The 72,089-nt window shown below is 36.3% G+C and overlaps 3 protein-coding genes across 3 annotated transcripts; 2 read left to right on the top strand and 1 right to left on the bottom strand.

Annotated features, from left to right (window-relative positions):
- Positions 1 to 13,692: 13,692 nt before the first annotated feature.
- LOC138908018 (uncharacterized) lies at positions 13,693 to 14,247 on the bottom strand. Its single transcript, XM_070198648.1, has 2 exons — positions 13,990 to 14,247; positions 13,693 to 13,899 (listed from the first exon to the last, which is right to left on the bottom strand). Exons 1-2 carry the CDS (start codon positions 14,245 to 14,247, stop codon positions 13,693 to 13,695), a joined length of 465 nt encoding a protein of 154 aa, XP_070054749.1.
- Positions 14,248 to 18,420: 4,173 nt separating this feature from the next.
- On the top strand, positions 18,421 to 22,605 carry LOC104111777 (acid beta-fructofuranosidase AIV-18-like). The gene is made up of 7 exons (XM_009621545.4): positions 18,421 to 18,829; positions 18,974 to 18,982; positions 20,207 to 21,066; positions 21,251 to 21,412; positions 21,501 to 21,736; positions 21,828 to 21,915; positions 22,135 to 22,605. The coding sequence occupies exons 1-7, from the start codon at positions 18,454 to 18,456 to the stop codon at positions 22,333 to 22,335; spliced, it is 1,932 nt and encodes a 643-aa protein (XP_009619840.1). The 5' UTR covers positions 18,421 to 18,453; the 3' UTR covers positions 22,336 to 22,605.
- Positions 22,606 to 42,128: 19,523 nt separating this feature from the next.
- Positions 42,129 to 42,748, top strand: LOC138908019 (uncharacterized). Its single transcript, XM_070198649.1, has 2 exons — positions 42,129 to 42,212; positions 42,290 to 42,748. The coding sequence occupies exons 1-2, from the start codon at positions 42,129 to 42,131 to the stop codon at positions 42,746 to 42,748; spliced, it is 543 nt and encodes a 180-aa protein (XP_070054750.1).
- The last annotated feature ends 29,341 nt before the right edge of the window (positions 42,749 to 72,089 follow it).

A 72,089-nucleotide genomic window follows, 5' to 3' on the forward strand; every position in this document is an offset into this window, starting at 1 on the left:
ATAAGCAATAATTAAGAATAAGGTTGAATTCAAAGGTAAAAGGATCTAGGGCTATTGATTTTCCCAATTTCCGAACTAATTCCTGACACGTTAGCTATAATCTCGCTGTAATACTCTTTGAGGATTATGAGTTTCGGGCTACCGTAATTATCTCTCGATCAATTGCGATAATTTACTAGAAGCATTCTCTCGAACTACTCTAGTTAACAATTTATGCAACTCAGAAGTATCTCACCAAACAATTAATCTCTTAACTTACCCGAAAATATTGTTGTTCAACAACAATTTAATCAGGTGTTCTTTCTCAAGCAACACAAGGAAACTAGACACGATTAATCAAGGGCCCTTTCAATTAATCACAACACAACACATAGTTGAACAATCATAGAATAAGAGCGGCTCAATTATATCTAAACATAGTCAAAACTTCATCCAACAGTTGGTTCCATCAACCCTAGATGATGGTTTTAAATATTCATACTAATGGATAAAAATTCACTATAACAATTCATAATCAACAATGGAAGTAAGAAAAAGATGATGAAAACTCTTAGAAAATTCTCCGTCTTCTCTCTCTTGTTCTTGCCTCCAAAATCTCCTAAAAACAGCTCTCTTCTCTTCTGGGCGAATTAGGCTTCATATAGGTTTAGGTTAATCGCCTTAGAAATTACATAATTGCCCCTGAGTTGTTGGCCACTGTCCGCCCGTTCGCGGCCGCGGATTTCAGCCAGTGTTCTGCCTCCAGTGCGCAGTCCAATTCGAGGTCAACTCCGCGGCCGCGCTCCTGGAGGGGACTCCCTGCTTGCTTTTCTCACTCCGTTTCGACCGGGCTAACCTTCGATTGTCCTTCCACACTCCATATTGACTCCAAAAATACTCTTTAGCTTCCTCCTAGTTCGGAGTGGCTCCTGCAAAGCATAAAATTCTTAATTAGAGCATTTTGTTATCTTTTAGCATTCAAATATCAATAAAGTGCGGCTAAATTAGAGTATAAATAGTGTCTAAATTACATAAATATAGCCTACTATCACGGACCAAGTAGAGAAAATATATTTTGTACTGAATATATATAAAATATTTTCTCTAGTTCATTAAATGAGCTTATACTCCTAATCTTGATATAATTATTATGATCAATGTAATTTATTTATTGTTTTGATTTAGCGAAAGGTACAATTCTGTTCAGAGTTAGCGTATTCCTAATTAACTGGACAATAACGAATATCATTTGTGAAATAATAATTAGTTGATAGAATCTGTGACTCGGTATTGAGTTTGATGATACCCCTTTATATAAGCTTATAAATTTTCATGTGAAAAACTGGCCGCTGGATTTTGTATCCCTCACATGAAATAGTTTAAGCGGAATTATAAAGGATTTAATTAGTTTATTAAATTAAATTGTCAGTGATTTAGTTTAATTAACTGATATTTGTAATCTTAATGTTAGGAGTTAAAATAAGTGTTAGTGAATTTTCAAAATTCATATTTAGGAGTTCAATTGTAATTTTTTAGTGGAATAAACTGCATTTAATTATAGTAGGATTTAATTCTTCAGAATTTTTAAATTAATACTATAATTGATAGCCTCTTATTGTTTATGTGGTCCCTGCTACACCTAGTAAAACCCTGGACAAACTTGGGTAAAAAGTAACTTGGGAGAAAAGTGTCACGACCCAAAATCCATCAGTCATGATGACACCTAACCCAACCCGCTAGGTAAGCCAATTAACCATTATCCAATGTTATGAGTTATTAAGAGAAGAAATAATAATAAAAATGCTTTTATACAAGAATTTTCCAAGGACTGGCAGTATAAATCATGAGCTTCTAAGATTTAGAGTTTTACAAGACTAAATTTAAATAATTACAACACATGATTGAAGTGTGAATGAACAGAATTCGAATCTAATGCTACCAAGGACAAGTGATAGCCATAATTGGAACATAGGTACATCTTCAGATCTAGCTCCCGTCGTATACACCAACATTCGTATCCAACATCTACACGCAAGGTGCAGAAGTGTAGTATGAGTATAACCGACCCCATGTACTCAATAAATAACAAACCTAACCTTTAGGTTGAAAGTAACGACGAGTTGGGACAAGGGCCAGATTCCAACTCCAATAACCAGCCACAATTCATAACAATATAATGAAAATGGTACAATAAAATAACTTAGGGATAAGATGCATAACTCATTCACAGTTATGAAAAATAGGCATTTTTTTAAGTATAATAGTAAATCCCAATTCTTCCACCGAAAACACCAACAATTAAGGTCAAATAGTTTGTCTTTACTGTCTCATCTCACTTCTTTAAGTTTACATTTAACCAATCTGATTCTTAATATTATATTGTAATCGAGTTTATTTTCTGATTTCTTTCACCGTTTGTACTGAAAATGTTATGTCAACTTGAAAAAATAACTTTACTGATATGAAGAATTTAGAAAATAATTGAATGAGATTCTTTTGATAATTAGTTAATTTAAAGACTTAGTTATTCATTCTCAATATTAAAGGAAATAATTTATCTTTTGTTTGATTCAAATTTTTAATACTAGCTCATCCTAAATTTGAAATATTTATTTTTAATTATAATTTTATCGATCCAATAAGAATTATATTTTTAAATAATTGAAGATGCAACCACTATTTCACTTTTGGATCTTTCTCTTTGTAGAGTTGTTAGTATTGACTTTTCCCAATCACTTTTCTCTCTCCCTCTCTCTCATATTTCTTAATGTTTTTAGTAGTTTTTTAAAATTGTTGAGGTACTTTTCAAATATTATACAAAAATCGATGAACTATTTAAGTAGGAAAAGAGTCCAAAAATAATATAAAAATTTATTATAATTCACATATTAAATTTAAAATCAATATGAAATAAATTGTTGTGTTACGTTGTATTGTTTAATTAAAAAAATAATTTATATAGAGTAAAATTTTAGTTGATTTTAAAGTCCTAAATATTAAAGTATAATTACTGCATTATTTAATAGGAAGGATTGGATTATTTGACATGAGTTTGTGAATGACAAAATATAAAATCATACTACGTGTATATATATATATATATATATATATATATATTATAACTCAAAAGACGTAAAGTCCCAATCTAATACAATTGAAATAATTCAAGAAAAAACTAGGGTTATTAAATTTTCATAACTTAGTGAAGATGTGTAATATAATGAAACGTCATATTTAAGAGAAATTTTAGTATAATAGTCATGAACGTAAAAAAGGAAATAAACATAAATTTGCATTCTTAAATAAGATCAAAATGAAAGGTGAAGTAATAATGTGGAACTCGACAAACAAATCGAAATCACATTTTTTAATTATTTTAAAATCCTCATTATTCCAATCTTTTCCTCTATGATGCTTCGTTTATTTGTAGTATGATTATGTTACATTGTTCAATAATGAAAGATTTCATATAAGGTAGAATTTTAAATGATTTTGAAGTCCTAGATATTAGGATTTTTTATATAGTTAAAATAAGTAAAGATGTAATAAGCAATAATTTCAAAATCCTAAATATTAGAAAATAATTTAAATGACTATTTTGTCTAATATAAAATTTAATTTTAAAGGATAAAAAAGGCGAACGACATTTCACTAAGGCCGTTCGTGCTTTTAATATAGTAAGTATAAGAATAAGTATATAGATAGATAATAACTATTGCTTTACTTTTTACTTGTTAACTTTGGTTTAATTAACTTGTAGTATTAATTAAGCTCAAACTTTAGTTAATAGAGCTGAGGAATTTATGGATTTCAGTGTATTTGTTTTGTGGCCGACGATAATTTTCCGGCACTCTTCCAGCGAATCTTTCAAAATTTTGGCGCTTTACCATTGATAACCAACTCTTTCCTCTTTTTCTTTCTTGAAATAACTGGATTTTCACGTACTGAATCTTTACACAAATACCTAGATGTACAAATTTTGATTTCATAATAAGGTGGTATTTTGAACAACGACTTGATTTTTTATTTTAAATTTACATTTGAGACGAACTTCTGATTCAATCTACTTCTTCTCAAATCCGTTGTATTCTCCGATCTCATCATCCGCCGGAAACTCGCCTTTTGTTTCTTTGTGTATATACAATTTTTACCCTTTTTTATTTCATTTTTCCTTGTTGGGCTTTTAGCTTTTACGCATTTGTGTTTTCGGTGTGAGCTTACGGCCAGATAGTAGGGATTTGTGAAGATTGGTTTGCTTTCTTTTGGGATCTAAAAAATAAAATCCCAAGGAATTTTTTATTGCACTGCGATTCATTTACGCATTCAAGAACTCCTCGTCGGTCTCTTGCTCCGGCTCCGGCGAATTTGTTCATAAACTGTGATTTCTTTGAACCACAGTCTCTTGGTCCCGTGGGTGTTTGTGTGTTTTGCAGGTATCACTTTTGTGGCTGTTTGGCGGCGGTAGGGAGGTGCACGCGCACAAGCAGTAGAGCAGCAGCTATACGCCGGGTTCCGCAGCATCGGGAGTATACCAAGTCGAAAGTTCCAGGTTCTAATCGAGGGAATTGGTACCTCCTGCCTTCTGTTTCTCTGTCTCCTGTGTTAATTACTTTGTTGTTGTAGTATTTCGTACTAGTGTAGTGGGCTTGTAGTCACTATTTTCTCACTTTGTTGTTTTGTGTGGTGTTCTTTTTTTCTTTTTTATTTTTAGACCTTCGTAGGTATAGAGACCGTGGTTTGTAATGGTAGAATAAGGTCATGTCCTTGGGGAGGTCGGGTGGGGGAGGGGGTAGGGCAAGGGTCGGGGGGTGAAACGTGGCCCAGAGGGGGTAAAGGGAACAAGGTCGCCCATAGATTAAGAATTGGACCGTGAAATATAGGGATGTTGACAGGTAAGTCTATAGAGCTGGCGAATATTCTCCAGAAGAGGAGGGTCAATATAGCGTATGTGCAGGAGACTAGGTGGGTAGGATCGAAGGCGAAGAATGTAGACGGGTATAAATTGTGGTTCTCCGGAGTCGTGAAGAGCAAGAACGGAGTGGGCATTTTGGTGGATAGGGAGCTCAGAGAGTCGGTGGTAGAGGTTAGGCGGGTAAATGATAGATTGATGGCGATTAAGGTAGTAGTTGGAGGGGGCACTCTGAATGTCATTAGCGTTTACATGCCACAAACGGACTTGGACGAGGAGGTTAAAAGGCGCTTCTGGGAGGCGCTGGATGAGGTGGTACAGGTTATTCCGCCTACGGAGAAGCTATTCATAGGAGGGGATTTCAATGGTCATATTGGGTCGTCTGCTGGTGGCTATGGTGAGGTGCAAGGTGGCTTCGACTTTAGTGATAGGAACGGGGGTGGTACCTCACTGTTGGATTTCGCTAGAGCTTTTGAGTTGGTGATCGTGAACTCTATGTTTTCGAAGAGGGAGGAACATTTGGTTACTTTTTGGAGTATGGTGGCTAAGACTCAGATTGACTATCTCCTCCTTAGGAGGTGCGATAGGGGTTGTGCGAGGATTGTAAGGTGATTCCGAGTGAGAACCTCACAACTCAACATAGGCTCCTAGTGATGGACGTCGGTATCTTGATGAAGAGGAAGAAGAGGTTTGTACAAGGTCAGTCGAGGATCAGGCGGGGAGCTTTGTCTAAGGATAATGTGCGGGAGTTGGAGGGGAGGCTGGCGACTATGGGTGCAGGGAAGAGTGGTGCGGACGCTAGTGCTATATGGACGGCGACGACGGACTGTATAAGGGAGGCAGCGAGAGAGGTGTTGAGAGTTTCGAAAGGTTACTCTGGCGGGCACCGAGGTGACTGGTGGTAGAATGAGGTGGTCCAAGTTAAAGTGGAAGCCAAGAAAGCGGCTTACATTAAGTTAGTAGAAAGCATCGACGAGGATCAGAGGAGAGCGAACAGAGAAAGATATAAGGAGGCTAGGAAGGAGGCGAAATTAGCAGTCACAGAGGCTAAGACTACTGCATTTGGTCGGCTGTATGAGGAACTTGGGGGCAAAGATGGATACAAGAAGTTATTTCGGTTGGCCAAAGCGAGAGAGAAGAAGGCTCGCGAGTTGGATCAAGTGAGGTGCATCAAAAACGAGGACGATCGAGTATTGATGGAAGATGCCTAGATTAGGCAAAGATGCCAGTCGTACTTTCAAAAACTTTTGAATGAAGAGGGGGATGGAAACATCGTGTTAGGGAAATTGGGGCACTCTGAGAGCCACTGCGACTTTGGGTATTGTAGGCATATTAAGGTTGAGGAGGTCGCGCGTGCGATGGGTAAGATGAGTCGAGGCAAAGCGACCGGACCAGACGAGATTCTAGTAGAGTTTTGGAGATATGCGGGTAGAGCGGGCTTGGAGTGATTGACTGGGTTGTTTAATATTATCTTCAGAACGAAGAAGATGCCTGATGAGTGGCGGTGGAGTACAATGGTTCCAGTGTACAAAAACAAAGGTGATATCCAGAATTGTAACAACTATAGGGGTATCAAGTTACTAAGTCATACCATGAAAGTTTGGGAGATGGTGGTGGAAGGGAGGATAAGAAGGGCAGTGTCTATATCGAAAAATCAGTTCAGGTTTATGCCGGGTCGTTCTACTACGGAAGCTATCCACCTCATCAGGAGGTTGTGGAACAATATAGGGATAGGAAGAGGGATTTGCATATTGTGTTTATTGACCTATAGAATGCATATGACAAGGTCCCCAAGGACGTCCTTTGGAGGTGTCTAGAGGTGAAAGGTGTGCCGGTGGATTACATTAGGGCGATAAAGGATATGCATGATGGAGCTATGACTCGGGTTAGGATTGTGGGAGTGACTCAGAGCTTTTTTCAGTGGTTATGGGGTTACACCAAGGATCTGCGCTCAGCCCGTTCTTATTTGCCCTGGCGATGGACGCACTGACATACCATATCCAAGGAGAGATGCCATGGCATATATTGTTCGCTGATAATATAGTTCTGATTGATGAGATGCGAAACGGTATTAATGGGAGATTGGAACTTTGGAGGCAGGCCCTGGAGTATAAAGGTTTCAAGTTGAGTAGGACTAAGACGAAATATGTGGAATGTAAGTTTAACGACGTGACGGGGGAAGCGGATGTGGAAGTCAGGCTTGACTCACAGGTCATCCTCAATAGAGAAAGTCTTAAGTACTTAGGGTCAATTATCCAGGAAGATGGGGAGATCGACGGGGATGTTACGCACCGTATTGAGGTGGGGTGGATGAAATAGAGGTTAGCGTCTGGAGTCCTCTGTGACAAGAATGTGCCACCAAAACTCAAAGGTAAGTTCTATAGAGCGGTGATTAGACCGGCCATGTTGTATGGGGATGAGTGTTGGCCAGTCAAGAATTCACATATCCAGAAGATGAAAGTAGCAGAAATGAGGATGTTGAGATGGATGTGTGGGCACACTAGGCTGGATAAGATTAGGAATGAAGATATTCGGGAGAGGGTGGGCGTGGCTCCGGTGGACAACAAGATGCGGGAAGCGCGACTTAGATGGTTCGGACACGTGCAAAGGAGAACCCTAGATGGCCCGGTTAGGAGGTGTGAGCGGTTGACTTTGACAGGTACGAGAAGAGGTAGAGGGCGGCCTAAGAAGTATTGGGGAGAGGTGATTAGACAGGACATGGCGCGATTCTAGATTTTCGAAGACATGACTCTTGATAGGAAGGTATGGAGATCAAGTATTAGGGTTGTAGGTTAAAGGGTAGTCGAGCGGTTTTCCTCTTTGTCCCGATTTTCCTCTTTGTACCGACGAGTATGATAGTGTTTTGTCTAGCACTGCTAGAGATTTATGTTATGTTTCACACTTTTGCATAATATTTGTGTTACTGCTTTTTCATTTATTTGCTGTCTCTCACGTTGCTGATTATTTTTTGGATTTTGTTGTCACAGATCTATTGTCTCTGAGTCGAGGGTCTCCCGGAAACAACCTCTCTACCCCTCTGGGGTAGGGGTAAGGTCTGCGTACACTTTACTCTGCTCAGACCCCACTGATGGAATTTTATTGGGTTGTTGTTGTTGTATAATTATATAGATACAGATTATATTTGTTGATAATACAATTCAAAGACATAAGATACGTGTATGTTTATGTTACGTAATTTTAGAAGTGAATCCATATAGATTATCATTATCTGTATCAAATATATACTATTAATCAAAAGTTTGGAAAGAATTGCCACCCTTCCGACGGGACAAATTCGTCAAAGCATCTCTAACCAAGGTTGAAAATTCGAAATCTTACATATGAAAGGTGAAATCTGTTCTCTAACCGATATAAGAATTAAAAACGCTGATTAATCAACATCAAAAGGAAGGAAAAATTTGCATTGTTAATTATGATTAATTACTGAATTTAAAGATTTATGCTTTTCTTATAAACTGGAAAAAAAGAAAAGGAAAGCACGAGAACAAAAATTGCCCTTCCCTTGTTTGGTTTAACTTTATAAAGAAAAAAAAAGGGGGGGGGGGGGGGGGGTAGGGGAGGGAGGGAGAGAGGTTATAGGCTTTTTCCTCTTGTTTTCTTTTCGCCACTTTGACTTCAAGTCCCTAGTTTCCAAGTGCAACAGTAATGATGCTTTAGGTTCTAATTTGGTCATGTTTAAGCTACGACTTTTTGAAATTTTTGAATTTTCTATTCCTAGGAGCAGTGCAATATATAGTTAATCCCTTAATATAATCTCTTGTAAAATGCTAATATTGGATTTATTATGCCCACTCTGACGGGAGAAATGAGGACTGCTTGTGTTTGGATTTACGTGTAAAATGGTTTGTTCCGATTTGGATAATACAATATGACTTGTCAACACGTAGATCCATAACATATACAACATGTAAATGTTATTTTATTGCATTAATTATGAAAACATAAAAGGGAAACTAATTAAGTTGAAGAGTAGGATTATTGTTATAAATGGGCCAGTTAAAACAATACTAATTGATGAAAAGTAAAAGGTTGGCAGAGATTAATCAATTTCATTTTTTTTTTCCAAATAAACAGACACGACGCATGTGGAATTTGAAATTTCAACTCACCCTCAACATTCTAAATTAAGTCAGTTGCTTACAGGGCACAATAATGGGGTATATAATTATTTCCTTCATTAATTGTTTTAATTTTAGTTACATTGACTACAGGAAAAATCCGGTTAGTTATTACTCTATAAAAGCACAAAAAATTGTCATTTCCTTTAACATAAATTTTAACAAATTTTAAGGGTTCAGTGCTTATTTTTCTCAACTCTCAATCACATGAAGATGAGCATTGTTTTTATGGCCATGACTTCTCCAGCCAACATTGTCTCCCATGAAAATGGGATAGATAGCAATTGGATATGAGTGATTGAAAAGTGTAACAACATTTTATTAAAATCAACCAAAGTACAATCAAATTTTAAAACACAAAGGAACCTATACGCATATGTATTGCATTTTGCATTTAAGTTATATAGACAGTTAACGTAACAAAATTAACACGGTCTTCGTAGTTTAATTTATTATAGCACATTGGTTCTCGTTCTTATTAGCAGTGGCGGAGCCACATTGAAGCAAGGGGTGTCAAGCGACACTCCTTCGCGGGAAAATTACACTATTTTGTTAGATAATTTTTTTTATTTTATGTATATTTGCTATGCGTTGACTCTCCTTGACTTTTTGATATATCTAATTATTTATATTTTGACACCCCTTGATGAAAATTTTAGATCTGCCACTGCTTATTAGTGCTAAAGTTTGGTGATTAAGCACCCCTAGCTACGAGGGATAAGGAAAGAAGGAAGGAAGAAGAGAGAAGTTATCTGGGAGAGGAGAAAATGAATGGAACAATGAATTGTATCCTCATTCTCATTACACAGCACATATATATATATATATATATATATATATATATATACACATACACTCACACGTGTGACTTAACAACTAATGTAACTAACTAACTAACTAATCAAGCACCTCATTAATCACTAACTAATCAACTAATCGACTATACATAAATAGACTGAACTACCCTCATACTGAAGTCACTCATTTCTCCTCAACACTCCCTCTCAAGCTAGATGGTATGAAGACATTAAGTACCCCTAGCTTGGACATGAAATACTTATGTTGTACTCTAGGTAAGCCTTTGGTTAGAATGTCTACTAGCTACTCCTTAGTGGTACTCTGTCTTCACCAGCCCATTATGTATCTTCTCTCTTATCAAATGACAATCTATCTCAATGTGTTTGGTACATTCATGAAACACTGGATTGGTTGCTATTTGAATTGCTGTTTTACTGTCAGTGTGGATGTTCACAGGAAAATCAACTGCTATACCAATATCCTTGAACAACCCAAGTATCCAAATCAACTCTGCCACAGTTGATGCAATGCTTCTGTACTCTGATTTTGAAGAGCTCCTGGAAATAGTACTTTGCTTCTTTGACTTCCAAGATACTAAGGAGTCACCATACTTGATGAAGAAGCATGTTACTGATTTCCTAGTAAGAGGGCAAGCAGCCCAATCAGCATCACAGTATGCTGTGATAGTGTTCCGCTTCTTGTTAGATAGTAGTATACCTTATCCAGACTGCCCCTTCACATATTTGACTACTCTTTGTGTAGCTTCCATATGAGACCTCTATGGATTCTGCATAAATTGACTTAGTGTCTGAACACTAAAAGCTATATATGGTCTTGTGACAATCAAGTATAGTAGCTTTCCTTGTAGCCTTTGGTATTTGTTGGGGTCTGTTAAGATTTCATATTTTGTAGCATTAGGAATGTCAGTGTGGTTATCATATTCCTTGGTAGTCAGCTTGATATTGGCTTCAATAGGTGTGACTGCAGGCTTTGCAGCCCCCAGTCCAAGTTCAGAAATGAGCTCTAGTGTGTACTTCCTTTGATGCATTAGGATGCTTTGCTGTGATCTAGCAAACTCAATGCCAAAGGAAATATTTCAATTCTCATAAGTCCTTCATCTTAAAGTCCAGTTGAAGCCTATCTTTGACTTCATGTATTAGTGTCAAGTCAGGTCCAGTAAGAAGCATGTCATCCACATAGACCAATATGATTATAGTGTGCTTGCATGTCCCTCTTACAAACAAGGAGTGATCATGTTGACTCTGCATAAAGCCAAGTTTCATCAGTGCTTCAGATAGTTTAGCATTCCACTATCTTGGGGCTTGTTTAAGTCCATACATGGATTTCAGGAGTTTGCATGCTGGTCTGCTCCCTTGACTCTGAAAGCCTTATGGTAAAGTCATATAGATCTCATCATGTAGGTCCCATTAGAGAAAAGCATTGTACACGTCCATTTGATGAATGTGCCAATGCTCAGATGAAGCAACAACCATAATTGTTCTGACTGTAACCATTTTGACCACTGGACTGAATGTCTCATGATAATCAATGCCCTCTTGTCGGCTATACCCCTTGATCATAAGCCTGGCCTTGAACCTTTCTACTTTTCCTTAGGCTTTGTACTTTACTTTGTAGATCCACTTGCAGCCAATAGGAACTTTGTCATCAGGTAAAGAGACCACATCCCAAGTATCATTAGATTCTAAAGCAGTAATCTCATCTTGCATAACATCCACCCACCTAGAATCTTTAAGAGCCTTTTCAAAGAAAGTGGGTTCCACTATGGTGGAGAAAGCAACGAGATAAGCCTGATACTTAGGAGAGAGCCCAGCATATGATATATAATTAGCTATAGAGTAAGCCACAAACTTGTGTCCTGGAATAGTGACAAAGTCTTTCATCCAAATATGAGCTTGCTTTGTCCTTAAAGATCTTCTCAAAACAATGGAGTTCTGATCCAGGGAAGGCAAAGAAGATTGCACGACTTTTAATGCAAGTTAGTGTTGTATTGAGGAGTCCTGCCTTGGGTCACCAGCTGCATAGCTAGGGCTGACAGGAGTAGAGGCAGGAGGATGGGATAAAGTGTGTTCTTCATCATAAGTAGATGATCCAAGAGGCAAGAACACAGGTGGTGCTGAGGGTTGAGACCCTTTGAAGACATTTCCCTGAAAGAGACATCTATGTTGATGAAAAAACAATGAGTGTCAAGATCCAGTAGTACATAGCCCTTTTGAGTATCAAAAAAGCCCATAAGGACAATAGGCTTAGCTTTGGGAAGAAGTTTATTTGTTTCTTGAACTTGTTTGGCATAACACAAGCATCCAAGAACTCTCAGATGATACAAAGTGGGTGATCTACTATACAACAGCTCAAAAGGAGACATGCCATTGAGAACAACAGATGACATCCTATTGATAATATATACTACTACAAGAACCCAATGACCCCAGTACTTAATAGGGATATTAGCCTGAAATCTTAAGGCTCTAGTTACCTCTAGTATGTGCCTGTGTTTTCTCTCATCAACTCCATTTTGCTGAGCAGCATAAGCACAGGTCTTCCGATGGATGATGTTATATTTCTGGAACAAGGTATTGCAGACAGAGTTAATAAACTCAGATCCACTGTCAGATATGACTGTCTTCAGAGTTTTGTGAAACTGAGTTTGAACAAACACAATAAACTGTGCAAGTATAGAACACACATCAGACTTTAGTTTCAAAAGAAATAACCAAGTCATTCTGGTGAAGTCATCAACAATTGTCAAAAAATACTTGTTACCATCAAAAGTTGCATATTTGTAAGGGCCTTAAACATCCGCATGAATTAGATCAAATGCATCAGTACTTTTAATACAACTAGTAGGGAATGGCAATCTGGTCTGCTTAGCACATGGAGATGCACTGCATTTATTTATAGTGTCAGTAATACTTGCTTGTTTCGAGGGAAACCGTTTTTTGAGAACTGTACTAGAAACATGTCCTAATCGTTTATGCCACCAAGTAATATCAATATGAGAGTTATTGTTTCTTGACTTTATTCCAGCTGCAGCTAAAGATACGACAGTAAGCTTCTTGGCACCATGATTCTGCAGGAAATACAGACCATCTCTTTCTCTACCAATCTCCATCACCTTGCCACTGAAGAGATCCTGAAATACACAGAAATCAGGATAAAATGAAGCAAAGCTTCTTAGGCCTCTTGTCACTTTGGAGACTGATAATAAGTTGAATTTGAATTGAGGTACATAGAACACTTCTTTAATAATGTTTCTGTCTGAAATATGACTATCTCCTATATGAGTTACTTGAGTGATATCTCCATTAGGTAATTACTCTTCTAGGCTTAAAAGGTGTAATTGGGGAAGTTTTGGTCAGTAAATTAACATCTGACACCATATGGTTGGTGGTTCCTGTATCAATGATCCATTCATGTGAGCTAGTGGATGCTAAAAGAGCAGTATCAATACCTGTTGCATTTGCATGAGTAGGAGGAGTTGGGCTATTGTTCAGAATCTGCATTACCTGATCATATTGCTCCTTAGTGAAGAGAAAACCACTTCCTTGTGAAGATGTACTTGCTGATCCCTGAGGTTGTGAGAAGGAAGAACCTGCTTGAATCTGAGAGACAGAGTTTCCTTGACCCTGTGAGCCTTCAACAACTTGGCTCATAGTATACTGATGGTCATGGTACACATGCATGGATTACATTAGCACAGATTGCATAGGCATGTTTTGAGAGACATGACTAATGTACAAAGGCACAACATGGCCATTGCATTGTAAGCACCAGCTCTCCCTTTCTTTTTGAACTTATAGTCTCGTGGATACCCTATTATTTTGTAGTAGTTTTCCTTGCTGTGACCTTTCAATTACAAAACTCACACTGAACATTGTAATTCTTCCTAAATTTTGGATTGTCAGTATGCTTAGCACTATATAATGCAGTGGAGTCATATGCATTTGCATTTACAGTGGGAGAATGTCCTAACACACCACCAGCAGTAGCAGCTACAACTTTTTGACTCTCATGACTCATGAGCATAACATAAGATTGATTCACTGTAGGTAGGGACTTCATCATAAGAATTTGACTATGAGCTTATGAGTAAGAGTCATTTAAGCCCATTAGGAATTGATACACCTTTTGTTTTCGTAGATGCACAATAAACTTTTTTATCTTGACACAGTTAAAACCAGGAGTGGGTACTATAGACTCAGATTTATCCCAGAGATCTTTGAGCTTGGAGTAATAAACAGAAATAGATGCAGTACCTTGGCTCAAAGTGGCAATTTCTTTGTGCAGATTGTAGCAACGCGTATCATTCACCTTATCAAATCGTTCTTGCAGATCCATCAACACTGTCTGAGCACTGGCAGCATATGCAATGCCACTAATTAAGGTCGGAGCAATTGAATTCATCAGCCACGACAACACAATCGCATTGCACTTTTCCCATTAATCGCTTACTAACTAATTAATCGACTATACATAAATAGACTGAACTGCCCTCATACCCAAGTCATTCATTTCTTCTCAACAATTAGGTTACTAACAGATTCTTATAAAGCTACAAACAAAAATTTAACTGGACCTTGTAAATAATCTAAGGTCATAATAATAAAATAACAAGGTAGGGGTATGAATTGCGTATACATTATCCTTCTCAAATCTCAGTTATACGATGTAACGACCCGACTTGTCGTTTTAAGAATTAATGCCTCGTTCAGTAACTTAAGGTCTAGAGCAGTTTCGCAATATGTATTATGAACCGCGGGTGCGGTCGAGTTTGAATTACTGAAGATTCATAATTAAATTAAAAGAAACAATCCTTATTTAAAAGCTTAAATGGAAAGACTTGACCGGAGAGTTAACTTTTGAGAAAATAACTTCGGAATGGAATTTTTATGATGTCAATAGCTCTATATGGTGATTATGGACTTAGGAGCGTGTTTGAAAAATTATTTGAAGGTCTGTAGTGGAATTAGGCTTGAAATGGCGAAAGATGAATTTTTGAAAAATTTGACCGGGGATTGACTTTTTGATATCGGGGTCGTAATCCGATTCTAGAAATTGGAATAACTTCATTGTGTCATTTCTGACTTATGTGCAAAATTTAAGGTCATTCGGACGTAGTTTAGTAGGTTTTGGCTTTGTGAAATTCGGAAATTTCTAAGTTCATTAGGCTTGAATCCGTGTGTAATTCGTGTTTTTGGTGTTGTTGAAGGTGTTTTGAAGGTTCGACTAAGTTCATATGATGTTATGGGATGCATTGGTATGTTTGGTTGAGGTCCCGAGGGCCTCAGGTTAATTTCGGAAGGTTAACGGATCATTTTGGACTTGGCATGTTGGCTGAAGACTGCTAGTGTGCTTCTTCTGGTTTTCTTCTTCGCGTTCGCAAGTGGGCCCTCGCGTTCGCGGAGGGGAATTTGATACAGGCAAGATTTTCCCTTCACGTTCGCGAGGGAGGTCTTGCATTCACGAAGAGGATCTGGTGTTAAAGCTATGCGTTCGCGAAGAGGAGTGAGGCAGTTGAGGACCCCAGGTCCTTGTTCTACGCGTTCCCGAGGTCGTGGTCGCATTCGCGAAGGTCTGTGTGAGTAAAGCATCGTGTTCGTGAGTCATGTGTCGTGTTCACGAAGACTAAAGTGGAGGGGCAGTCAAGTTGGTCTACGCGAACGCGAGAGGACGGTCGCATTTGCGAAGGAGGAATTTGGCAAAACGAAAATTGTGCTTCGCGAACGCGAGGCAGTGGCCGCGTTCACGAAGAAGAAAAGCCTGGGTAGTGATTTTAAGTTCTGAAAATGGGACTTCATCCCATTTTCTATTTTTGACGGATTGGAGCTCGGGAAGAGGCAATTTTCGGGAGTTTTTCAAGAAAAAAAATGGGGTAAGTGTTCTTAACTCAATATTAGTTAAATTACCCGAATCCATGGTTATTTTTAACATCTAATCGGTGAATTAAGTTGGAAAATTATGAATACCCTCTTGGTTTAATTTAAGATTTGGAGGTCGGTTTGTTATTGGAATTCAATAAAATTGGTATGGTTGAACTCGTATCGGAATGGGTGTTCGGAATTCATGAAATTTATGTCGGGTTTCCGAGAGGCGGGATCCGCGTTGACTTTTGTTGACTTTTTGGAATAAAATTTTAAGTCGACGTATTATTATCCGGAATTATTTTCGATGAATTTTAATGAAGTTGTATAATTAATTTGGATAGATTTGAGCTGCCCGGAGATCAATTCAAGCAAGAAGGAGATTTTGGAAAATCGGCATAACTTCAAAAAGGTAAGTGTCTTGGCTAACCTCGAGTGGGGGAATTACCCCTTAGGCATCGAGTCTTATGTGCCATTTGTGAAATGTGAAAAGCCGTGTACGCCAGGTGACGAGTACGTACCCGGGCTTATATATGCAAAATATATTGAGTTAAAGTATTAGGCATATTGTGTAGTAAATTGAATAATTGTGGGCATATATTTAATCATCTAATTGCCATGCCTTGAATCACATTTATTGAACTTTTTTTTATACGACAATTCGATGTAATTATTACTTGTATATTTATGTGAATTTCGTGAGTTCGATGGTTTGATATTTCTTGAAATTTAATTCCATTATAAATTTTTTCTATGCAAATAATTAATTAAGTAAGCTTAAGAAGAAATATTAATATAATTATCTAAATTTGGATTAATGAAGGCGTTGCCCCATGCTGATTATTTTCTATCTCGGTTGATTGATTTTGAGATTTTATACACATTGTGTGGAGCTTTGGGCTAATTGTTGTGAAATTAATTGATTTTATTATATCTTTGGAATTAGTTGTGGCCATTGGGTAAATCGTGATATGAATTAATTTTGTATGTTGCCGTGGTAATATTCTGTGTAAATTATTGTATTATTTGAGTTATTATTATGAGGACATAAGGATGGCATTTCACTGTTAATATTATGTGGGTATAAGGGTGGCATTTCATTGTTGTTATGTGTGTTGGAATATTGTCTGGGCGGAGCGATAAGGGTGGCTATAGGAGAAATAAGGGTGGCAATATGAGCGATAAGGATGGCTATTGATATTGTCAGTGGGGAGGGATAAGGGAGGCTATTATAGGAGTGATAAGGGTGGCTATAGGAGAGATAAATGTGACTATTGGCAGGGATGATATGTGATGATTTGGAGTGGTTGCATTGGAGATTTTATGTGATGTTGTGACTTTCCTTGTGTTTATTTTTATACCTTGTGCAATTTGTCTTATTGTTGGTAAATTGATAATAATCTGATTTATGTTGAAATTTGGAGTCTGTGGCTATTGCCAGGCGGATTATGAAAAGAAATGTGGGCACGAGGTGCCGTGAGTAAATAATGATGATATTGGCACGTGAATTGTCTGTGCGGTTGAGATATGAAATGTGGGCACAAAGTGCCGGAAAAAATATGATGGTCTTATTATTGGCATGTGAACTGTCCGTGCAGATATGATATGAAAAATGGGCACCAGGTGCCGGGGAGATATGATGATTTAATTATGGGCATGAAATGCCATGAAAATATGAAAAGGGATGAGACCCGTATTTTTATGATTATGAAATGAGGGGTCACATGGTGACTTTTAATTGAAAGAATTATATTCAAAATATTTATTTGGAAGGATATTTATCTGAGGCAATTATATTTAAAAGAGAGTTATTTATAAGAATTATATGTGAAAGATATTTATTTTAAGAACTTGGTTTAATTGGGTGTACTTGTATTTATTATTTGTTGAGTAATATTAATAGTGTTCTTGTTGCCATGTCGGGTATATCACTGGTTGATTTATGTTGCCATTATTATTATTTATTTTCTATTATTTTGTATACTATATTGCACATGTAATTAGACTGGTGAGTGTCTTAGCTGTACCTCGTCTCTACTCCATTGAGGTTAGTCTTGATACTTACTAGGTACCGACCGTGGTGTACTCATACTACACGTCTGCACATTTTTGTACAGAGCCAGGTATTGGAGCTATTGGACTGGGACAGAGTTAAAGTGTGATTGCAAGGATTCAAGGTAGAGCTGCTTGGTCGTCGCAGTCCCTTGAAGTCTTTTCATTTTATTGTACTGTTAATTATTAATCAAACAGTATTGAGTATTCGATCCTTGAGATCATTTCATGTATTTAGTTAGAGTTCGTGACTCAGTACTATGAGTGTTGGGAGGTTGTTTGTAATTATTTTTGTTGTTGGTTTATATATATATATAAAAATATGGCTTCGAAAAGTAATGAAAATCGGTTTACTTAGTCTTAGAGACTAAGTGTCATCACGACGTCTGTGGTGAGATTTTGGGTCATGACATATGATTATATTGATTATGTTATTGTTGTTGGATGTGAAGAATATGTTATATTTTCATAGATTTGCAAGTAATTTTAACGAATATTGTTTGCAACTAAGCATTGAATGAAGCCAAATCAGCCTCTAAACCCCTCCCAAGTGTACCATACTTACAACCCTTTTCCTACGCAATTTAGTGGGGCCCACCTCACCACCTCACCTCTTTTCTCCTCCTCTTCTCCTCTCTCTCTATATATTGAGCAGTAGACTAGTAGCTTCCCCATTCCTTCTTCTCTATCTTCCATTATGGCCACCCACCATTCCCATTATGACCCGGAAAACTCCACGACCCATTACACTGTCCTGCCGGACCAACCCGAATCCGCCGGGTCCGGTCACCGGAAATCCCTCAAAGTCGTCTCCGGCATTCTTCTCTCCTCCTTCTTTTTGCTTTCTTTAGTCTTTGTGATCGTCAACCAATCTTCAGACTTATCACAAAAAAACTCCCACTCGTCGGAGACCTTGACGCCGGCGTTGTCAAGAGGTGTATCTCAGGGAGTTTCCGAGAAGACTTTCAGGGATGTGTCCGGTGGAAGCCTTTCGTACTACCCGTGGACTAATGCTATGCTTACTTGGCAAAGAACTGCTTACCATTTTCAACCTCAAAAGAATTGGATGAACGGTAACCTTTTTTTGGCTTCTTTTTCTCTTATTAATTCTTTTAATAAAATATGAATTTTAGATACTTACACTGGTTTTTTCTTATTGATTCTTATGGCTATTTTGTTGGGTATCTTTTGGATTCTGATTGGATGATATGCTGCAGATCCTAATGGTGAGTTTAACTTATTACCATAATTACTTTTTTGTTATTTATTCTCGAACCATGATTAGAGCATCCGGCTATTAGTTAAAGATTCACATAACCAATAAAATAGTAATTTTTCATAGTTTCCATAACAATCTACACGCTATTGTTTAATCACAAGAAATATGACACAGCTAATTAGTTAATTCTCTCATGTTTTGTAATGTTTTCTTTGTAGCCTTTGATCAGAAAATTAATTTTGGTTTTCTTTGAACTAAACCTTTATAAGTCCCCGTCATACATAGATGAGTTGGCACATCATTTAGGCTAATAATGAAAGAAGTTGGATTACTTGACTAATATAGCAAATGCGGCCAATTTAATTTGGATTAACACGATATGTGTGGTAATAATGCTTTTGTGCAACATCTCTCATACAAGGACACATGATTAGGTGATTTATGTACGAAGTCTCTGGACCAATCACAATATATGGGTCACACCTTATAAATTATTGTAAGAGTTGGGGGCCGCCAACGATTTGTCTGTCTTTCCAACTAGCCACTTGTCTTTTTCTCTTTTCTTATATTTTTAAATGAAATGGAGTGGGTTTTTATTTTTGGGTCGATCTAGCCGCTCATGCCTATTATCAATTCAGCCTTGTGAGAATAGAAGAGAGGAATATAGGAAAAAAATATTAAGGATAAGAATTAAGAACGTACCTTCTCATTGTCGAAATTATTTGAGAAGACTATTGATTGTTTTGATTAGTATCCATCGATGTCCCTTTTCTCCTTTCCCTAACTTGGAGGGGTTTCCTCTTCTTTGTTTTACTTTTCCTTTTTCTAAATATAGAATCCAAAATCTTAACACTACTCGATTGTCCATTCTTGGAAAAGCTCCGTGAAAGTTTAGGGCAATATCATTCGGACAACTTAATTAGCATTCACTATTAAAAATTAATAGAACAGAAATGTTCATGTATTTTTTTTTAGGGGGAGGAAGGGTTGTCACTAGTCAAATTTGCTTACTTGTTAAAAATATATTAGCGAAAAGTCAAAAACAAAAACTCGTGGCGGAGTTGGAAGTCAAAGAATACTATTTTTTTTCCCGCATAAAAAGAAAAACAATTTTGGTACGGAATATGCAAAGGTTATTTTACAATTCAAATTGCGTAGAAAGTTCATTGATAACTGAACATGGCGAGAAACATGAACATGTGAAATGAATAATTGTTTTAACACTTAACAGGTCCATTATACCACAAAGGATGGTACCATCTTTTTTATCAATACAATCCTGATTCAGCTATTTGGGGAAATATCACATGGGGCCATGCAATATCCACGGACTTGATCCATTGGCTTTACTTGCCCTTCGCCTTGGTTCCTGATCAATGGTACGATATCAACGGTGTCTGGACCGGGTCCGCGACCTTCCTACCCGACGGTCAGATCATGATGTTATACACCGGTGATACCAATGATTACGTGCAGGTGCAAAATCTTGCGTACCCCGCCAACTTATCGGATCCCCTCCTCATCGACTGGGTCAAGTACCGGGGCAACCCGGTCATGGTTCCACCACCCGGCATTGGTGTCAAGGACTTTAGAGACCCAACGACTGCTTGGACCGGACCACAAAACGGGCAGTGGCTGCTTACCATCGGGTCCAAGATTGGTAAAACGGGTATTGCAATTGTTTATGGTACTTCCAACTTCACAAACTTTAAGCTATTGGATGGAGTTTTGCATGCGGTTCCGGGTACGGGTATGTGGGAGTGTGTGGACTTTTACCCGGTATCAACCGATGAGGCAAACGGGTTGGACACATCATATAACGGGCCAGGTATAAAGCATGTGTTAAAAGCAAGTTTAGATGACGATAAGCATGATTACTATGCTATTGGGACATATGACCCGGTAAAGAACAAATGGACTCCTGATAACCCGCAATTGGATGTGGGTATCGGGTTGAGACTGGACTACGGGAAATACTATGCGTCAAAGACATTTTATGACCCGAAGGAACAAAGAAGAATATTGTGGGGATGGATTGGGGAAACTGACAGTGAAGCTGCTGATCTGCTGAAGGGATGGGCATCTGTACAGGTATGGACACTTTTCAAGTACACTACCTCAGCTTCCGAAGAGCATTACACATTTATTTTTGTATTACATTAGGGTGCCTTGGCGTAACTCTGGTAAAGTAAGTTCTGAATTGCAACGTGAAAATGGAGGTTTTTAGATGCAAAGAGATGATATATCCCTAATAGTTTTCCTGTTTTAATAACAGAGTATTCCAAGGACTGTGCTTTATGATAAGGAGACTAGGACACATGTTCTTCAGTGGCCAGTTAAAGAAATTGAGAGCTTAAGAATTGGTGATCCTCTAGTGAAACGGGTCAATCTTCAACCAGGCTCAATTGAGCTAGTCCATGTTGACTCAGCCGCACAGGTTTGCTTTCTCATCCTTGGAAATTGAAAACGTTTCACTTATATGTGCTTAATGTGCAGTCCTAAAACTTGTATGTGCAATGGTGCAGTTGGATGTAGAAGCCTCATTTGAAGTGGACAAAGCAGCACTCGAGGGAACAATTGAAGCAGATGTTGGTTTCAACTGCAGTACTAGTGGAGGTGCTGCTAAAAGAGGCATTTTGGGACCATTTGGTGTCGTTGTAATTGCTGATCAAACGCTTTCTGAGCTAACTCCAGTTTACTTCTACATTGCCAAAGGACCTGATGGCCGAGCTGAAACCTACTTCTGTGCTGATGAAACTAGGTTTGCTTCTACTATGTTTATCTTGTATACTCTATCTTAATAGTCCTTGTCAAAGTATAGATGAATAACATAGCGGCGTGATCTGATGCAGATCCTCAGAGGCTCCTGGAGTTGCTAAACAAGTGTATGGTAGTTCAGTACCAGTGTTAGATGATGAACAACACTCAATGAGATTATTGGTAAGTGATAATCCCGTTATTCTGACCTTCGTCAAATCAAGAATAATATCAAGCTTATTAGTTCTTCCAGTCATCTTATTAAATTTATGGAAATGCTCCAAAGTAGTCAATTTGGTAACTATTCAAGATAATGTGGTTCAGAATAATTTGTGTTATGAATGTATTTGACAGTTGGGATGATCTGTGTTTTTGAGTAAAATTTCTTAAAACTGAACTCAGGTGGACCACTCAATTGTGGAGAGCTTTGCTCAAGGAGGAAGAACAGTCATAACATCGCGAATTTACCCAACAAAGGCAATCAATGGAGCAGCACGACTGTTCGTTTTCAACAATGCCACGAGGGCAAGTGTGACTGCCTCCCTGAAGATTTGGTCACTCGAATCAGCTGATATTCGATCCTTCCCCTTGGACCAGTTGTAATTCGTCGAACCATATATATTTTCTTCATTCTTTTTCCATGTGGAGGTTATTCGCCATCCGATCAAGGAATGGAAGAGAGGCAATAAAGAGAGAGAGAGAGAGAGAGAGAGAGAGAATAGGCTAGAATATGTAGTGTTATATACTTATTTCAGTTATTTTTCTGCTGGATTGGTGCTGTTTCAAAGCTTAGGTTTAGTTCTTGTGCAGCTAGCAGTGTGGCCATTGTACTCTATTGTAACAATATGTTTTACAGATAAAACCATTTCTTCATTTTGGCATTGGTTTTTGATGGATTTGATTAACCCTCTGCGAAATCTGATGCAACTGATTGCTCAGTTCGGGATCTTTCTTTATTTCCCCCCAACAAATTCCGTGATGAACTCATTGCATTTGATTACTCTATTCTCTACGCAAAAGCAGCTCTTTCTTATCATCTACTAATGGTGGAAACACTAGAATATTACATCTCAAAACCTACTAACAACTAAGATAAGATTGGACATAAACTTGGTGGAACTTCAAACCTGCAGCCATGAGACCTCAGTCAATGGGTTTTCATTGGTCGGTTAAAGTCCAAGAATGTGACCAGCTGCCGCATGACAGCCATTAACTTTAGCCAGGTTTTATAAAGTTTTGCAAGTATAACAATAAATTCTTTTTAGCAAATATAGAGCAACTTTTAGAATTTCTCCTTCTCCAGAAACTTGCATACCTTCTCCTTCTTTCAAAGGAATTAGTGTGGAAAAATAGAAAAAGAATGAGAACACAGATGAAAGAACTTTAGGCATGTTTGCCAGAAGTTTGGCTTGTAAAGGACAAGTTCAGACACTTGTGCATAAAGTTCCAGTCAGGCATTTATGCATGAAGTTAAGGCATATGCAACTGAATTTCAGGCACTCATGCATGAAGTTCAAGCATATATCACTGAGCTTCACGCATGTATGAACAAATGTTTGCCCTAGGAATTAAACAACAACTTATTGTTTAAATTTCAACAATCCAACACACAATTCAATGCCCAAATTTACTCCAAACGAGCTTAAATTTAAAACTTAAATTTTCATATAGAAAATTCATGAACCACTTCTTCAACCTTGCAATAATGGTGATTTTAATTCTAAAACCCCTTATCTAGCTATAGATTTTAAAAAGTTGACTGCGCCTTAAGGGGTCGTTTGGTACCAGGAATAAGGTGGGATAAAAGGATAAATTTATACCGTCAACCAAATACGGTATAAATTTAATCCCAGACTTAATTCAAGATGTCTCATCTTATCCCATCAAACTTGGGATTATTTTATCCCACCTCCCAAATGGTATTTAAAAGGCGTTTCTGGGGCGAGCCCCGGGGCGATGGTGTGGGGCGAAAGTCTCAAGAAGCGTATGCCCCGCAATTTGGGGCGTACGCCCGGGCATTCGGGGCACGTTTTTTTAGTAAGGAGTAAGCCCCAGAGACTTTTTCAAATTAAAATAAAATTTGTTGAATTAGTCATTCATATAATATCCAAATTCTCAAAAGTCAGTTTGGTAATTACTCTAAAGGTTTAAAAAGGAACTCAAAAGTATTAAATTTAAAAGTAAAGATCTTTTTTATTGATTTAAGCCCTAATTCATGGTTTTTTCAATTTTTTATCTTGTCCGCTAGTCTGCTAATATCTTCCAAAAGCAACGAATATTTAATTTTTTTTACAAATACAAAGAGAACCACATTCTTCTTCATAGTAGCAAATTCAAAGTTCAAATTGCAGGTTAATCATCCTTTTTGTTCCTCCATATAGAAAACTTTATTCTTTGACTCAAATTACTTGTGCTTGTAAGTAACGTATAATAGATTGTTTTGATTAGTTTTTTGTGGGGATAGAGCACACATATATATAGTTTTCTTCAATATTTATGCAATTTTACATGTTTATAAATATTTACTGTCATTATATTATTTTATAAAATATTAAAAACTAAATACCTATGGGGCTTACGCCCCGCTGAGGCATATGTAAAACGCCTCGCCTTACGCCCACGCCTTTTAAAACACTACTATAAATTAGTCTTGTGATTATAATCCTGGAATTATACTTCCGGAATAATTTTATTGTGTACCAAATGACCCCTAAATGACGTTGTACATATAGGCTCTTCGATTATTGGGTCATTGGACAATCCTCTGGCCTGGTTTATTCAGCTAATTGTATCGATTTGGGCCTGTCTTGTCACTTGTGGACTAGTTCACAAGGGAACGCTCAAGTCACTTTTCGAGGTCCTTGAGTTTGGGTCAAATACTTTCATTTTCTGAAAAGAAATGAGTTGGTAGTACTATTGTTATGAAAATATTATATTGTGGATGTCAATTCATTACTTCGCTATAGATAATCTTCCTGAAGAAAATTATCTATTTAGTACTCTGTTGAAGTTTATCTACAAACAGCTGATGCAGGCAGGTTGCAAGCAACTCAATGAAATGATTTGCAACAGCTTCTTATTAAACAAGCAGGTTGCAAGCAGCTCATGCAGACAGCTTACAAGCAGCTAAGCAAAGCCTTGCAGCTGCTTCCTGAAAAGCCTCGCAACTGCTTCCTTTCTTCTATAAATAAAGGAGTTTTCAATTCATTATGAACATAAGTTTGAAAGTTGAATAATATATCAGTTTCTCTCTATACTTGTCTTCGATTTATTTACTTTACAGTCTTTATTTATAACACATTATCAGCACGAGACTCTGCCATTTTGAGCACTTACTTTGAATTTAATTTCTATTTCAGTGTTCATCTCCGATGTAAGGCGACGCTCTTACATCTGTGGTTAGATCTTGTTCATTCCAAGCATCATAAGGCAGAGTGTCCTTGAGGTGATGAGCTTTTCTTCTTGGCGGCAGTGATGTGGATATCACTTGCGTCTGGAGTGGCCAAAATTGTGTAAAGTAATTTGAGCCTTTTGCTTATATTTAGTTTAATATATTTACATCGCTTGCTTGGTTATATGCTACGTATACAGTACCTATTTTGGTTTTTTATGCATCCTAATTATCTTAATAAAGGATTATAAAGTGGATAACATTGTTAGATCTACTTAAACTCCAGCAGAGTTTACAAGAAATATACAACCACCAGAAGTGGTTATATTTCGTATATCTTATTGTAACTAAATTTTATTAACCACCAGAAGTGGTATATGCCTATGACCACCAGAAGTGATAATTTAAGTTTTCTATTATTACAATTGAAGATAAGTTAGAGAAAATTTCTCTATATTACTTGCATGCCTCGATTTGCTCCAGAAGTAGCATTATCTTAAAAGAGGTTCTAAGCCATCACACAATTTGGTGTGATTACTGCACGTTCAGATAATTATGTTCCGTTCCCAGAAGGATGAAAACTTTTGCTAAATATTAATCCATTCCCTGAAGTGAATGTGACAATACTAATAAAGCGCGTAAATATGAATGCGCTTTTGATGTAAATATATAACAATTCACCTCCAGAAGAGGGAATATGTACTCAATATTTTGTATTTTAAATTTGTTCCTGAAGAAGTAACACAATTGAAATTTCCTCCTGAAGTAGGAAAATATTATGAAGAGGTGTTTTCTTGTACTTAAACAATTGTTTTATATTGTTTATTTGATTATGATTTTCTCTTATGATACCAGAAGTGTCTGAACAATATTTGATAGTACAAAATGTATCAACAACTCCTGAAGAGCTAACTGTTTGTTTAGAAGACACATGACACCCGTAGTGTCTGATAAATATTAGGTTGTGGATAATAAACGAAGGCTCTCGAAGAGCTTATATATAAATATGTCATTCATATTATATGATTATGGTCAAAACATATGTTGTAGTAAATCTGAAGTTTACTAATACAAATGGTTATAATATTGAGACTACACTGATTGGAAGATTGAAAATCTTTATGTTTCCATACTCATAGGGGGTAAAATAATATGTATGTGAGAAATTACCCGCCTTATTCTTTAATTTTGTACTACATCATGTATCACAGTAAAACAGAAGTTTACTAATGCAAAAGTTTATGCCATAGTAAACCAGAAGTTTGCTAAGAGATAACACATACCATGATAAACATGAAGTTTTCATTTTTCATTTTTAAATGAGCTATTTGATAATTCAGATAAGCATATACTGAAGAACTAGAAGATTCTTCAAGAATTCTCCTATTTTGCTTATTCTCATAATAAATTGATTATACCAGCTAAAGTTGGGACTAAAACCCCTGATTCTGAAATATATAAAAGGTGAATATAGGCTCATTCACCTATCATGTGAACCACTTATAGATGCATATATGAGATGGTTACATGTATGTTTATTGTCAACCTGTAGTTTGGCATTTGAAATTGCTTTTCCTAATTAAGAGCATAATTTTCAGATTATGAAATCAAGATAGTTCATCTTGATAATGATGGTTTAGCATTGAATACCTCCTATTAATGGCTAAACTATTGTTTGTGAGAACAAAGCTTCATGTGTTAGTCAAAATATTTTTTAAATTGCATATAGCAACACTTGTATGCATCAGACCAACAATATATGATATGTCATCCCCTCACAATTGGTTTAGGATCAGAAACTAAATATTTTTACTATCTAATAACTTTTGATCCGTGGTATATGATTAATTTCTCTACCACAAAGTACAAAGATAGGTTTTCCAAAGAAATTTTGGGATATATGTTAGTTTTTCTAACATTAGGGGGATGGAATAAGCAGTTGAAAAATATGTTATATGAATCGAATTATCATTAGTATGATCCTTACTTAGAAGATAATTCAAGTCAAATACCAGAAGCATTTGCTGATCCAAAATTAAATATCATATTTCAGCTACAAATGCTCCTATTAAAATTAAAATCCCTGAAGGATGGAGTTTACTGTACGCATGAAGCGTGGTAGACAAATCGGTTCCAAAGGTAACAATCCTTGAAAAGGATAGGAGCAAATGATCAAAATGATCATAATGAGGAGGAAATAATCTCTAGAAGAGCCCACGACATAATATTTCATGAAACTCCTGAAGAAGTTCAGGTACCCGAAAATAAAGAAAGTGATGAGATCTTAACAAGTTATCTCACTTGCGAACTGATATGAAATGATCGTCGACAATGTATTTGATACAATATAGTGCACAATATTGTAAAAGATTGTGAGGATCGGACCAACAGTCTAGACACTTGAAGATGTCATGCCATTTAGATACAAATCATAACCTATATGACTCATTTGATTAAATCTATATGAAGATCCCTGAAGGATTTAAAATGCCTGAAGCATATAGTTCAAAGTCTCGAGAAATATACTCGATCAGATTACAAAGGTCTTTGTGCGTTTTAAAGGAATCGGGGCGCATATGGTATAATCGTCTCAGAGCATATTTGCTAAAAGAAGGTTACATAAGTGATATTATTTGTCCATGTGTTTTTATAATGAAAATATCATTAGAATTTGTTATACATGTTGTTTATGTTGATGATATAAATCTTGTTGGAACTCTAGAAGAGCTCCAAAAGGCAATTGAATATCTTAAGAAAGAATTTGAGATGAAAGATCTTGGAAAGACAAAGCTTTGTCTTGGACTGCAAATTGAACATTTAGCAGACGGGATATTTATGCATCAATCTGCCTATACAGAAAGGGTCTTAAAACTCTTTTACATGGACAAAGCGCACCCATTGAGTACACCAATGGTTGTTCGATCACTTGAAGTGAATAGGGACCAGTTCCGACCTCCAAAAGAGGATGATGAACTTCTTGGTCCTGAAACACCCTATCTCAGTACAATTGATGCACTTATGTATCTTGCTAATGCTACAAGGCCTCACATAGCATTTTCTGTTAATTTACTAGCAAGATATAGCTCTTCTCCTACACGGAGATATTGGAATGGGATTAAGCATATTTTACGATATTTAAAGGGAACTCTTGACATGGGTTTGTTTTATGCTAAAAAAGGTAGTGCAAATCTTGTTGGTTATGCAGATGCAAGTTATTTATCTAATCCCTATAAAGCTCGATCTCAAACCGGGTACGTATTTATATGTGGAGGTACTGTCATATCATGGCGCTCCACAAAGCAATCAATTGTTGCTACTTCTTCAAATCATGCTGAGATAATAGTTATTCATAAAGCAAGTAGGGAATGCGTATGGTTGAGATCAGTGATTCATTTTATTCAAGAAAAATATGGTTTGGAATGTGATAAAAAAAATCCACAATTTTATACAAAGACAACGCTGCATGCATAGCCCAATTAAAGGGAAGATTTATAAAAAGGAGATAGAACGCAGCACATTTCACCAAAATTATTCTACACATATGATCTTCAGAAAAATGGTGACATCGATGTGCAACAAATCCGTTCAAGTGATAATCCAGCAGATCTGTTCACTAAATCTTTGCCAAATTCAACTTTTGAGAAGATGGTATACAAGATTGGAATGCGGAGACTCAAATATTTGAAACAAGATTTTCATCAGGAGGAGTGAAATACGTGATGTACTCTTTTTTCTTTACTAAGTTTTTTCTCATAGGGTTTTTCTCTTAAGATTTTTAATGAGGCATCTAAAAATGCGTATTACTAAATATGTGTACTCTTTTTCCATCACTAGGATTTTTTCCATTGGGTTTTTCCTAGTAAGGTTTTAACGAGGCACATTATCTTTTAATGAACATCCAAGGGGGAGTGTTATGAAAATATTATATTGTGGATGTCCATTCATTACTCCGCTATAGATAATCTTCCTGAATAAGATTATCCATTTAATACTCTGTTGAAGTTTATCTACAAGCAGCTGATGCAGGCAGGTTGCAAGCAACGCAATGAAATAATTTGCAGCAGCTTGTTATTAAACAGGCAGGTTGCAAGCAGCTCATGCAAACAACTTACAAGCAGCTAAGCAAAGCCTTGCAGCTGCTTCCTGAAAAGCCTCGCAGCTGCTTCCTTTCTTCTATAAATAGAAGAGTTTTCAGTTCATTATGAACATAAGTTTGAAAGTTGAATAATATATCAGTTTCTCTCTATACTTATCTTCGATTTATTTACTTTACATTCTTGGGCAAAAGTCCAAATATGCCCTTATACTATACAAAATTGAGCACATTTGCCCTTCGTTAATACTTTAGCTCAAATATGCCCTTACCGTCACATAGTTGGTCCATATATGCCCTTAGAGTTACACAGTTGGCCCATATATGCCCTTTTCGAAACGGAATTCACCAAACTAATTAGCTTTTTCGTTAATTATATTAAAGTGTATTACAAACACTATTTTATTTTTATTAATACTTTTTTTTCTTTACCTTTCTCTTTTCTTTCTTCTTTTTTCTTTTCTTCTTTTTTTCTTTTTTCTTTTCCTCTTATCTGTTTCCTCCATTACTGATGTCTTCTCCATTTTCGTCACCAATTTCACTTGATAAAACTCATGAATTCCAATTACTAAGAAAATTCTCTCATAAGGTAATCAAGTTTCAATTTCACTGGCCCTCTAAATAAACGAAATTAAATTATTTCAAAAATTATGGTTTAAACTTTAAAATAATAAAAACATCCCAACCTTTAACAATACTCAAAAGACCAAAATATTTAAATTATTTTCAGAAAGATAATTTAATGATTAAAAGCCTACAGTTCAAGTTGTAGTATTATAAATTTGAGTTGTTAGTCTTTTTTCATCTTTTTCGGCTGGACATTTTCTATTTTTTATTAACTATGTAAATTAAGGGTGTACATGGAACATGTTGGTTTGGTTTTTATCAAAACCAAACCAAACCAATTATATCTGTTTGGATTGTTCGGTTTTGTTAGATTTTTTGAGTTTTTGTTACAAAAATATTATTTCAATCTTACTTTGTTAAAATTTTTAGAACTAAATATATGTTCAGTAAAAATTAAAAAATTGACAAACATATGATCTATAAAAATATTCTTATGGGAGAATTTTCTTAGATCATCAGTTTTGTCAAGTGAAATTGGTGATGAAAATGGAGAAGACCTCAGTAATAGAGGAAATCGGATAAGGGAGAAAGAAAAAAGAAACGAAAGAGAAGAAAAGAAAAAAGAAGAAAGAAAAGAGAAAGGTAAAGAAAAAAAAAGTACTAATAAAAAGGAAATAGTGTTTGTAATACACTTAAATACAATTAACAAAAGAGCTAATTAGTTTGAGTGAATTCCGTTTCGAAAAGGGCATATATGGGTCAACTGTGTAACTCTAAGGGCATATATGGACCAACTATGTGACGGTAAGGGCATATTTGAGCTAAAATATTAACGAAGGACAAATGTGCTCAATGCTCAATTTCGTATACTATAAGGGCATATTTGGACTTTTTCCGTACATTCTTTATTTATAACAACTATAAGTTTTTTACCATTTTATATTTGATAAATGTTACTCCCACCAAATCCAAAGTAGTCAAACATTCAAAAAATTTAAACTGATGATCAAAGTTCAGGTTTCCTTTCATTTATTCTATTCTATTAGAGACAAAAAGGAAAAAGGTACAATTTCGTATGGGGTTTAATCAGAATAAAGAAATTCAATGGTGGCTTGCATCTTAATTTATAATATCCAGAAATCTCGACTTTGTATGAATTCTGTTATATTCAAGACTCTTCTTTGCTTTTTCCTTTTTGCGATTCTTTTCTTTTTTCCATTTAAATAAATAACAAAAACAAAACAGATTTCTGGATATTATAAACGGATCCTTATTGATTGAATAAATTGGCAGAACGGCCAGAACCTGCTTGCTTTACGTAATCTTCACATAGCTTCTTATGCCTTTATTCTGAGAAAAATCTGAGCACCTAAACTAGTTTCATTGACTTCTCTTCTTTTCAATTTTCAGTTTCTTATTATTCCTATTAGTTTTTCGATTGAGTTTTAGTTAGCATTTAGACATAGGTTTGGTTGAAACTTAAAAAGAGATTTTTTAAAGTTGTGTTTGGACATGCATTTTACTATAAAAATTGAAGTTTTGTTAGTGGAAGAAAGATTTTTGGTCATTTTTGAAACTTGAAACTGATCAAATTTCATGATCAAATAATATTTTCAATTTTTTTGGAAAAAAATTAAAAAAAAAAATGTCCAAACTGGAGCATTGGTGGTTGTGTCTTCTCAATGTTCAGTAAGCTGATAGAGTTGCATCTCATTTAAATAGGATCATTTTATGCCTCGAAACCATAAGGCTATTTTGTACTGTGTACAATGTAGTATAAAGGAAGTAATACAATGTAGGAGTTTGGACATAAAAATTATAATTTTTAAAAAAAAAAATAGTATTTATATATATATTATATTAAAAGGAGGGTAGTGAAACATGAACTTAAGCCAAGTGGCATATGCCATATTGAGAAAATATCACTTGGCACATTTGAGACAAAATCAAAAGACAAATCTAATCTATATATTTATATCTATATCATATATCATATATAGATCCAATCATCGATTTTCCTTTTATATTAGCTAAAACATGAAAGTAAAAAAATAAATAAAAATTCACAATAGTAAAATAATACAAAAATATACAAAGACGCAAATTGAGATAACCGGTGATTATTTGTACATTCGGGCAAGTTAAAATATAAATAAAGTGAATACATTTACTTAAGATATTAAAGATTTGGTGACTTTGAAAATTGAAAAAACCTCAAGTTGCAATTTTTTTTACATAAAATACACAAAATCATTTATAAGCAAAGAAAAATAATTAAATAATAATTAAAATATATAAATGTAATAACAAGAATAATGAGGTTATATTAATGTTGACAAATTGGAAAAACGAATATTTTATACATAAATAATTTTTTCATAAAATGATAGTGAAAACATTGTTGCATCAATTTGATTTTTTATGATTAATATGTGAATTGAGAATTGTTAGGTTAAATTTGAAAGTATGAGATGGTTTTTGAAAATATGGCCCAGTTGAGAAAATAGAAGAATAAGATATATTTGACTTTGACATGACATTTTTTTTTGAAATATGATAAGAAAATCATATTTAGGAATACAAGCAATAGAGTCAAAGTTACTATTAAAATAATTTTTAATTTATTATTTGTATTATATTAGAATAATGTGATAAAAAAAACCACGTGACAATGTTAATAATATTAAGTATTGAATATATAATAACAAAATAAGGAATAAATAGAGAAAAAATCATTTTTTTTATCATAAAGAAAAAAGAAGGATAAAACTTATTTAATTTTGATATGAGAAAGTTTTTTTTTAAAGTATGATTAGAAAGGTCATGATGTGGATAAGGCCACCGTCACGATCCCAAAATTCACTATAGGTCATGATGGTGCCTAACATCGTCGTCAGGCAAGCCAACGTTGATTTATCAATTTATTTACTCATTTTGTTACTTTCGAAATCATAATCTCCATGACTTAAATAGTATTAAATGGAATTTACAAGGTAAGATGATAATAACTCCGTGAACTACAATAACGAACAACCAGTAGGAACCCCCAAAATTCGGTGTCACAAGTGCATGAGCATTTTCTAAGGAGTACAATAATAATACAACATCTGTTCTGAATGCAATAAGACTGAATAAAATAAACAGTACAATGGAGACTCGGTGGACTACGATGCCTAGCCTGAAATGCAGGTCGCATAAAGTCTCTTTAACATTGCGCATATGCGCCAAGGTGATCATCAAATGAATCTGTCAGATCGTCCACATTTAGTGCAGAAGTGCAGCATGAGTACGTAAATCAACGCGTACCCAGTAAGAATTTAGCCTAACCCCGCAGAAGTAGTGATGGGGTCGACATCAACACCTACTAAAGGTCCAATAAAATAATATAATAAAACGTGAGTAGATATGAAGCATACGAAAATGATGGGGTGAATTTGTAAGTTACATAATCTTCCAATTACTTCTTTTAAAGAATGAATTTTTAAATCTTGTATTCTACCTTAACAACTCAGAAAATGTCAAGTGCCATTATCAAATAAATAAGGAATACCATATAAAACGTCGGGCATTATTGGAAGGTTTATCTCTTGAATATTCGGGCTAATAGCGTTTTAACGCACGATTTCCGCCGAGGTCATTCGACCCGATCCAGAATAATATGTACACTGCCGAGGGGCGTGCGTCACGAACCATAGATGCATCTATATACTGCCGAGGCGGTCGGCCCGCTCCACAAGAAAGGAAGGAAGTTACTAAATTACGAGACACGTGTTTACAATACAGTATATGAGCACGAAATGAATATAATCTTTACCATTTCTCAAATAACTCGTCCACAACTCACAGTGTTAAGGCTTGGCCTAGTGTATATATATTTATTTCTAAATCAATTTCAATTATCACTTCAATTAATTAAGCCAGCAGAATGAGTTCAAATAATTCAATCATTACATGATACAGTCCTAAGTCTACCCGAACATAAACATGCTTTAGCTACGTACGGACTCTCGTCACCTCGTGCGTACGTAGTACCCACAACAAATTGCACATAATAAGAAATATCACATAGGGGTAGTTTCCCCTTCACAAGGTTAGACACGAGACTTACCTTGCTCTGAAGTTCCAAAACCTGGTCCAAAGCCTCTCTAATACCTCAAACCAAAGCCCGTCGATCCAAAACTATTCAAACAATATGCAAACCAATTAAAATATACTCTAATAGCCATAATTAATCAATTTAAAATGATTCCCAACTCCGCTCAAAGCCAACAAAGACATCCCTCGGGGCCACGTGCCCGGATTTCCAAAATTTTCGTAGATAAACTTTACCCATAACACCACGAACTAAAATATATAACTTATCCCAAATTTCATGTCCAATTTCGTGGTCAAATTCCAAAAAAAAAAACAAATTCTAGGTTTTCTACCAAAAATTCTAAATTTTTACTAATATCCATGTTTAAATACATATACAAACCATGAATTTAACTTGTAATAGATGGAAGTCATTTACCTTGTGTTGCTTGATGAAAATCTCCCCTTGAAACTCTCCAAAATCGTCCCAACCAAGTAAAAATGAAAGAGAATGGGCCAAATTCCGTTTTTATAAAAAACATCACTGCCCAACGATATTTTCGCATCTACAGAACATGAGCCGCTTCTGCGGCACAGAGTCCGCTTCTGTGGCTCCCTTCAGGCCCCTCAACCTCCGCATCTGCGGCCCCTCCAACGCTTCTGCGCCTTCGCTTCTGGTGCTCCTCATGCGCAAGTGCGGTTCCGCTTCTGGGGAACTCGACCGCATTTGCGGAACTCGACCGCATCTGCGGTCCCAGCCTCCCCAGCCATTCCGTTTCTGCGCTCAAGGACGCCGCATCTGTGCCACCATATATGCGGAAATGGTCTCGCACCTGCGCTACTGCCCAGCTCGCCCAGAACCGCTTCTGCGACCCTCTTGGTCGTTCTGTGGCTCCGCACCTGCGGCCAAAACCTCGTAGGTGCGGTTACACCAGATATGCTGCCACTAGAAATTTTATAAGGCCAAATTCTCACTCTAATTCATTCCGAATCAAACCCGAGGCCTCCGGGACCCAATCCAAACACACCAACGCATCCCAAAATATGACATAGACTTAGTCGAAGCTTCAAATCACGCCAAACAACATCAAAACTACGAATCGACGATCAAATCCCTTCTTTAAACTTTTAAACCTTTAAACTTCGACGAACGCATCCGATTCATATCAAAATATTTCGGAATGACGTCAAACTTTACGCACAAGTCACAAATCACGATACGAACCTATTCCAAGGCTCGGAATCCCAAACGGACATCGATAATATCAAAATCCACTTCAAATCCTTTAAAATACCAACCTTCCATAATAAGCGCCGAAATGCTTCCGGATCACCCGATACTTAACCCGGACATACGCCCAAGTCCGAAGTCTTCACACGAACCTATTGGAACCTTCAGATCCCAATTTCGAGGTCGTTTACTCAAAAGTCAAGTCATAGTCAATTCATCCAACTTAAAGCTTCCGAAATTAAAATTCTCTTCCCAAATCAACTCTGAACTTCCCAATATTGAATTCCGACCACACGTACGAGTCACAATACCTGAAGTGAAATTACTCAAGGTCTCAAACCGCTGAACGACATGCTAGACCTCAAAACGACCGTTCGGGTTGTTACAGCCACATAACAAAAGTTTAATAGATAAAAAATTAAAATATTAAAATAATAATAAATTAGATGCGAGGATATTTATACCAAGAATTAGGTTAGAAAATAAAATAAAGTAAATATATAATACGTAATAATATTATTAATAAATTTAAATAATTTAATAATTTCGAGTATTAATTTAAAATAAAATAAAATAAATATTTATTTCAAGATTAAAAAATCACAGATCGATCTATATTATATTAAAGGATATAAATCGATAATGATATTAAACAAAGAGTCAAGTTAATGAAAACATGAAATACTATATATTAGTTAAATTAATATCAATAATTAAAATTTTAAAAATAGAAGGGAAAGGCAATTTGAACTTGAGATAAGATTAAAATTATGGTAAAAATGCTCAAACTATGGATAGGACCACAAAATTAAAGTTTTACTAAACATTAAAATAAAAATTGGATAACAAATTAAAATTAAAAAACACATTATAAATATCTCATGTAGGTAATTTTACTAACGAAAATTAAAGTCAAATTTGTATCCTAAAACTAAAAGAGAAAGAGAATTTAATTGCACGTGATACAAAAAATAATTATAAGAAAATTCAATAGATTTAAAATTTAATAATAAAAAAATATTTATTAATATTTTAAACTAATTCAAAGTTATAACTTAAAATAAAATGTGAAGTAAAATATTAATGTAAAAAACTAATTAAAAATTCATAGTAGGGAAGAGGATGTATAAAGAAGAAAATAGAGATAGTGTGAGAATATTTATACTTTGAATTAATTTAAGGATAAGTATATTAAGTAATTAAATAATACTAAAATATATTATTGATATATTTAAATGATGAAAGAGTTATGAGTAAGAGGATATAAGTACAAAATATATTAAATTTCAGGAATAAAAAAATATATTTATATATGATTATGAGGGTAATAAGCAAGATATTAAGTAAATTGGTAATCTAATAAAAGATCACATGAATATAACGTTATTAAGCAATAAATAATGACATAACTATAAGCAAAGATTAAAGAGATTTGTTTTGGGTGAAAATATAGAAGGATAAGACTTATTCGATTTTGAGGTGAAACATAAGTGATAGTAAGAATTTCGTTAAAACAAATGCTCAAACAATGTAATGTAAGTACTAAATCAAGGGGTTGGATTGTTACAAATATATATATATATATATATATATATATATATATATATATATATATATATATATATATATATATATATATATATATATATATATATTATCTCGAATGTTTAAATTTTAAGGTAATTTGCATATAATTCAAATAGCTCAAATTATAATTTGATATTTGTGTCCGCGCATCGCATGGGTACCAATACTAGTTTGGAATTAAGTTGAAAAATGATATTTGGAATTTGAAATTATATTTGGACATGCATTTCACTTGAAAAAATATTACAGTTTTATGAGTGGAGAATTTATTTTTTTTGAAAGGTTTTTGAAAACTCATTTTCAAAAAATTTCAAAAAACTTACAAAATTTTATAGACAAATACATTGTCGAAAGAAATTTTATAGACAAACGAGTCTAATATAGTATAAAGGAAGTAGATCTATTTCTGCTCGATTAAAAAAAGAAGTTTTGCTGTTTTTCTTTTTGCTTATATATTTACCAATTCAAGAGAAATTAAATTCAAGTAACTGTTATGAGTCATATTTGCCTTAGACTATCTCCAACCCAACGCTATTTTTGACGCCAAACGCTATTTTAGTTTAAGATTTGGTGTTTTGGTACTCCAATCCAACACCATTTCTTACACTATTTTGGTGTGTGAAACTGTGAATAGTGTTACACCAAAATTGGTGTAAAACTATTTATGTAATATTAATTATATATTTTAATTTTGGTGTATAATTTTTTATAAATTAATTTTTGTATATTTTATTTTTATATAAAATTATAAGTTATAATTGTATAAAATTTATAACCATAAAAAAAATAAAAAGTGCAAATCTGAAATATAATATGTTATTAATAAATAACACAATGTTCATTAAATAACTTAAAAATAAATATTTAATATAGTAGCGACTGACATATTAAAATTGAAAATACATTAAATAATATAATGGGATGAGAAAATTACAACAATAATCTAGTACTCTGGTAGGTCGCTTCTAGATCCACCAATATCATTAAAATATTTAAGTGTATGGGACAAATGATTGTTGTGGTTGTGGCTATTGAAATTATTGACTTCTTTTATCCATTATTCATTTTTGTTCTTGTTGAATAAATTCACAAATATTTGGATCATCAATAGAATCTAAATTCGACAATAAAATTTTATTTTTTTCTTTAAATTCTTTTAGTTTCAAAGCTCTATCTTTAATCTCCATATTTTTTGCACTTCGTAATGCATTAATAGACCATTTATGGGAGCAACATACTAATCATGTAAGTTGAATATTTATGTAAAAATTAAACTAAATTTTAGCATTAATTATATCTTATCAGTGATTTTATTTTTATTTAAGTTATCCATTAATATGTATAATATAATCTTATAATTTATATTATTTAAAGATTTATGGTATAAAATAATTTTATATTAAATGCTTATATAAGAAAGAAATATGAATTATATGGGATGAATATGTAAAAAGGAAAAAAGAAAGGATTTGTTTTATGAAATAAAAAAATAAATTTAAATAAAAGAAAATAATATAATATAGAATAGAGAGAAAAATATAAAAAAAATACTCTTTTTTGATGTAAAAAATAATGTAGTGGGTTAGAGTCAATTTGCACTATTTTGATGTAAAAAATTGTACTAGGGTTGGAGATGCTCTTAGGATACCCGTTAATGCCCCAAGTTGAATCATAAGACTTTTTGTCTCTTGGAGTACTTATAAGGTCCTTTATGCCTTCAGGGCATTTGAGTCAACAACTTTTTGCCTCAAAATTTGAGGGTGTTTCTAAGGCCATTCTGTTGCCAAATTTATGTTTTAGGCCTTTGCTAAATTTCTATATATCATGTGTTCAGAGCGGAGCTAGGCGGACAGAAAGTAATTCAGTCGAACCCTTCGTCGAAAATATTTATATATAGTGTATATGGTTAATTTTTTTGCCAAGAAGAAAATTACATTATATGTATATGATTAATATTTTTTTATGTATATATTAGGTATTAAATCCGCCTAATTTATTTACATATTTATTTTTATATTTTTTCAATCTCATCGGTGAAATTTTGCTTCCGCTGTGTGTCGTTTAAAAGGTAGACTGATATATTCCATGCGAAGTGGCTGGGTTATGTACAGTCAGATGGCAGCTCAAAATCTCAGTATTTGTATGGAATGAAACCTGAGCAAATGACATGGTCAAACAAGGCCTCTCCTTGTATTGCGTATCAATAAATATGCATGCATTAAATATCCTAGGTTTCCAACCAATCCAAATTGTTTAATTAAAACTGAATGTTTAATTAAACGACGGTTAAGCTACACCAATTGCATTTCCAAGAAGATAATGCAATGTTGTAAAGTAGTACTAGTATTACTTAATAATTACAGGCATTGTGTGTCGGACTGGTAAAGCTAAATAGTACTTCCTCCGATTTTTTAGTTATCATAATTATTAAAAAATAATTGGTCTAATATACTTGTTATTAGAAAATTAAAAAGAATTAATTATTATTTTCACCTTTACCCTTACACTAATAAATATAAAAAGAAATATTTGACATATATAGTAAAGGCAAGGATAGTAATAATAAATTGAGATTAACGAATAAACAAGAATAAATTATACTTTTAATTAATATTTTATTAAGAATGTGCAAAAATAAAATATGACAATAAAAAGGACAAGAGAAAATAGTTTTGTTTACCCTTAAAATCGGATAACAATTAAATTTGTAAGTAATTTTAAGGATACACGGATTGATTTGATACAAAACGATAAATTAAGTCAAATTGAACAAATAAAGATAAGATGGATTCAAACCACACAAGGAGGATAATTTCAGCCTTAATGAAATATTCGCCCTCGATCAGGGCTCGCTACGGCCAACACAGATGAACAAAAGAAAGAGCTAATAACATAAAAAGTATTAATATATTGCTTAGAATGCGTGTTACCGTGTGTTTAATGAATTATCAGACCCTCTTTATATAGTAGGGGAATCCTACTCTATGTACAACTCTATAAAGGTAAAAACTCCTCCGATCAACTGATTGTCGGTTCTTCACTGATACGTGCCGAGATCTCCGCCGTGATATCCGACCAGTCACGGATATTACAGTCTTCCGTTGGCCGTGCTCGATTACCTCACAATATTCTTCGAAGTCGTTCAACGGTAAGTCCGGTTCCGAACCATGACCCTGATATTCTCGAGGGGCGGGCGTCATGCCCCCGTATTCTGACTCGCTGAGACTTTTACCTCGATTTCGGTCCCCTATCATCATGTCTCGAGCTTGGCTTATTTTGTCGGAGACCGGGGTGTACCATGAGTCCGGTTTTACCCGTATACAGATAGTCCCATCGTTTCTCGGAGAGTAAATGACGAGAAACGACGTGAGCTCCTGATTCTTACTTCGACACATCACGGCAGAAATGACAAAACACTCGAAACGTCTCATCAGTCATGTCATAATGGCACTAAATGCATGTCAGCCGCCGGTCGGCCGTTCCTGGATGCGAAACATCGCTGAACTCCTATAAATACCTGCTTCTCTGTCCATTTTTCACTTTACACCAAATATTCTACCTTCGTACCTTCAGGATTTCAATATTTTCTAGTGTTTTTACCTCCGTTACTTAAGGTTCTTCAGTACTTTGCAAAAACATTTACTCATCTCCTACTCAAGCCAACAAGTCTGATCTTTCAACTTTCAGTTCTTTTCCATCTTTTCCAAGCTTTTTCTTCCATAACAATGGCAAAAACCTCAAAATCTGTTCCTCAGAAGGATGCTCCTTCTTCGAGACCGACCACTGAGGTCGAGGAGACCATCCGTGATATGGTTGTTGATGAACCGGCGGAAGAGCCCCCTTGAAGATGTTCATTCCTGGTGGTTGTTCGGTCACCGACGATTTCAAGGTTGAGAAGCCTTCTTCTATACAAGGTCGGCGTAAAGAGGCCTCGAGATATATCTGCTCAATTAACGAAGAGGTCCTCCCCACGGTCCGAAAAGACTACAACTAGGCCGAAAAAGACATAGTGGTCCCCGACCCCGAAGAGGCTATTACCACCCATGTCGAGGGATACCTAAGTGTTTACACTTATCCCTTTACATTGGGCCCGGTAGACCCAGTCATCTTAGACTTCTGCAGGAGGTATAACGTATGCCTTGGCCAGTTCCATCCATCACTGTGGAGGATCGTGATCCTCCTCCGATTCTTTATGAACAAAATCGATGGGTGCTCATTTACAATCGATCATCTACTCTGCTTGTACAGTCCCCGAATCTTCCCGGGGAGGACTGATAAAGCTAGTACACCGGATCAGCAAAGCTTCGTTCTCGAGCATCGATGAGGACCGGGATCAGGGTTGGCAAGGATATTTTATTCGAGTGAGGACCGTCGAACCGGTACCTGCTGAGTGGAGGCCGTTCCCCGAAAGGTGGAACGCATCACGTAAGCATTCCCATTAAGTATCGATTTTATGCCTTATTTTCCCTTTTCTTATCGGTGCTTGTTATGCTGTAGCCCTTGCTCGGGTTCCGAATGCTATCCCCCGATTCAAGGAGTGGGTCGAGGGAATTGTGTCATAGATGCCCTACTCCGAGCGCTCATGGCGCAAACTTTCAAAAGGCCGTTAGGAGGCTCATTCTCATGGTAAGGTTCTTTTCCCGAACAAGTTATTTTGAACTATTTCTTCTAACATCGCCCTTATTTCCTTTACTTTCTTTTGCAGGTTTACCTTAGAACGTTGAGCTTAGGCCTCCAGTCGGGGTCGAGGACTTGCATGTTGAGTCTCCTGCTCCGGGGCAAGCCGAAGAGAGGAAAAGGAGGAGGGCTCCGAGTCCCCCGAGCTTAGAGAAAATGAAACCAAGGAGAAGGCTGGTTCGCAAGCCAAAGGAAAACACCATCTCCCGAGCACCACCTTCGGACTTGCTCTATCGGATTAGGGATGAATCCTAAGGGGAAGAGCCTTTTGTTTTTGTGGCCTGCGAGCCGTTGCCCCTCGAAGAACAGGTGGCCATTGAACTAGAGACCCGCGAGGCCGATCTTCCTCAGGCTAGGGTGGCCGATGAGGAGGCCATCGCGGAGGCTTCCCGGGACGCGGGCAGTGCCCCGAAGGAGGCACTTGGGGTGATAGACATTACCAAGTCACCCTCGTTTACCGAGTCTATGTACAATGAGGCCCAAACGATGGAAGAACGACCCAACGAGGGGCCCACAGAGAGAACGATCCCCTCCGCTGCTTTTCTGACGGTGTGGATTCCACCGCCATGAAGGATGCCACCGGGCTAGGTGACTTCGAGGTACTGAAGAAAAGTTCATCCTCGGAGGCAGGTGGGCCTAACTCGACCCCGAGACTGGTCAACTAGTTCCCTGCCCCGAGAGCAGATCCTGGTCGGAAGCGATCAATTATCACCATCGTTCCGGAGGATGCCCGGGTTCTATCCGCCCCTGTTGGGGTAGCTAGTTACCTCAGGTGCATGGTAACCAATGAAGACCAGGCAAAAATAAACAAGGTGGATGCGTCATACCTGTTCAATGAGGCACAACAGGCGCTGAACCGGGTACGGTGCTGCCAAACTTTTTCATTTTTCAGCATTTTAGTTCTTGGTGATTCTAATATTTCTTCTCCTATTTGCAGGCCTCGATGCTTCACCATGAAACCTTCCGGAAGTATCGGGAAGAGCTGAACCAGCTCGAGGCCGAAGTCAAAGAGCTTGCTGAGAAGAGAGACATGTACAAACATCTCAGCGAGCAACGTGAAGGAGAGGCTAAGAGCCTTCGAGCCGAGTTGGACGCAGCTCAGAAAGAACACGCCGGCCTGGTAGAACAGGTAAAAATCTTTGAAGTTAGTGATGATGAGCTAGACACTGTGACAATTGGTCAGAACCCGCAGGTCCAACAGAAGATTGATCAGATCGACCAACTCCAGGCCGAGATGGATGTAATCAAGGTCGAGGCCGAAGAGTGGAAGGGCAAGATGGATTTCCTGGCCTCAAAAAAGGAGACTGCCCGGGCGCAATTGGCCTCGGCGGAGGCGCAAATTCGAGCGATGAGGGAGAAATCTGAGGCCCGGTCCCAAAAAATTGAAGAGATTTAGTCCCAACTGAGCTCGGCTGTGGCTAATTGGAAGACCCTCACCAAGGAGCTTAAAGCAGCCAAGTCAGTGGCTTAAATAGCCAAAGCCGATGCTGATGAGATGGAGGCCCAATACAAAGTCGATGCTGAGGCAGCCTAGGACTGCCTAAAACACATTGTTGAATATGTGATGTGGCAGTCCCGGAGGGAGGCCCTCGAGGAGGTTCACGCTTGGGATTTTGATTTATCGGCCAAGATCGAAAGTGTTAAGGGACTCGAGGCCGAGGCCAAGAATTTGGCATATCCCGAGGACGAAGAAGACTTCGAGGGTTCCGGCGAATCCAGGGGCGGAGAAGACCCCGATGGTCCCGGTGATGAGGCGCGCTCTGGTGAGGATCAGGCTTCTTAGGTGCCTTATAATTATTGGCTTTTGTACTTTTGCATTTTGTTGAGGCCGTTTGGCCTTTGTAAAAATTTACGCTATATATATATATATATATATATAAGGTTTTTTCCCTTAGGCAAATTTTCAAGCTTGTTTCCTTTTGCTTTTTTCTTTATGATTACAAAAGATTTTGGATACCTTAGTACGTAATAATTAGGTCTTATTCGGAGTTTCGAATATTGTTCGTTTTCGATATTATTTTGCTTAAGACTCGTGGGGGCTTGGTATGACCGGAAGCTTTCCCCGAAATGTTTACTTAGGATTTTTTATAATTTTGTCGAGGGTAGCCTTCGAACCGGTTTAGAAATTTTGAAGGCCTTGTATTTTGATTACGGATCTTGGATGTCTCCGAGCCATTCTAGGACGGTCGTAGCCTTTTACGTTCGGGTGTTTCCCAATGGGCTTATTACCCCGAGCCATCCGGGATTGTCCGGGACAATAGTCCCCGAATAGAGATGGCCATAACCTTTGAAGTTCGGGCACAACCTAATAGGCTTCATGCCCCCGGGCTTCATAGCCTGAGCTGTCCGGGTTTGTCTTTGGACGATAGTCCCCGAGTGAGAGTGATCCCTTGGACCCGGATAGAGGTGGCCCTTGGGCTCGATGTCTTAAGGGAACAGAAAGTAATAATTTTTTAGAGACAAACTATTTTTCTGTGTAGAAACTTTCTTTCATTTCTGTGCGCAATATACAAAGTTTCAAATGTGTTCAAGTTTTTTGTTATGGATTGGATGGTCTATGTGGGCACGGTTCATTTGACCGTTTGGCCCTTACAGTAAATCCTATCCACCGAGCCCAGACTGCTCGAGCATAAAGTTTCTTTCCTTGCTAAAATTGTTGTCCGAGGGTGATGCCCTCTAGAATTTGAAGCCGAACTTTAGAGAAGCCTTAGATACTGTTGACGTGATTTTTGACACCGGTTCATAGCTGTTCTTTAATTCTAAGTTAGCACGATCCACTGTTGCCTCGTTAAAAACCTTGCTGGAAAACTCATTTGGGACAAAATCGGTTCAAGGGAAAAAGAGTGCAACGCGTGCTTTCAGACCTAAAAGTTATATCATTACTTAACCATTACCTGCAAGTGTTAGTCCAATATGTAAAGAAAAGAAATGAATGGGGCCGTACCTTTGCAGTAGTATCGTTTCAAGTGAGTTACGTTCCAGTTGTTCGATAGTCGCTCACCATTCACTGCTCCAAGTTTGTACGATCCTTTTACGGTGATCTCGATAATTTGATACGGACCTTCCCAGTGTGGCCCCAACTTCCTTTCATTCGGGTTCCGGGTGCTTAGTATGACCTTCCTTAACACCAATTCCCCGACATTGAAGTGTTGAAGGTTGGTTCTCCGATTGTAATACCTTTCGATCCGTTGTTTTTGTGCGGCCAACCGGACGAGGGCGACCTCGCACCTTTCGTCTAAAAGTTCCAGGCTCGTACTCTTGGCTTCGTCGTTTGACTCTTTGGTGGCATATCTGAACCTAAGACTCAGTTCTCTTACTTCGACCGATGTTAGAGCTTCGACACTGTAGACCAATGAGAACGGGGTGGCCCCGGTACTGGATTTTGAGGTCGTACGATAAGACCATAGGACTTCGGGCAAGATTTCTTTCCACTTTCTTTTGGCGTCTGTCAACCTCTTTTTGAGGTTTTGGAGTATGGTTTTGTTCGTGGACTCTACTTGCCTGTTTCCACTAGGGTGATAGGGTGTCGATAAAATTCTTTTGATCTTATGGTCCTCGAAAATCTTGCTCACTTTGCTGCCGATGAACTGCTTCCCGTTGTCACACATGATCTCGGCCGATATTCCAAACCGGCATATTATGTGGTCCCAGATGAAATCAATAACTTCCTTCTCCCTCATTTTCTCAAATTCCTAGGCTTCCACCCACTTAGAAACATAATCAGTCATAAAGAAGATAAATTGAGCCTTATAGGGCGCCCAAGGTAGGGGACCAACGATGTCCATCCCCCATTTCATGAATGGCCAGGGTGACAAGACCGAATGCAGCGGCTCTCTGGGCTAGTGGATCATTAGAGCAAGCCTCTAACACTCGTCGCATTTTCGTATGAACTCCTTTGCATCTTTTTCCATATCGATCCAGTAATAGCTGACTCTGATTATCTTCCTAACCAATGACTCGGCGCTCGAATGGTTCCCGCAGGTGCCCTCGTGGATGTACCTCACGACATACTCGGTATCTCCCAGTCCTAGATATATTGCGAGTGGGCCATCGAACATTCTCTTGAATAAGGTACCGTCTTCGGACAAGCTGAAATGGGCCGCCTTCATACGAAGAGCCCTTGATTCTTTAGGATCCGAGGGCAGTTTTTCGGTCTTCATATACTCTATATATTTGTTTCTCCAGTCCCAAGTTAGGCTTGTTAAGTTTATCTCGGCGTAAGCTTCTTCCAGTACCGATCTCATGAGTTGTACGACCGCCCCCAAGTTAAACTCATTATCATCGACCGATGACCCTAAGTTAGCAAGGGCATCGGCCTTACTGTTTTGATACTGAGGTGCATGTTGTAGAGTCCACTCCTTGAACGATGTAATGTTATATGTTACTTATCTAGATATCTTTGCATTCGTTCTTCTCTGACTTCGAATGTCCCGTTAACTTGGTTCCCACAAGGAGGGAGTCATACTTAACTTCGATCACTTCTGCCCCCAAGCTTTTTACCAGTTCGAGACCTGCAATCATTGCTTCATATTCGGCCTCGTTGTTAGTCAATTTTACAGCCCGAATAGATTGTCTAACTACATTACCTGTTGGTGGCTTCAATACGATCCCAAGTCCGGACCCTTTTGCATTCGAGACACTGTACGTAAAAAAGAGTCCAGATTCCCGAAAAAGTCCCCGAGTTCAAAAACAACTCACTTTCAACCTCGGGTATTAGGGCCAACGTAAAGTCAGCCACAAAGTCTGCCAAAATTAGAGATTTGATGGTGGTACGGGGTCGTTATTCAATATCGTACCCGCTGATTTCTACTACCCATTTGGCCAATCGTCCCGAGAGCTCAGGTTTATGCATTACATTCCTCAATGGGTAATTAGTCACAACATATATGGGGTGACATTGAAAATACATTTTCAGCTTCCTAGAGGCGCTTAGCAAAGCGAGCACCAATTTTTCTAGGTGAGGGTATCTAGTTTCTTCCTCGCCTAGAGTCCTGCTAACATAATAGATACCTTCCTCTTCCCGGACCAGGACCCCACTTACCGCTACCTTAGATACCACTAGGTACATGTATAGTTGTTCGTCTGTCTTCGGAGTATGAAGCAAAGGTGGGCTAGAGAGATACCGCTTGAGTTCCTCCAAGGCTTGTTGGCACTCCGGGGTCCATGAGAAGTTATTCTTTTTCTTCAACAGTGAGAAGAACCAGTGGCTCATGTCGGAGGACCTCGAGATAAATCGCCCCAAGGCGGCTATGCGTCCGGTTAACCTTTAAATGGCCTTGACGTTGTCCACAACAGTGATATCTTCGATGGCCTTGATCTTATCGGGATTAATCTCGATTCCCCGATTGGACACCATGAATCCGAGAAATTTTTCGGACCCGACTCCGAATGCACATTTCTCCGGGTTTAGCTTTATATTATATTTCTTCAATATGCTTAAAGTTTCCTGCAAATATTTTAAATGGTCCTCTCCTCGCAGGGACTTGACCAACATATCGTCAATGTAAACCTCCATTGATTTTCCTATTTATTCTTCAAACATCCGATTCACTAGGCGTTGGTAAGCGGCACCAACATTTTTTAGTCTGAATGGCATCATGTTAAAGCAGTAGGTGCCGTACTTAGTGATGAAGGAAATTTTTTCTTGAACGTCCGGGTTCATCCGAATTTGGTTGTACCTGGAATAAGTGTCAAGAAAACTGAGGATCTCGTGTCCGGCCATTGCATCGATCATGCGATCGATGTTAGGCAAAGGGAAAGAGTCCTTGGGACACGCCTTATTCAAGTCTTTATAGTCTACACACAATCTTAATTTGTTTCCCTTTTTAGGGACTACTACTACATTTGCTAACCAGTCCGGGTATTTAACCTCCCGGATGGATACTATTTTAAGGAGTTTAGATACCTCCTCCTTGATGAACACGTGATTGATTGCGGACTAGGGCCTCCTTTTCTGCTTGACCAAGTGAAACATCGGGTCCAGGCTCAGTTTGTGAGTGGTTATTTCCGGCGCGATCCCTATCATATCAAGGTGGGACCAAGTAAAACAATCTATGTTAGCTATAAGAAATTGAATGAGTTTTTTCCTGAGAACTCTGAAGTCATCGTCCTCACTCGTCTCCTGCTTTTCCGGTTGGGGCGGGGAAGGTGTCAGTAGTTACTATTTGGTTTCTACCTTGGTGACCAAACCCAGATCCTTTGGTGTAAAATGTGTGGATATCCGTACAACCTCGTTGATCGTGAACATCTCCTTTGCAGTCGGTTGTTCTTTGTAAATTGTTCTTATCCCTCCCGGCATCGGGAACTTCAATACGTGGTGCAGCGTCGAGGGCACTGCCCTCATGTTTTGAATCCACGGTCTCCTGAACAAAGCATTGTACCTCATGTCCCCTTCGATCACGCAGAACTTTGTTTCCTGAATGGTCCCGATGATGTTCACCGGTAATGTTATCTCCTCTTTAGTGGTCTCGCTTGCCATGTTGAATCCATTTAGAACCCTGACTGCATGACGATTTGGTCTTGCAAACCCAGTTGTTCCACGACCCTCGATCTAATGATATTGGCCGAGCTAACTGAGACAATCAACACACGCTTAACTCAACATTTATTCATGCGTACATATATTACCAGTGCATCGTTGTGGGGTTGCACGATGCCTTCAGCGTCCTCGTCGTTGAAAGACAAGGTCCCTTCTGGTACGTAATCTCACGTCCGTTTTTCTCTCGTGATGAATACTTTGGTATGCTTCAACATTGGCCCCTGGGAGACATCGACCCCACTGATGACCATGTTAATGACGTGCTGAGGTTCCTCCTGCTTGGTTTGTTTATTAGAATCTCTATTCTTGTAATGATTTTTGGCTCGATCACTCAAGAACTTCTGGAGATGTCCGTTGTTGAATAATCGGCCCACCTCTTCCTTTAAGTGTCGACAATCCTCTGTTCTGTGGCCGTGTATGCCATGATACTTGTATATTAAGTTGGGATCCCTTTTGGATCAGACTGTAGAGGTCGAGGCTACTTGGTGTCTCTGATGCGTCTGATGGCTGATACGATAGTAGCCGTATCGACGTTAAAGTTGTATTCCGACAACCTTGGCGCTTCCTTAGGCCCGATGGGCTTGTCAAAATCATTTTTGCTTATGAGTCCCTAGTTAGTTTGACTCTGATCGCTTCTCCTTTCATTTCTCACAGGGTTTCGTCCGGACCCGTTACCACTACGATCACCGTTATACGGCAAATATCGATCCCTAGTTAACCTTGGTTCACGATCAATGTCTCTTTTGGGTCTGTCACTAGCTCGGACAGGATAAACATACCCGGAAGAGGCCACAAGCTGATCATCTTGGACTCTAATTTTTGATTGATATCAGTTATGCACATCGACCCATGTTACAGTTGGATATTCTACCAGATTTTGCTTCAACTGCTGCGAAGCCAACGAGCTTCGAGTATTGAGTCCTTGGGTGAAAGCCTGAATGGCCCAATCGTCTGCCACCGGTGGCAGGTCCATCTGTTCCATTTGAAATCTTGACACGAACTCCCAAAGCATCTAGTTATCTCTTTTTTTATTTAGTTTTTATTTGAATCCATCACCTTCAGGCTGGAGCCTTTGCTATGGAGGGGTTAGGCAAGACCCCTACCATGTCTATATATAAACAAAAGAGTACAAGATAGAGGGGGACATGGACCTTACCTCTACAACTGATGAAAGAAAGGAAAGCCTAGTTCCTTTCACTAATCCGAACTATACAATCAGCTTACAAAAAAATTACACTTATCATATCTTCTTCTCATTGAAAGAAGTTTCCATCTATCTAGTTGAAATAGTCCCTTAGCCTCTCTTGGCCTCTGTTGGGGAGAGTGATATAAGGTGCCAGTTCCACTAGAAGATGCTAACTTAGCGAGGAAATCTGCCACTTGATTTGCTTCTTTGAAGCAATAAGAAATCTGTACAGTAGCGTCTATGAGAGCATGAGAATTATCTATGATGATATTCTTTAATTTAAGATTGTTGGTTCCCCTATTGAAAAGCATATTGGCATTAACCATAAAATCCAGTTCAATATGAATCCCGCTTAACCCATGTTGAGTGCACCATTTAATGCCAAAGTTAGCTGCCATTGCTTCAGCTTGATTGTTACTGCTACATTAAACAGGGAAAGAAAATGCCATCAGGAATTCTCCATCACTGTCTCTGACCACACCTCCAATGCCAGCATTTCTATTTTCTCTGATAAAACTTCCATCTGTATTGAGTTTGAACATCCCCTCTATAGGCTTATTCCAGATGACTTGCTTGATATTCAGTGTATGTTAAAGTCTTTCAATCATATTACAAATGCTAGGCCATGTACCTGTTAAATTATAGCTGGGATAGTTAATTTGAAGGGCTACTTGAATGTTCCAAATAGTTTGAAATTCCATCCTACTTTTGTAGAACTTTTTTTTGCTCCCCATATTTACATGCCGTCCAGCTTTTCCAAAGTTCCCAGCAATTGACCACTGGAGCAATCTGTAATAGAAACTTGTGTATAGCATTTATTTTTATTAATATCCCACCATTCCTTAATAACTCTGTTGATCGGCCACTGGTGGTGAGTGATTCCTAAAGGAGCACCTATGTATTTTCATATATGCCTAGTTGCTTCTCCCTCCACAAAGGTGTGTTGAATAGAATCATTGTTAGGCATCTGACAGCAACTACACCTGGAGGTTATTTGGTTGCCAAATCTAGCCAAAACTTCATCAAAGGGGAGTTTACCTAAACACAATCTCCAAGTAAGAAATGAGAATTTAAAGGGGATAGAGTTATGCCAAAGCTTACTAAAAAACATGTTAGTAGGTCTCTGATTTCGAATGGTATGCCAGGAAGACTTATTAGAATATTGGCCATCTTCAGTTATGTTCCATACAGCATCATCTGCATCAGTTGGTTGGCCAATGTTGATGTTGCTAATAACTTCCACCATTTGGTTTGTAAGAATGTTGCGCAGCTTATTCATGTCCCAGCCACCATTGCTTATAAACTCGCAAACATTGGTACTATTACCAATGGTGGTAACAATATTAGCATTGCTATAAGCCAGAGGGCATGTCATTGTCCAGTTGTCCCACCAAAAATTGCAATCACAGAGTTAATAAGCCAAGTGATGTTACCTTCAGCTTTGTCTCTAGCCAATAGTAAGTACTTCCAAGCCTGTGAGTTACCCGAGATCCATTTCTTTTTAACAAGATGACTTCTTGGATAATATTTAGTTCTAAGGAAATCAGCTCATAATGAAGGTTTTGTTCTAAACCTTCACCATCTCTTGATAGTTAAAGTATTAGAGATATCTTCAAGACTATTAATACCAATGCCACCTTCATCTTTAGGAAAGCAAAAGTTTTTCCAGGAGCTCCAATGATAATTCTTTTTTTCCCCAGTGGTTCCCCAAAGGAACCTAGCCATGTATTTCTCAATAAGGTTTAAAGTGCCTTTGGGAGGATTTAAAGCAGTAAGAGTGTAAGTAGGCATAGACTGTAAAACACTCTTGATGAGAACCACTCTGCCACCATAGGTTAACGTTTTACCTTGCCATCCATTTAATCTCTTAACAACTCTGGTAACCATGTTATCAAAGAAGCATATCTTTTTTCTACCAATATAAATTGGACAACTAAGATAAGTAAAAGGGAAGCTCTTGTCCATAAATCCTGTGCAATCTCTCAATCTGTTGATTCTATGAGCACTAGCTTTAGGGCCAGTGAGAAAGAAGCTTTTATCCTTGTTGACAAACTGACCCGATGCCTTTTCATACTTTCTGATTTCTTTCATCACCATCTTGATAGTTTTGGAGTTACCACCATAGAATATAACAATGTCGTCAGCATAAGCTAGGTGATTAATTTGAGGACCTCTCTTGTTCATAGAGAAGCTAGTGAAGTTCTCCTTATGAATGAGACTGTTAAGAGATCTAGTCAGTACTTCTGCAGCAAGAATAAAGAGAGAGGGGGATAAAGGATCCCCTTGCTTGAGACCCTGTGAAGAAGTAAAGAAGCCATGTCTTGTTCCATTAATAATAATCGAGTACCAGACATTCGAGACCATTCTCTAAATCATATAAGACTATTCTTTGCAGAAGCCAAATTTGTTTAGGACATTAATAAGGAAGCTCCAGGAAAGCCTATCATAGGCTTTAGCCATGTCAAGTTTCATAACAATATTCCCTCCCCTGTTAGGTTTGAAGATATCATGAATGATCTCCTAAGTGAGCATCACATTTTCCGTAATTAGTCTTCCAGAGACAAAACTACTTTGATTTTAAGAGATTAGCTTAGAAAGAAGAGAGTTCAACCTTATGGTTAAGAGTTTTGAGATGATATTACTAGTGTAATTCGTTAGACTAATAGGTCTAAGCTCTTCAAATTTAGAAGGAGAATCCACCTTGGGAATGAGAGCTATACAGGTGTGGGAATAAATTTTAGTAAGGTTCTTCCCTTTAAAGAAATTTGTGACACATTCAATTATGTCGTGCTTGATAATATCCCACGTAGCTTGAAAAAATTTCCCATTAAAGCCATCAGGTCCAACAGAGCTATCAATGCTCATACTGAAGACAAACTCTTTGATTTCCTCTTCCAAAGGAATCATAATAAGCATATTATTATCATCTTCTGTAATAAGGTTAGGGATGCAATTAAGGATATCATTGCTCACAGTAGGCTGTTGGTCTAGATTGAAGAAACTTTTAAAGTGCTTGACAACAGCCTTAGCAATTTTTTATCACCTTGTATCCATCTATCTCGGTGATTCTTAATTCTATGTAGTTGAAGTCTTCTTCTCCTGTCTCTCAGGATACTGTGAAAATAGCTAGTGTTGCACTCACCATCCTTGAACCAATTAATTCTAGCTTTCTATTTCATCAAGAATTCTTGCATACCCAACCACCTAGTATATTCAGCATAACCTCTGTTTAGATCTTCACTTCCTTGCTCATTGTTGTTTGGCATATCAATCTCTTCCAGGATTTGCACTTTAGCTTCCCAAAAGCTTACTTGTTCGTGAATTTTCCCAATGTTATCCTTCGACCATTGACTGAGGTGCTTACTAAGAAATTTCAGCTTACTTTGAAGCCTCCACATAGAATTACCTTCAATATTTGTGTTCCATATCTCCTAAACCATATCCAGAAAACCTTGTTGAGTGGTCCAGAAATTGAGGAATCTGAAGTATTTGATGTGATGTAGTTGATCATTATGACACTTAAGTAGTAGGGGTCTATGATCAGAACCATTTCTTACCAAATATTTCACCATATTATTTTGGAAGAGTTGAGCCCATTGATCATTGATCATTATTCTGTCCAGTCTCTTCCAAATTCATTTGCTAGGCCTTCTATTGTTATACCAAGTGTATCTTGGGCTAGTGAAGCCAATGTCCATTAAGCCATAGGATTCCATTGTGCTAATAAAATTCAAACTTTTGTATGCCCTGTAGGGATTACCCCCTAGTTTTTCAGCCGGATCCATGATAATGTTGAAGTCACCACCAATACACCATGGGCCATCAATAGTGTTGTTCATGCTATGAATGCTATCCCACAAATCCCTTCTTTCACTAGTAGTACATTTGGCATATACTACTGTCATAAAGGCTTCTGTATCTGCTATCTTTCATTTTGAGAGTAATTTGTTGTTCATTGTTTGCCAATAACTCAGTGTGATACAGGTAGTTCCAGAAGCACCAGATCTTACCACTGACATTAGCCTGATAGTGTTGAAATCCTAAGAACCTTTTGTACCTATCTATCTTACTCATATCCACAAAGGGTTCGAAAATAGCCACAAAAATCACTTTGTTGATGTTGATAAGAAGTTTAAGTCTGTGAATAGCCTTCTTTGACCTCACCCATCTTATATTCCAAAAGATTGTACTAATCATTGGTTGAGGGGGAGGTGTGTTGTTTGTTTCCTCTTCCTTTACAGGAAGTAGAAGTGTTGTCTTTGTTTTGTCTTCCAGCATTTTTGTTTCTGCTTCTTCCTCTGGCCATTGGAGATTCACGAGAGTCACCCTTTCCTATGAAATTTTCAGCAGTCTCTATAAGATCTTTTTGTTTATCATTTTTCCGGTTATTCTTTCTGTTTCTACTTCTTCCTCTAGTGTAAGAAGCTTCATCTTCATTTTAGTTCTGAGAAGTAACCTCATCTCCATCAGTCATAGTTTTGGATTCCATAGTAGCTTCTTCTTCAACATGGTTGATATGTCCTTGGTTGCAACATTCTGGCATCTGGCTTTGACTTGTCATGTGTTCCCAGTTAAGATCAACGCAAACAATTATGACTTTTTGGTTTTTGATCTCCGAGGGTAAGCTAATGGACTGGACATCCTCAGTTATAGCCTCTGTGATTGCAATATTTTCACAATTGTCTCCTTTCGATTTTTGTTGGTCACTACTTTCTTTATCATTGCTCTTTTTCTCCTTCCCTGTACCATCTACTCTAATTTCTCCTGTTTCCTGATGTTGATTAGTAGTAACTGTAGGCTCACCTTCTGCTGCTCGATCTTGATTAAGAGTATCCTCCTGGTGATTACTTTCAATCATCGAGGCTGCTAATTGTTATGAAACCGATGAGAGCTTAACTTGATAGTGCTTCTTAGTGATCTTATCTCGGATAACAGGTTTGAATTTGACATTGCTTTTCTTTTTTGGAATTTTCTTTGCTTTCTTACTTTTTTTCTTCTTCCTTCTTATTTCTGTTGTAACAAAGGCCTGTCAGTCCTCTGTTTCATCTTTTCAGCATTGAGACTTTGAGTTTTTATGTTCAAAAGTTGTTCTCCCTCTAATAATTCCTGATTCTTTCTATTTTCTGTCACATCTTTCTCTATATTACTGTTGTGATCTTCTTCTTTACCTGCTACTTTGTTCTTAGTTGACTGCTCCTTGTTTTTGTCTTGTACCTCCTCGACATTAGTTGCAATCTTCTTCTCTAAGGCCATGCATTCAATCACGTTGTGCCCCAGTTTCCTACAATGCTTACAATACTTAGGTATGCCCTCATATTCCAATTTTTGAGTGTAACCATCTAGTGGTGAGTCCTCATATTCTTGGCCTATGAATACACTTTTCGGCAGAGGTTTAAGAAGATTAATCTCCACCCTAATCTTGGCCATACTTGGTCTAGTTCTTCCATAAGTTGCCGTATCTAGAACCAAAGGGGTTCCAACAGAGCTAAGAATTTGTTTAATATAATGCCATGTGTGCATGTGAAATGGCAATCCCGGCAGTAGAACCCATGCTGGGGCAACAGGAAGGCCTTCCTCAGGCTTAAAATCAGGGGACCATTTTTGTAATCACATTTGCCGACCATGTATTTCAATTACCCTTTTAAACCATACCGTTTGCCAATCTTCCTCATTAAATATATCGATGAAGACATTATAATTGTCATAGACACTAATTCTGGCAGAGCCTTTCAGCGTTATCAACTCCTTAAACCTTGACCTAATTCTATCAATTTGGGGGCGGGGTTTCAGAAATCGACCAACATTAGTATACTTATATTTTTCTGCCATTATGCCATAATAACCTTTAGCCTTGAATATCACAACCAGCATTTCATTGTGAGTTGTATGCTTTGCAATTACCTTCTCCCTTTCATGGCGTATTTGGTTCAAATTAGAGGATAACGGAGCCATGACCGATGTCGCATAAGAGATTTTCTTTTCAATTGCTTCAGAGGTTAGTGTCGCTCCCACAAGAGGGATGTTTTGCTTCTCCTTACGCGCCGGAAGTAGGCCTCCCGACGGCTCCATCTGGTGGAGCGTGAAGAAATGCATTGGACAATATAGTCATTGGGTTAGCCGTTGGAGAGAGTGTTATTTTTCACAGAGATACTTGATACTATCGATTTTATCTCGTTATCTCTTTGCTTTACCTTAAAAAGGTCAAATTTTCTGATCTCGACCTTGATAGCTCTGGCGTGCACTTTCACAAAAGCATCTACAAGCATGGAAAATGAGTTAATAGAGTTGGGGGTAAATTGTGATACCATATCATAGCTCTTTTTGACAAGGTCTCCCATAACTTTTTCAGCAAGGCAGATTCGATCTCGTCATCTTCGAGGTTGTTCCCCTTGATGGCACACGTGTATGAGGTCACATGTTCATTTGGGTCAGTTGTCCCGTTATACTTAGGAATTTCAGGCATGCGGAACTTCTTAGGGATTGGCTTCGGAGGGAAAGGTTTTTTAACTAACTTCTTGGAATCCAGGCCCTTTAATATCGACGGTGCTCCTCGGATTTGATCAACCCTAGAATTATAGGTTTTCACCTTTTTGTCATTGGATTTGATTTTCTTTTCTCCTATTCCACACGCCTTTTCAATTCCTCGATCATCTTTATTATCTCGGGGTTGGTCCCGGGTTCAGCTTAATTTAGCCTATCTGTGACTAGTTCATTTCTGCGAATGTTCTCCCGGGATGATCCGGGCCCGACTCCAATGGGAGCACGGCTTTGGTTTTGCAGCTGGGCTATCGTTGCCTGCTAAGCTTGCAGCATTTGGAAGATCACCCGTAAATTGATCCCATCTCCCTCACCGTCACGAGCTTTTGGGGATACCGATCGGACTCCCCCGCGGACGGTGTTCTCAGGATCGGTGGGCAAAATCGTGTTGATGGCAACATGTGAGTTGGCGTCGATCGGGTCCGCGACCGGGATTCCGTTGGGATCAGCAAAGGGCACCCCGTTACCGGGCGTTATATTGTTATTCTCGTCATGGTGGCCAAACTCAGCTTCCGTGTTTAGAGGGGCAGATTGGGAGTTTGACATTCTCAACGCAGACATGAAATCAAAGACACTTCAAAGAACAAGTGTGAAGTAGAGTATGTTATGGAAATTTGTATCAAATTGCCACTATTATTCTTAGCCCCACGGTGGGCGCCAAACTGTTTACCCTCAAAATCGGATAACAATTAAATTTGTAAGTGGTTTTAAGGATACACTGATTGATTTGATACAAAGTGATAAATTAAGTCAAATTGAACAAACAAAGATAAGATGGATTCAAACCATACAAGGAAGATAATTTCAGTCTTAGTGAAATATTCGCCCTCGATTCGGGCTCGCTATGGCCAGTACTGATGAACAAGAGAAAGAGCTAATAATAGAGAAAATATTAATATATTGCTTTAGAATGAGTGTTATCGTGTGTTTAATGTATTATCAGACCCCCTTTATATAGTAGGGGAATCCTACTCTAGGTACAACTCTATAAAAGGTAAAAAATCTTCCGATCAACTGATTGCTGGTTCTTCACTGATACGTACCGAGATCCCCACCGTGATATCCGACCGGTCATGTATATTATGACCTTCCGTTGGCCGTACTCGATTGCCTGACAATATTTTTCAAAGTCGTTCAAGGCTAAGACCGGTTCCGAACCATGATCTCGATATTCTCGAGGGCGGGCGTCATGCCCCCGGATTCTGACTCGCTGAGACTTTTGCCTCGATTTCGATCCCCTATCATCATGTCTCTAGATTGGCTTATTGTTTCGGAGACCGGGGTATACCATGAGCCCGGTTTTACCCGTATACAAGTTCAATATAAATATCAAGCATCGCTTGACTAAAGCAAGAGAGTGAAAATGAAACATAGAAGCTTTCTATGACGAGCAAAAAGCACTGCTCACATGGTTGACCACAAACGGTGAAAAAGAAAAAGAACTTTTTGTATACTTGTAACTAGCGGTGTTCATGATTCAATTTGGATCAGTTTTTTCTTAAAAAGAAATCAAACCAAATCGGTTCTTCAAATATTGAAACCAAACCAAACCAATTAAGTCGGTTTTTTATCGATTCGGTTTTTGTAGGTTTTTGTTGATTTTTTCATCGAGTGTTTTCTTAAATATGAGACATACACTACCAAAAACATATTTCGAAGACTATATTTTCAACGTAACACTATCAAACCAATTGCTCTTTGAGAAATTTATCATTTACCGAGATCTATTGATGATAATTGAATCAACTAGTGATGAATAATTTAAGTACTCAATTAAAAATCGATTATTTTTAACATGAAATAAATTCTTGTACTTAGCAAAAGAAAACTACCAATCAAACTAGAAAGTAAAGGCAAAGAATTAGATTGTTATAATAGCAAAAAACTAGACTAAAAACATAAACGACTAATATGTACCATAAAATTTTAGAAACTTTATATAAAAATATACATATATATAGGTGTAATAATAAATTTAAATAGTTACTTCTATAGTCGTTTGGTTCGATTTTTTCGGTTATTTTTTTATTAAAACCAAAACCAAACCAAATTTGATCGGTTTTTAAAATTCAAAACCAAAACCAAACCAAACCTAAAAAGTCAGTTTTTTTTTGTCGATTTGGTTTGGTTTTCGGTTTGGTTCGATTTTTCGGGTTTATATGAACAAACATAACCAAACCAAACCTAAAAAGTCGGTATCTAGACTAGTTTCTTAAATGTAATTGTGAGTCATACTTTAGAAAAACAAAGTACGATATATGGATTGATATAATAATATAACAGTGGTTTAGCTATTTGTTCTGTTTAATTGCTCCAGGTTTTGATCTCCTTTTATATAACTTGGATGTCACATATACCTTCTGCTTTTCAATATACCAATCTCAGAAAATGGACACTAATGATTAATAAGGTTGTGAATATGTTTTTAAAAATTTGCAATGTTTAGTTGATGAATAGAATATATTTCCACTCTTTGATAATAAAGATAAAAATAGTTTCCTAGTTAAATTAGAAAATATAACTTTGTTTATGAAGAGTAAGGAACGATCGAGTTTGTCAATAAGGAAAGAGAATATATTGGAAAGATTTTAAGGATTTTATTCTTTACTTATACTCACCTATTGCTACTCATAATCTCATATACGACACACAAACGGAGAAACGGAGAATGGCTCATCCACCTATTACCGTTTAATTTTGATCCCGGGAAAAAACGTTTTGGAAAAATAGTCTTCAGTCAAAAATTTAAGTACAACGTTCACAAATTCTTGGGTAAGTATTATGGCGATTCAGTGAAATTTTGACAGTTTTCATATTTTTGTAAGTTATGGAAATTTTGATGATTGTCATATTTTTGTGTAATTGATCACAAAATCAACAACAACAACAACCCAGTATAATCCCACTAGACCCTCGGCATCCTTCCCTCCAAGAACTCCCCATCTTGCTCTTGGGGTGACTCGAACTCACAACCTCTTGGTTGGAAGTGGAGGTTGCTTACCATCAGAGCAACCCCTCTTGTCAAATTTTTTTTTGCATTGTGGCTGAAAATTCTGCTGATTGTCAGGATTTCGGCTGCTTCAAAATTTTGATTTGTGTGTTTTAAAATTCTGATGCGAGGCTATTTTTTAAATATTTTCCTAACGAGGTCAAAATATAAATAGTGGTTAAAAAAGGTCCATCCAGCATTATTTATACAGGGAGAAGAGCGAGTAGATATATAGCGTATCTTTTCACAAGTAGTCGGTTGGATTCACTGCTTACTTAGTCTAACAACTCTATATAGATTATAGCGGTGTATAAAGAAAATCGATAAACCGTACCAAACCGATAGTCCGAGTCAAACCGGGAAAAAAAAATCCGTCTATGATTTGGTTTGATTTGGTTTGGTGTTTGAAAAACAAATCCGACCATAATTGGTTTGGTTTGGTTTTAACTAAAAAAGGTCAAATCGAAACCAAACCAACCCGATATTACGTTTATACAATTTTAAAAAATATTTTATACATATAAACATTTATTGTAATATAATTTTTAAATACTTCTTAAGCATGTTCACGAGTTTATTTTTAAACGTATTATTTAAAGTTTGTACTTAACATTCTTGAATGGTCCAATAAATTTTATAGCCCATAGGTAGTAAGTCAAATAAAGTTCAAAATAATTTTAGTGCTAATAAAGAAAATTCAATTCAATATTACGAATGATAATAGGGTTGGATATCTATTTTTTTAGTTTTGCATTGGTTTATAATAAAAATGCATAACCTAGTTTATCTTTCTCTTTAGTGATTAGTTGTGTAATTAATAGTAGTTATTAGCTATACTTATTTTAGCATGACCTATATAGTATTTTTAGATTATGTTAATTTTTATTATGGTTTATTAATTAGTAATATTTTCTTTATGCGATTTTTTTAATCTTTATTATTGAATATTTTAGTACAATGTTATAACTCATCTCATATTATTGTGTTACTGTTTTGGAAAATACATTATATGATTGTATCCTACTATGACTAAAGAAATATTTGAAGCACAAGTTACATATTTTGTGCTATGAAGACTTTACCAGAAAAAATTCAAAAATCCGAAAAAACCGAAATACCCGAGAGAAATCGAGATTGAAAATCCCGACTTTATTAGTTTGGTTTGGTTTATAGATTTAAAAATCCGACACCGTTGGTTTGGTTTGATAATTAAAAAATCTGAACCAACCCGTCATATGTATACCCCTAATAGATTATATACGGTTATGCACATATAATACATGAATTTTAATATATTCATCTGAAGTTAAAATTTTAAATGTTTGGGTGGGCGACAATTAGGTTAATTCTTCAAAACAATTAACTACTACTCCATTTTCATTTTATATGGCAAAATTTGAATGATCATGGAGTTTAAGAAAATTCAGAAAACTTTTGAAACGTATGGTATAAAATAAGTTATAAATATATGTATGAGCTAGAAATAATTTCATTAAGGGTAAACTGAGAAGTTTAACTAGAAAGTATTATTTTATTTGAAACGAATTAAAAAGGAAATAAAGTTATCAAATGGAATTTTTTTCCAGTTCATTTTCAAAGATAAGGAAAGTTTGGATAAAGTTAGACTTGGTACTGCGTGGTTGTATGATAGATACCTCCTAAATATCCATCCTTGGGAACCAGGATTGGAGAGTGATTCTCTAATTTTTAACGTATGTAATATGTTGGTTCAAGTTTGGAACATTCCTTTACACTAGATGTCAAAGGATGTTGGTCGAAAAATAGGGCACCCGTTGGGAGGTATCATTGATATTTTAATTCCTGAAAATGGAAGTAAAGAGGGTCAGTACATGAGGCTTAAAGTCAAGATGAATATTACAAGCCACTGCTTAGAGGGAAATGGATCAAGTTAGGCTCTGAAACTTAATGGGTTGAATTAAGATATGAAAATCTACCTTATGTTTGTTACTATTGGGTGTGCTAGGACATAATGATAAAACCTATATACAAAGGGAACAAGATTTACGATCACGAAATCTCAGAAGCGACCAGTTCGGGACATGGCTACGAGCAGAGAACAATGCATCTTTTTTGGAAAGTCAAAAGCGTCAAAGTTTTAATAATGATAGCGAGGGGCATACAATGATGAGAAATCATAAGAGAAAATTTGCAAAATATGGAAGACGACGGGAACTCGATGGATACGCAACATAGTATAGAGAAAGAGAATGTCCAAGTGCAAGGAAGTTATGGATTTGAAAGCAAATAATGATGACAGTTTGAATAACAAAGGAGAATTAAACAGGTTGTCACTTGCTGATTCACAAATTAAAGATGTTGGCCAGCTCCACACGAACACTTTGCAAGAAACTAAACTTCCAGTATGTTCATATTCGCAATCACTTTTGAAAGGACAGGGATCTTTGCAGGGAACTTTCATGATGCTGCGATTATGCCAGGTAAAGTGTTAGTTGCTGACACTTTTATACAAGAATTGGAGAAAGAAGACCAAGTGCAGGATGGCATTGAGAAGATGATGTTGCAGCACCAAGAAAGCTACTCGTGCTGAATAAAACAGAATAAATGAGAATGATATTGGTTCTAGGAATGAAGCAGTAAATTTAGAAAGGCATGATATGATGATTGATATTCCAATTATGGAAGAGTTCGGTTTAATGGGGGTAAAAAGAAAAGATAAGGAGATAGTTACACTAATAACTACTGCAAAACATCAAAAGAAAGAGGTGGTGCGGGAGGCCAACCTGGAATTGTCTCCCTTGATGAAATGAAGCTGATGACGTGGAATTGTAGAGGGTTGGGGGATCCTTGACAGTTCCATGTTTGAAGGAGAAAATGTATCCCATGAATTAATTAAACAATCTTAGGTAAGTGATTCTTCTCGGAATTGTCAATCTAAGGCGTGTTCAAAGATAAGAAAATGTCGAATTTTTTTACTTTTATGGAAAAATAAGGGTGGATCAAACTCTATGATCAAAATTAAGCAACTGAAAAAATCAAATTAATTTCGAAAATATTAATCCAAAAGGACCTGGTCTATCTGTCATATCAAAGCTGAAAATTGAGTTAGATAAAACTTATAAGGAGTAAGAACTTTATTGGAAGCAAAAGTCTAGAGTTCAATGGTTAAACGAAGGAGATAAAAACACTTCCTTTTTTCATATGTCTATTATTTAGAGAAGAAAGAGGAATCTGATTAAAGGAATAGAGAATGGATCAGGAGAGTGGATTTGTGATAAAAGCGGTATGGTAATAGAAATTGAGGGATTCTATAGAGAATTGTTTACTACTTCTAATCCTTCCTCCTTATATCATGTTCTTCAGTCTATTCCAACGTCTATTGATGAAAACATTAATCTGGGCCTGATTAGTGAAGTTATTAATGAGGAAATAAAAGAAGCTCCTTTCTCTATGCATCCTAATAAGTCCCCTCGTATTGATGGAATGACTCCACTATTATTCCAGCAGTTTTGGTCGTCTTTTACCCGTTTGGAATCAAACTTTGATAAGATTATTACAAAAATTCTTGTAAAACGAATGAAACCTTTGATGCCTTCACTTATCTCTGTGAATCAAGCTGCCTTTGTTGGAAAAAGACAAATTGTAGATAATGCAGTGTTAGCACATGAATTTATGGGATTGCTGAAAAATAAAAGGAAAGAAAAAGATAAGTTAATGGCCTTAAAGTTAGATATGTCTAAATCATATGATCGTGTGGAATGGCCTTATATCCAGCAAACGATGTTAAAAATGGGTTCACCAGATTTTTGTAAATTGGGTTATGACTTGTGTTACGACTACTTTTTCATTTAACTTCAATCGAGAGGTGAAGGGATGTGTAAAGCCATCTAGAGGATTAAGGCAGGGTGATCCTCTATCGCTTTACTTATTCATAATATGTGCTGAAGGATTATCTGCTCTATTACACTCGGCTGAACAACAAGGAAAGTTAAAAGGGTTCACATTAGGGAGGAGTAGTACTTCTGTTTCCCATTTATTTTTTGCAAACGACTCATTTAACTTTTGTAGAGCTGATAAGGATAGTGTTTCTACGATTAATAAAATTATGGACATATATGCAAGGTGCTCAGGATAGATAATTAATTTTTAGAAATTTGCATCCTTTTTTAGTAAGAATACCATGGAGTGGAAAAGGGTACAATATGTTCTTCGTTGAATAATATCCGAATGTGTGAAAGGGTGGTGTATTTAGGATTGCCTGTTGTTGTGGGAAGATCTAAAAAAAATGTTGGCATTCATAAAGGATAGAATTTTATCAAAAATAAAGGGTTGGAAAGGAAAGTTTTTAAGTCAAGCGGGGAAGGAGGTTTTATTAAAGTCTGTTTTAGCTGCTATTCCTCATATGTTATGTCTTGTTTTCAGATACTTGATAGGCTATGTAAGGAAATCACTAGTTTATTTTCAAATTTGTGGTGGGGTACGAATGATGATAAGAGAAAAATGCATTTTAAAAAGTGGAAAAAACTATGTGAACCAAAATTTAAATGGGGGTTAGGCTTTCGGGATATAAAGGCTTTTAATATGGCTCTTTTAGCCAAACTAGCATGGCGAATTCTGACTGAACCGGATTTATTAGTTTCTCAAGTCCTTAAAAGGTAAATATTTTCCTAATGAATCTTTCTTACAGACACTTACTAATAGATCTATATCTTGGGTATGGAAAAGTATTTTGTGGGGGTGCGATCTCTTAGGTAAAGGTGTTAGATGGAATATTTTAAATGGTAAATCTGTGAGAGTATGGAGAGATCCATGGTTGCCAAGAGATAGCTCTTTTGCCCCTAAGTATGATGAGTGGTATAGCTACAAATCTGAAAGTATCAGAAATGATTGGTGACAGTACTAACACATGCAATATCCAGATTTTGCATACTTTATTTAGCCAAGATGATGTAGAATCTATTTTAACCATTCCAATTTCTTCTATGGGGGGCAATGATCGACTGATTTGGCATTTTACTAATTCAGGTAAATACGAAGTGAAGTCTGGTTATTATTTTGCGAAATTTCTCCTTACAAATGATAGAAGTTTGGGTAATAGGGCGAAAAGTAGTTCTCGTGTGTTTTCGAAATTGTTTTGGAATCATTTATGGTCTTTAAATATTAAAAACAAGCTCAAACATTTCTTAAAAAAGTGTGTCTTAAATACATTGCGTGTTAGGAATATTATTACAAAAAGAATTCACTCTATGGATGACATTTATCCTATTTGTGGCATGGAACCTGAAACTTTAGAGCACATGTTCTTTAAATGTCCTAGATCAATTAATGTGTGAAAAATGAGTCTGATTCATTGGCCAAATTTGCATCTTATCTCTGATTTTGGTATAAATTAGTGTTAGATACCAAAAGATTCTCGAAAGTTAATACCTTATTGCAACTGGCAGTATATATTTTATGGATGATTTGGAAGGCTAGGAATGATTATATTTTTAATTCGGTGATGTGGAGTGAAAATGATGTTTTATCTAAAGCATTATTTGATTTTAATGAATTTACAGTTGCAAAGGAACATGTTAACAATACGAGAGATGCTTCTACTACCACGCCTTTATCAACTCTTTCTTTAGAAAAAAGTGTTGCTTTATGTAGATGCAGGTTTGGATCAAAAGACACGCAACCCGAGTATTTGAATGGTAACCTTAAAGGCTAATGGTGTCGTGCTTCATGCCTATGGTAGTTTAATCTATTTTGTTAGAAAAGCCATAATAGCTGAAACGTTGGCAATACGAAAAGCAATTCAACTGACGGTGAAGTATGGTTGGAAGAATATACATATCTTGTCTTATTCCTTAACAATGGTTCAAATACTTAATGGAAGCATAAGTCCTTCATGGGAGGTTAATACTATTTGCGAAGATATTTGGGCACTTAAACAACATTTGACTGATGTATCTTTTGAGTATCTAAGTAGATGTCTTAATACTTGTAGCCATAAGGTAGCTAAATTTTCCTTCTCAATACTTAGTGAAGTCTCTTGGTTTGACAACTTTCCCGTTTGGATTGTCAATGAGGCTTCATCTTGTTTTGTATCGTTGACTATTGGGTTTGACTAATGCATACTTTGTTTCCCCCGAAAAAAAACCTCTAGGAATTGATTTTATCCTTGGGAAGTAATTTTTCTTATTATCAAAACACACTCGATAGAATTTTTGCGGTGCACTATTAGAAGTAATTTTTCATATTATCAAAACACACTCGATAGAATAACCATGTTCACTCTACCGCAAGTCCAACTAAGCGGATTCCATATCTAGCAAAAACCACTACTAAAAGTGAAACTTATTTCAAGTCCAACTAAGATAACGACAACTTAATACTTTGGTTATGTTTAAGACGAGTATTAAGTTGAATACTTCCATGACACGGACCTAATGGCCCAATCCCCCAAAAACAAGATTAAGAGGACGAATAGAGATCCACATAAAAGACAATTATATTCAAGTGGACCACTGAAAATGTTCTAAATACTTTATTATATAACCCATTGATAGTCTCAATCAAGATAACGAAATCCGGCTCAAATCACGTTAATTGTAACTATGATGACCCCTCATAATTTCTTGTTTCAACCTTCAACTAATGATACCTAACCATAAGCGTGCGACCAATCCCTTCCACCAAAACATAGAGGGTTATAATAATAATAATAATAAATGATTTAAAATTAAAAACTAGAAAAGAAGAGATATAGTGAAGTGCATAAAAATAAATAAACAGAACAAGAAGTTATGCGCTGCCTCCAATGTCTCAACCAGTGAACTTTTGTGAACCCCTTTTTCTTTTTCCTTTTTTTTGGGGGGACGGGGGGAGGGGGAGGAGGGGGAGGGGGGCGTTGGGGGTTTAAAATATTAGTACTCCTCAATATTTATTGGAAGATGAACTATTTTTATATTCTCAAAGTCAATATTCATTGGTAGAATCCTATGGAGTGAGGATTTAGTGGACGAATTCAAAGGCATCATCATCATCTGAATTTGTGTGTTGCTGGTTTGGTTTTGGGGGTTTGGGAGTGGGGTGGGGGTTGGGGATTTGGTATACCACAAAAGGTTAATTTCTTCGAATCAAAACTGATTTAGTGGACGTTTGGACATAAGGGTAGTAAAATTTCTGGAAAAAAGTAAAATAAATATTAAGTAAAAATGATATTTGAAAATTAGAGTTGGGTTTCGAAATGAATATAATTTTGGATGTTTTTGAATTTTTGTAAGTGATCAGAAGTAAATTTTTTGTAAAATAGCTTTTTGGAGTTTTTCAAATTTTAGAAATTCATTTTCAAGTGAAAAATCGAAAATTTCATGACCAAACAGTGATTTCGAAAAAAGTGAAAAAAAAAATCATAAAAAAGGAATCTTTCTTTATGGCCAAACGGGCCCTTAAACCCTACATTTAAATCCTACTTGAATTAACTGATTATAAATATCTGATAAGCTTGAAATGCTGAAAAGCTTTTGTTGAAACTAATTTTTAAAATAAATATTTACGTGTTTGGATATATGTGCTGATATTGATAATAAGCAGTTGGTTTGTTTGATAAAAAAGTATTAATAAGCTATTCTTTTGTTAAAATAACTAAAATACCCTTGAATTTTTTTTTCAAAAGATTATAAGATAAAAAATATGTTTTGTAAATAAAAGAATTAACAATGAATGTGGAATGAAGAGAAAGACTAGAAAATTTACTTTGGAAAAAGTATTGTGTGAATTAGAAAATCTAATTAAGGATAAACTAGTAAATGTGTTTGCATGTAAAGCGGTATAATTGAATTTATAGCATGGTTTATAGACAAGCGAATCGATTGAACCAAAAATAGTAAGTAAATGAGAACAAAAGTAAGGTTGTCAAATGAAATTAAAGAAAATAACAAGTCTCACTAAGAACTAAGCCTTTCTAATGACAAGAGTGAATGCAATGTTCGAGTATTAGAATTGAGCGTAATATGATAATAGATTATGGCTTTTGTCCGTAGAGTTTTCCTCTATATAATGGATGTTAATCATTCTATTTATAGCTCTATTCAGGGAGACAAGATCCTCAAATCAAGCTCATGTTGAATGAGAATAAAACCGTCTTTGATGGGTATATAACGGTTGGTTGTAAATGTAGATATTCTTTGTAACGACCGCCCATTTAATGTAATCCGATATCAAATCTTCGAATCATTATTGTCGACTATTCTCTCTTCGGGATTCATCCAGCACCGGTCACATACTTGTATCTGGTGCCAGTTATTTGCTGACTCATGTCCCGTTTATCTTCAGTTCCACATGTCATCTCTTCATTCGTTCAACTGTCTCTATCCAATTTTACCGTATACAAAAAGTGTTGATCAAACTAAAAGTGTTTAAAAGCTAAAAAGTCATAAATTGGGGGTGACCAACTTATGACTTATGGTTGATTTTAGCTTATAAGCACTTGGCTTATAAGCATTTTGAATATTTATCAAATATGTAGATAAGTCAAAAGGTGTTTGTAAACCAGTTTGACTAACTTATAAGCTTATCAAAACACCATCTTAATCTTATGGTACTTAAAACAAAAATTTCCAACTATGATAGTAGAAGGTTGCTTTTATTGTTTGGCCTTCTGGTCCAATCTAAGTGGGCGTTTGGATATAAGAATTGTGAAATTTCGAAAAAAAGCAAAAAAAAAATCCAAGTGAAAATAGTCTTTGAAAATTAGAGTTGTGTTTGGACATGAATACAATCTGGAGTTGTTTTTGAATTTTGTGAGTATTTGAATTGAAAATGTTGAAAAACAGTTTTTTGGAATTTTTCAAATTTTCAAAAAATTTCAAAATTAATTTTCAAGTAAAATTTGAAATTTTCATGACCAAACAATGATTCCGGAAAAAAGTAAAATTTTTTGTATGGCCAAACAGGCTCTAAATAAGTCAATATAAATTATTTCTATTTTGTGAATGCAATTTTGCTTCAACGGAATTAAATTACATGTAGTTTCCTACCCATTTGCACTGCAGTACTTAGTTGGGATATCCACACTTTGATTTGGTTTGATATTTACCTAAATAAGAATTTAAACCAATTATGTTATTTTACATGTGAATTTTTTTCTTCGTGCTTCAGTCTATGAAGATATTTACTATTTAGTGAACAATCCAAGATTGATACGCAAGCATCTTTTTTAGGTTAGAGATATGAGATCCCATTACGGAGAAAAGAAAAAATCCAAGCCATATTTATATGATTACCATAATTAATTACCAATATTTCTTGTGAGCTGTGATGATGACTATATGAAATTAGAGTTTAATTGTACATGTTTCCATAGGATTAGAGTTAAAACAGTGTTCTTGTGCACATTAATTTGAAATGAGGCAAAAACATAGTTTTAAATCACGTATTTTTAAATTTCAACGAGTATAACATTTCAATTTTTTTTTAATAGGAAAACACGCTGTTTCTCTCATATTGAATTCAAATATTTGCAAATACTGTAATTGTACTTCGTGTTCAAATCAATGTCATTAGCAGCTAGTGGAAGTCTTTTTTTTCTAATTTTCACAAGCTATTCGGTACACGTATTAGGGCTCCAACTAATTCGAATTTGCATCGCATTAGGCTCATTAAAAGGAGAAAACGCCCTTTATTAAAATTTTTCGCGTTTTCTAATTCAAATCGAAGAAATCTGGTTAAAGATAGAGAGAACTTAATCATCTCACCACATTCCTGGATAATTTTTATTACAGTGATTTTTGTTTTTGTTTTTTGCTAGTGAAAGTTTCACTTGTGCTCTTTAATAACTAAAATTAAATCTGTTAGCAAATTTAGAACCTGATTCAAATCAACTTCACAGAGTAATAAGTGAACATGTCGGCCTAGTTTTAGCAAAAGCTGGTAAGGCATTGAGTATTCTTCATTTTCATATACTATATAGTAGGATTTGGATTAAATTCGTTTAATGGCAGCTAGGCCCTCTGATTACTTTTAGAGAATGCCCAAATTAATGAATAACCAACCTTATTAAGTTATTCTCTTCCTCTGTCTCACTCATTCCTGTCATATGCCCACCTATCACGCCATTTCTCACCTTCAAACAACTCATTATGTCAAAATAATAATAATAATAATAATAATAATAATAATAATAATAATAACTCATGGACTTTTGCAAGATCTCTCTCTCTCTTTTTTTCTTCTTTTTTTTATGTGTGTGGGGTGCGAAGACGACTAATTGAGAAAGAATAAAACATAATAAAAAAAAGAACTAAAAAAATGACATTAGGGACAATGGATAAGTCGACAAGAAAACATGCCTCAACCTGAGAGGGGTCTGGTTGTGGTGGTCCCTCTCCTTCAGAATGGTATTTCATAAATCACATATTTTACAAAAAAGATTAACCTCATTCTCAGTTTGGATTTGGAAGCATATTAGTCATTTTATTTCAAAATAAATAAGGAAACGAAGAGTGTAAGGTTTATTTAGAAAAAAAACATATATTTCAGCATTTGCATTGAGTATTTGAATAATTTAAATTTATTTTGCATAAAATAAAATCCATTAAAAGAGAAAGTTTATCCTATTAAAAAAATTTCATATTCAAGATTCAAACCCGCACTGCATTGTAGAAAATAAAGAAAAACTGAAACGCGGGTAAGCAACAAAACAATGCAAAATTTGATTTTTGTCACCATTTGGAAGGAAATTTAAGTTCACAAGAAAAGTGCAAAAACGAGCGTGTGTTTCGGTTTTTGCGTGTGGTGTGGGACCACATAATGAGTGGGGCCCTTTAACCGGGTTGGAAATAATATGAACGTTGGAAAGAGGGATTTTTCTACTCATTGCTGATCCATTTGTTTCCCCTTTCTACTAATTTGTCTCACCGGCAATAGCCGATTGCTTTTGCCATGAAATTTGCTATGTAGGCTCCACGTCATTACCACATAGGTATAACAAAAACTTATGTGGATGGAATATCAATTTTTTTTTATGACAAAATACATAGTTTATCCATTGAACTTGTATCAAAATCCCTCTTACACATCTGTTCATTACGGGATAATATTAAACACTCAAATCTTTTAAAAGTATGTCAACAACACACCACTTTAGCTATGTGGCACCTACATATTCTTCACATAAAACAGACGCATAGATGCTAAAATTTTTATGTTAAGAAGTTTTATAAAGATTCCACGTGTCTAATTTTAAAGTTTTTTTTCCTTTTTACACCAATTAACAATTTTTTTTTTTAAAAAAACACCTACCACTCTTGTCTTCTTCCCCACCCCAACCCCCCACCTCGTGTCTTCTTCATAGTTCCAAACTTCCTAATCTGCATTATATTCTCTAGATGCCCTTCCCCCTTCGTCTTCCCTCCCCACCCCCTAGGTTTCGTCTCTCTTCCCCTATTTCGTCTTCTTCCCCGATTCAACCTTCTCCCATTTCATTTTCTTTTGGTTGCTCAAGATCCGAAATTTCTCCGAAAATTTCTTGTTGGTAGTTATGTCACTGAGAAGGGAATACTTGCATAAGAAGTTAAGTTTTCAATTTCTTGTTTTGTAATTTTGGTGACAAAGTGGTCTTTATGGTTCTTTCAATTGTGCCAAATAAAGATCTGAAATTTTTCCTTTTCGTTATTTTCTTCTGGCTCATCATTATTGAGTTTTGTGAAAAAGAATAGATAATACCAAAAATAAGGGATGGTCGGAGATGGAGTTTCAGGCAAAATTTTGACCGGTGAAGTTTTTTTGGATATGTTATTTGTGCGTATCTATTTGGGTGTTACAACTAGAATTTTTGTGAAAACAATGGGAGAGTATTTTTTTTACAAAGAAGAAGGGTTTGCAATGGTGGAAAAGGTGGTGCAATGGTGGGGAAGGTGGTGCACTGATTGTTGGGTTTTTTTTTATTTGAGCGGGTCGGATCTTTAAAAGGGTTTGGGTGATTAAAATGGTCCTTTTAATTTATAGACGCTCCTGTTATACACAGCATAGACTATTACTTGGACCGGTCAAAAGTGGTGTATTATTGACATACTTTTGAAAGATTGAATGTGTAATATTATTCCCGTGGTGAACACGTGTGTAAGAGGGATTTGGGTACAAGGTCAATGGGTAAACTATGTATTTTGCCTTTCTCTATTTCATTAAGTACTTAGAGATGACCAGAGGTTGAGCCAGAACTTCAAGCTTATGGGTTCGAAATTCTAATAGTTTTAAGTTATCGTATTTTAAATTAATAATTTATACATAATTAATAAAAAATTTAAGCTTAATATAAAATTTGAATCAAAGCTATTGAGTTCGGCCGAACCTGCTCCCAATACTTTAGCTCCGCCCCCGGAAAGTACTGGATTTAAATACGGGATCTTGAAGGTAAATTGCATTTGAGGTTATCTTTTGTACAAAATTATTACAATTGCTACCTAATTAAGAAAAAAAATATTAAACGCCATTTGTTTTCTTAACTATTTTTTTCCCGAACTATACAAAGCAAAATATGTCCAAGAAAAAGTGATAGAAAATTTGTGTAGGTAATAAGAGATACCAAACAAATCATTATGGTTAAAGAATGCAATTTGGATCACTCAGTTTTAAATAAAAATAGATATAATTATTTAACCAAAAAATATTTTCAAAAATAAATAATTAAATTTATTTTTAACGAGATCATTTGGTTCGAATCAAAGTTCAATGGAATGAAACGTAGAATCAAGCTACTAGTGTTGTGAGTGAATTAATGAAATTAAGCAAATAAAAGATAAGAAGGATCTTATTAATTATCGATGTGAACTAAAATGCTTTGCTAGATCAAGAAATATTGCCTTGCAATTATACAATAACTATAAGTAAAGAGTAGGATCGGTCGATTTGTGAATGAATTTACAAGTAAATTGAGTGGGGGTATTTTTAGCTTATGTTTAACATTCACATGATCATCCCCATTTTCGCATGTCACTCAAAGCGATTATCCATCGATGAGATACTAGCCAGTTGTGGACGATAAATCTAGCGTAGTGGGCTGAGTTAATCCCTTGAGTTACGGGGGCAATTAAAGTCTGGGTCAAGTTTCGGGTCGTGACTTCATTAGTAAGTCTCCGAAATCGTTAGGACGCTTTACCGAGACACAACACTTATTTCTCCGGGGAGGGGATCACCGAGCCACAAGTATTTCTTGTGAACATCGAATTCCGCTGCTATCGTGATCCTAGGATAAAACCTATCACAAAGAATACACGTGATCTATCCATGTGTCAAAATCGAATTTTGACCAATACATAACAATTAGAGCGCGTTTGGATTAGCTGACTGTAAATAGATGATAAGCTTAAAGTGTTGAAACTGATTTTTTTAAATAAGTATTTACGTATTTGGATAGACATGCTGAAACTAATAATAAGTAGTTGATGTGTTTGGTAGAAACGTGCTGATAAGCTGTTCTTTTATTAAAATGACTAAAATATTCTTAAAAACTTTACAAAAGATTA

This window comes from Nicotiana tomentosiformis, chromosome 3 (assembly GCF_000390325.3).
Source record: "Nicotiana tomentosiformis chromosome 3, ASM39032v3, whole genome shotgun sequence".
Classification (NCBI taxonomy): Eukaryota; Viridiplantae; Streptophyta; class Magnoliopsida; order Solanales; family Solanaceae; genus Nicotiana; species Nicotiana tomentosiformis.

Bases quoted from the DNA above. Each gene is read 5' to 3' on its own strand.
- LOC104111777 (XM_009621545.4), top strand. From the start codon at position 18,454: ATGGCCACCCACCATTCCCATTATGACCCGGAAAACTCCACGACCCAT. The intron at 21,413-21,500 runs GTTTGCTTTCTC...GCAATGGTGCAG, and splicing joins ATGTTGACTCAGCCGCACAG to TTGGATGTAGAAGCCTCATT. The intron at 21,916-22,134 runs GTAAGTGATAAT...AACTGAACTCAG, and splicing joins AACACTCAATGAGATTATTG to GTGGACCACTCAATTGTGGA.
- LOC138908018 (XM_070198648.1), bottom strand. From the start codon at position 14,247: ATGAATTCAATTGCTCCGACCTTAATTAGTGGCATTGCATATGCTGCC. The intron at 13,900-13,989 runs GTGCATCTACGA...CTTATGATGAAG, and splicing joins TCAAGATAAAAAAGTTTATT to TCCCTACCTACAGTGAATCA.
- LOC138908019 (XM_070198649.1), top strand. From the start codon at position 42,129: ATGGTAACCAATGAAGACCAGGCAAAAATAAACAAGGTGGATGCGTCA. The intron at 42,213-42,289 runs GTACGGTGCTGC...TCCTATTTGCAG, and splicing joins CACAACAGGCGCTGAACCGG to GCCTCGATGCTTCACCATGA.